General features: G+C 38.1%; 1 pseudogene; it reads right to left on the bottom strand.

Annotated features, from left to right (window-relative positions):
• Nucleotides 1–27,485: 27,485 nt before the first annotated feature.
• Nucleotides 27,486–28,003, bottom strand: LOC123935526 (annotated as a pseudogene).
• Nucleotides 28,004–65,973: the final 37,970 nt, after the last annotated feature.

Genomic DNA, 65,973 nt, shown 5'->3' with positions numbered 1-65,973 from the left:
CTAATTTTTTTATTTAAATTCAATTCATTAATATATACTCTCCTATTAGTTTCAGAAATAGAGTTCAGTGATTCATCACTCCTATATAATACCCAGTGCTTATGACATGATGTACCCTCCTTAATGTCCATCACCCAATTACCCCATCCCTCACCCACCTCCCCTTCAGTAACCCTGTTTGTTTCCTATGATTGAGAATCTCTTATGATTTGTCTCCCTCTCTGGTTTCATCTTCTTTTATTTTTCCCTGTCTTCCCCTATAATCCTCTGTTTTGTTTCTTAAATTACACATATGAGTGAAATTATGAAATTGTCTTTCTCTGACTGATTTATATCACTTAGCATAATACCCTCTAGTTCCATCCATGTCATTGCAAATGGCAAGATTTCATTCTTTTGACAGTTGAGTAATATTCCATTGAGTATACAGATACTGCTTCTTTATCCTTTCATCTGTTGATGGATATCTGGGCTTTTCCATAGTTTGCCCATTGTGGACATTGCTGCTATAAACATTGGAGTGCAGGTGCCCCTTTGGATCACTACATTTGCATCTTTGGGGTAGATACCTAGTAGTGCAATTCCTGAGTCCTAGGGCATCTCTGTTTTATACTTTTTTGAGGAGCCTTCACACTGTATTCCAGAGTGGCTATACCAGCTCCCATTTGCACCAACGGTGGAAGAGAGTTCCCCTTTCTCTACATCCTGGCTAATATCTGTCATTTCCTTATTTGTTAATTTTAGCCATTCTGACCCTTGTGAGGTGGTATCTCATTGTGGTTTTGATTTGTATTTCCCTGATGGCTAGTGATGTTGAGGTATGTGTCTAGTTAACCATTTGTATTTCTTCATTGGAGAAATCTCTGTTCATGTCTTCTGTCTATTTCTTGATTGGATTATTCATTGAGTATTGAGTTTGATATATTCTTTATAGATTATGGATGCTAGCCCTTTATGTGATGAGCGATTTGCAAATATCTTCTGCCATTCTGTAGGTTGTCTTTTGGTTTTGTCAACTGTTTCATTGATGTGCAAAAACTTTTGTCTTGAAGATGTCCCAATATTTCAGTTTTGCTTTTGTTTCCCTTGCCTTTGGAGATGTGTTTATCAAGAAGTTGCTGTGGCCAAGGTCAAAGAGGTTCTTGCCCGTGTTCTCCTGCAGAATTTGGCTGGATTCCTGTCTCACATTTAGGTAGTTCAACCATTTTGAGTCTATTTTTGTGTATGATGTAAGGAAATGGTCCAGTTTCATTTTTCTACATGTGGCTGTCCAGTTTTCCCAACACATTTGTTGAAGAGACTCTTTTTTCCAATGGATATTCTTTCCTGTTTTGTCAAAGTTTAGTTGACCATTGAGTTGAGAGTCCAGTTCTGGGTTCTCTGTTCTGTTCCATCAATTTTTGTGTCTATTTTTATGCCAGTACCATACTGCCTTGATGATTACAGCTTTGTAATGTAACTTGAAGTCTGGAGTTGTGATGCCACCAGCTTTGGTTTTCATTTTCAATGTTCTTTTGGCTGTTCAGGGTCTTCCCTGGTTCCATACCAATTTTAGGATTATTCCAGCTCTATGAAAAATGTTGATGGTATTTTAATATGGATTTCATTGAATGTGTAGACTGCTTTAGGTAAGATAGATATTTTCACAATATTTGTTTTCCAATCCATGAGCATGGAAAATTTTTCCATTTCTTTGTGTCTTCCTCAGTTCTTTCATGAGTGTTCTACAGTTTCAAGAGAACAGGTCCTTTGCCTCTTGGGTTAGGTTTATTCCTAGGTGTGTTACGGTTTTTGGTGCAATTGTAAATGGGATTAACTCCTTAATTTGTCTTTCTTCTGTCTCATTGGTACTGTATGGAAATGGAACCAATTTCTATGCATTGATTTTATATCCTGCCACATTGCCGAATTCCTGTATGAGTTCTACCAGTTTGGGGGTGTAGTCTTTTGGGGTTTCTGCATAGCATATCATGTCCTCTGCAAATAATGAGAGTTTGACTTTATCTTTCTCAATTTGGATGCCTCTTATTTCTTTTTGTTGTCTGATTGCTTAGTCAAGGACTTCTAGTACTATGTTGAACAGCAGTGGTAATAGTGGACACTCGTGCTGTGTTCCTTACCTTAGAAGAAAAGCTCTCAGTGATATTCACTATGTGCTTTTCATGGATAGCTTTTATGATATTGAGGTATGTTCACTCTGTCCCTACACTGTGAAGAGTTTTATTCAAGAAAGCATGCTATACTTTGTCGATTGCTTTCTGTGTATCTATTGAGTGAATCATATGGTTCTTGTCCTTTATTTTATTAATGTGATGTATCAGTGATATATCACAATGATCAATTTGTGGATGTTGAACCACCCTCGCATCCCAGAAACAAGTTCCACCTGGTCATGGTGAATAATCCTCTTAATGTACTGTTGGATCCTATTGGCTAGTATCTTGGTGAGAATTTTTGCATCCATATTCATCAGGGAAGTTGGTTTGTAAATCTGCATTTTGGTGGGGACTTTGGTTGTGAGATCAAGGTAATGGTGGCCTCAGAGTTAGGAAGTTTTCCTTCCATTTCTATTTTTTTAAACAGCTTCAGCAGAATAGGTATTAGTTCTTCTTTAAATGTTTGGTAGAATTCCCCTGTGAAGCCATCTGGCCTGGACTCTGTTGGGAAATTTTTGATTACTGCTTCAATTTCATTGCTGGTTATGGATCTTTGCACATTTTTTGTTTCTTCCTCTTTCAGTTTTGATAGTTTATACATCTCTAGGAATGCATCTAGTTCTTCCAGACTGCCTAATTTGTTGGCATATAGCTATGCGTAATATGTTCTTGTAATTGTTTGTATTTCCTTGGTGTTGGTTGTGGTCTCTCCTCTTTCATTCAAGATTTTATTATGATCTCCCACACTCTCTCTCTCTCTCTCGGTCTGGATACCAGATGAGAGACCTCAATGTGAGACAGGAATCCATCAAAATCCTAGAGGAGAACAGAGATAGTAACCTCTTCAGCATCAATCACAGCAACTTCTTTCAAGACACATCTCCAAAGGAAAAGGAAACAAAAATGAAAATGAATTTTTGGGACTTCATCAAGATAAAAATCTTTTGCACAGCAAGGGAAGCAGTCAACAAAACAGAGACAACCCATGGAATGGGATAAGATATTTGCAAATGACACTACAGACAAAGGGCTTATATCCAAGATCTATAAAGAATTTCTCACACTTAACACCCAAAAAACAGATAATCACGTCAAAAAATGGGCAGAAGTCATGAACGGATACTTCTCCAAAGAAGACTTACAAATGGTGAACAGACACATCATTAGCCATCAGGGAAATTCAGATCAAAACCACACTGAAATACCACCTTACACCAGTTAGAATAGCAAAAATTGACAAGGCAAGAAACAACAAATCTTGGAGATGATGTGGAGAAAAGGGAACCCTCTTACACTGTTGGTGGGAATGCAAGTTGGTAAAGCCACTTTGGAAAACAGTGTGGAGGTTCCTCAAAAACATGAAAGTAGAGCTACCTTATGACCTGGCAATTGCACTACTGTGTATTTTCCCCAAAGATACAGATGTAGTGAATACAAGAGCCATATGTACCTCAATGTTCATAACAGCAACGTTCAAAATAGCCAAACTGTGGAAAGAACTGAGATGCCCTTCAACAGACAAATGGATAAAGATGTGGTCCATATACACAATGGAATATTACTCAGCCATCAGAAAGGATGAATCCCCAGCTTTTGCAACAACATGGATGGGACTATATCCAAAATCTAGTGTATATCTCTTTTCTGTTCACCTGTCTGATTATATTCTCTCTTTTTAAAAAAAATTTAAGTTTCAGGTCTCTTCTGATTTGTTTAGCATATATTTCTCTGAGGTTGTTGTTGGCATTTTAGTATTTTGTTCTCTTGTCCATATATTCTCTGGACAGAATGACAACACAGAAAAACTCATCTCATAAAAGAGAACAAGAGGTAGTTCTGACTGCCAGAGACCTATCAGTATGAATATAAATATGATGTCAGAACTAGATTCAGAATAACAATTATAAAATACTAGCTGGGCTTGGAAAAAGCATAAAAGACACAAGAGAATCCTTTTCTGGAGAAATAAAAGAACTAAAATCTAATCAGGTAACAAGGCTATTAAGGAAATACAATAAAAATGGAGGCTCTAAGTGTTGGGATAAATGAGGCAGAAAAGAGAATTAGTGATATAGAAGACAAAATGATGGAGAATAAAGAAGCTGAGAAAAAGATAATTACTGGATCATGAAGGGAGAATCTGAGAGATAAGTGATACCATAAAGAGAAAGAACATAAGAATAATTGGGATCCCAGAAGAAGAGGAAATGGGGGGCAGGGGCAGAAGTTATATTGGAGTAAATTATAGTGGAGAATTTCCCTAATCTGGGGAAGGAAACAGGCATTCAAGTCCAGGAGGCACAGAGAACCCCCCTCAAAATCAATAAAAATAGGTCAACACCCCAACATATAATAGTGAACTTTGCAAACTTCAGAGACAAAGAAAAACTTCTAAAAGCAGCTCAGGGATAAGAGATCCATAACCTACAAGGGAAGGAAGAGGACATTTGACCTTGACATTTTCATAATCACCTCACCAAGTAATCCTTTCAGTTTTACATGTTCATTTTATTACAATTGTGGTTAATAGTTCTTATGATAATGAATAGTATTAAGGGAAAATTATAGTTCAAGTTTGTAGTAGATACATTTTTTGCTTTACAATTGCCTCAAAAATATAAGACTGGTGAATACAATGACAAGTTTTCAACACTGTAAAAATACTAATCTTTTATCATGTTACTTACATTTGTTCAATCAGAACTTTTCAGAGAACAATCTGAGATAATGAGGCACATATGGGGATCTCCTTCACTGATACATATGAGGATCTCATACAGGGATCTCCTTCATTGAAGAAGATACTTACCAATAAGAATTTGGAGCCTGTATTTATATTAGTGATAATAAATGGCTAAAGAAAGATTAGTCTGTCTCTTCCCAGACGTATCTGTTCATTCATTCAACATTTATTGAGTACTTTCTCTGTGCCAAGCACTGTAATTTTATAGATTTACAAAGTCCATCTCAAAGATTCTCATACCAGAAAGCAACTGTCAATAAATTCCATTTTTCAGATGAGAAAAAAAAATGAGTTTCAGTGAAATCAAGTAATTTCCCAAGGTCACATGGTTAGTAAATAGAAAAAAGTCTTGATTCATCCAGAATATCTACTTCATGGTTTTGGGTCTTAGCCATTTTATCTTCTTAATGGGATAATGTCTGATTTCTTTTCCCTCCTTCCCATTATCCATGAAATAGACTCTGAAATCATGCATGTGTGTCTTGAAGATCACATTTTCTTTTGTTTCCAGATCATTTAGTAGAGGACATTAAGATGTGGATGTTTAGATCTCTTAGAACTTTGAGGAGGTGATATAGTTAGGGGTTAAAATCTTTAAAGATACTAGGTTCGGAAGTAGAAAAAATAATGGAGCTCTTAAAAGTCCATATACTGGGGCACCTGGGTGGTTCAGTCAGTTAAGCATCAACCTCCTTGCTCAGCGGCGAGCCTGCTTCTCCCTCTCCCTCTGCTGTTTCCCCTGCTTGTGTTCCTCTCTCTCAAATAAATAAATAAAATCTTTAAAAATAAAAGTCCATATATTTATGCAAACTTACACAAGGGTGAATCTCCAAGAAAAATGTAGAGAATCTACCCCTACCTTATTGTGAGGATTAATTCTGCTAATAATGTACACTAGTCTGCTTTGCAGTGCATGATACAAAATTTGTCTGTTACTGCTACCTTCCACATTCTGTGTTTTTTTTACCAGTTGCAAAACTAAGAATTTGTTTTCCTTTCTGAGTTTAGATGGGTTTCAGGGACACTTTTCAAAGAATGCCACAAGGTTCCTGACTTAATCCAGGAGTTTTAATTTAGTTTTTTTGTTTTGTTTTAGCATTCTTTGAACTACCTCTGAGTTTTACTTATTTAATTTGTCACTCTTCCTTTGCACCCTCGTTTTATAAATTTCCCCAAACCCAAAATGTCCAGGGAAAATAAGACCATTTCAAAAAAAAGTATTTACTATCTTTCATATACCCATCCCTTAATATCATTTTTTAAAATTTTATAAAGATTTTATTTGTTTGTCAGCATGCACAAGCAGGGGAGTGGCAGGCAGAGGGAGAAGCTGACTCCCCACTAAGCAAGGAGACAGATGCAGGACTCTATCCCAGGACCCCAGAATGATGACCTGAGCTGAAAGCAGATACTTAACCAACTGAGCCATCCAGGCATCCCAATATCATTTTAATGATAAGGATTTTTTTCCCAATTAAGACTCTGGGGAGGGGTTGGTAGTTGGTGGGGTTAACTAGCTCTGTAAATACAGTAATATTGAACTTGAACCTCTGCTAATTTGAGTTTTATAATAGCTCTCTGTAGAATATATGTGGCTATCTGGGACAAAAAGTTTCAATTAATTTAACTTAGGATCCAGGTGTTTGTTACATGGTAGATTTCCCTTCCTGGGGTTTTGCAGTGTGTGTTTTGAAAAGCAATTAGGACTGCCCAAGTTGTATTTGGTTTATGGCATTTATATTGGTCTCATTCATAATCCACCATGGCACCTTTCATAACCACTTTCTACTCATTCTGATTATTATCTAAGGAACAGAAATGCTGGTGTCTAACAGATAGACTATTGAGTTTATCAGCAAAGATTGCTGTAAAAATTAATCTGAAAGGGAGTAGAAAATAGAGTATATTAATTTTCTCTAGGCTTGCTGCCTAATTTCTAGTAACTCAGTTCTGCTTTATTTTGGGTTTCAAAATATAGTTTATTTTTCTAGCTAGATAGAGCAAATCAGGTTTGGCTGATTATATCTACATTAATCCTTGCTTACATTAGAAAAATGTAACCTAGAAATCTGGGTTGAAGTCCTTTGCTGTGGTTAAACATCGTTTTGTGACCTGACCTCTGTTTGACAATGTGTATTTAGGTAGAAGTAGCCTGATATGGAGTCAGGTATTGTGGTTATGGTGGAGGGTAAGGGGAAATGGAAAGCTAAGGGGAAACTTTCAGTTCTCAGTTCTGTCTTAACCAGAAGAGAGAAAGCAATGGAATTTGGAGGGTTAATGAAGAATGAATTCCCCTAATGTTCAGGTTTTGGGTGTCAAGCACAGCAGCGTCAGAAACAGGCTCGGGTAAGTCCCACTTTTTTTGTTATTTGAGGCAAGAGAGGTTGCGAAACAGTCATTGGTGGTGATGGTTGGATTTTAATGTCAGAATTGCTGTCTAGTAATAATAGTTACATTTCTTGAGCTCTCAATCCTATTAGGAAGGTATTACTAGCTTCATTTTTCAGATGAACAAACTGAGGTGTGGAAAAGCAAAGAACCTTGCCCAAGATCACACTAATGATAAATGACATGATTTTTACTCAATCCTTTTTACAAAGGCTGTGTGCTTAACTATTATGCCACTTCACATTGGGCTACTTATAGTTCTACCTCTGTCAGAGACTTGAGTGTTTTTGGCCACAGCTTTTTTTTTGTTTCAGTGTTTAGCTACATGGGTTGAAGTTAATTACTAAATGATTTTGCAGGTCCTTATGATTCTATTGTTTTAAATTTCTTACTTGTCCTTTCTTTATGAATTATCCTATTCTCTGAGACACACTTCCATTGGAGGCTCAATTTTCTTAGAAATCTTTTTTCTCCTTTTTTTGCATTTAACTTCAAATAGTGTAGATTTTGAAAAGTATCACCCACATGAATAAATTAGAAATCTTGATGAGCCCACTATCCTACCAATTTAATTATTCATTTGGAGACAAATAACCCATCTGAACTGCCTTAGAAGGTTTCAATTTTCACAGAAGAAGGCTTACAAAATGCAATTTAGGAAGTGTAAAAAAGTAAATAGAAATGTTGACTTCTAGCAATGACAATGTGAAGAACTCCACTGACTTCTCAGTGGAACTGGTGAAAACTATTAAAAAAAAAACCCTCTGGAAATGGTCCTAAGTGGAAACAACAGATAGAAAGAAAAAAAAATAAATCTATTTAAGAAAATTTTGAAAATTCTGTAAGAAGAAAATCTATGGTATTTAAACCAAAACCAAGACATCAAGACTGCTCTTCCTATGCCATCCCAGGTCAGCAAGGCAGAGATTGTAGACTGCTATAGCCAAGAACACAGGCTTCCTCTCCCCACAGCTCCAAGGCCAAGGGCTTTCTTCCAGATAGAAGCAGGACATTAGCATTTCTCAAACTTCCCCCAGCTATACCCTACTGAGGCTAAGTCCAAGTGAGTGAGGTTGATGGGTGGAGGCTCCCTTCTTCTGCCCAGCCCTGTATTGTAGAATGTAAACTCTATTTTGCTATTATGGGCTAAGAAGACTGAGCCCCTGATCATCTTTACTACAGTTCATGTCATAGTGGTTCTATACCTGGAGAAAACCTCAGGCTGCTGTCTATGGCCCCACATAGTGCTCAACTCCTAGAGTGGGGTTGTCACTGAGAGAGAAGCCTGACATTGTCCCCACCACTGGCTTGAGTCCCAACCCAGATTTTTTCTGATGGAATAAGCAGGCCATAAAAAAGGTGTATCATGTCTTCCTGAAATAAGGGAATTTATTTGCTTAAGTGCTCTCAAAAATAGTTGACATTGTGGTGAAAGACAAGTAAAAGGAGATTCAAGAAATTGGCTCAACTGTAGAGAGGCTAGTTTGCAGGAGAAAACCAGAAAATAAGGCAGGAGGAGGCGTGCCTGTGTGTCTCAGTCAGTTATCTGCCTTCGGCTCAGGTCATGATGCCAGGGTCCTGGGATTGAGCCCCACACTGGGCTCCCTGCTTGGGGGGAAGCCTGCTTCTCTGTCTCCCTCTGTCTGCCACTCCCCCTGCTTGTGCTCTCTCTCTGTGCCAAATAAAAAAAAATCTTTAAAAAAAAAGAGAATTGAGAGGAGTCCTCCTAAGGTTAGAACAAATATCAAATAGTGACCTCAAAAAAGTTAGTTTGTAAAGCAGTTTACACAGGGACTTGTTGAAAACAAGCAACTAATCAGCTTGCAACTAGGGGAGTTTAACAGCTGCATGCAGTCAGGGAAAGAAAGACATCATTTCACAAACCACTGTCATCCTAGGGTGATTGTGGGCAGACCAGAAACTGAAGCTCCCCAAGAAACAACATTAGACTATGGACACTGTGTGAGGAAAAATAGGCCTCACTAAAATAATCTAGCTGTTTACTAAAGAAAGATACATGCAAATAACAGTAAGTCCTGAGTAGGGAAGATCACTAGCCACTGCGATACATTATTTGAAATATCCAGTTTCCAACAAAATAATTATAAGACATAGAAAATTAAAACTAAAATGGTAAAAGCAAATCTAACCATATAAATAACATTAAATGTGAATAGATTAAACAATATAGTCAAAAGGTATATATGCTGGACTGGGTAAAAAAACTATACACCATATACAAGAGACATTATAGAGTTAAAGATCCACATAGGAAGAAAGTGAAAGGATGACAAAATGTGGAGAGGGAATAGTAAATAGAAGCACAAATAAGCCTTAAGGGCTCCATGCTGAGTGCAGAGCCTAGTTTAAAAAAAAAAGGAAAAGGAAAAAATAGACTTTAAGACAAAAACTGATTAGAGATAAAGAGATTCATTTTATAATAATAAAAGGACCAATCCATCAGGGATATAAACAATTATAAACAAATGCATTTAATAACATCCCCAAATACATGCAGCAAAAAGTAACAGAATGGAGAAATAGACAGTTTAATAATAATGTTTGTTGACTCAATATCCCACTTCCAATAATAGGTAGAATAACTAGGAAGGAAATCGAAGTTATAAAAGGCTTGAACACTATAATCCAGTTAAACCTAAAAGACATATATATAGAACATTCTGTCCAATAACAGTAAAACACTCATTCTTAAGTGCACATGGAATATTCAGAATATATTATGTGCAAAGCCATAAAATAAGTTTTGATAGATTTAAATGGATTAAAATTATACATGGTATGTTCTCCCACTATAGTGGAATGAAATTGAAAATTGACAATAGGAAGTAATTAGAAATTTTACAATTATGCAGGAGTTAAACAATATTCTTAAATAAACAATTGATCAAGATAAATTATAAGGGAAATTAGAGGATACATTGAGATGACTAAAAATGAAACATACCAAAACTTGAGATCAGTAAAAGCAGTGCTTAAAGGAAAATTTATAGTTGTAAATACCTATATAAAAAAGAAAGGAATCTCTCAAGTTAATAACCTAATCTTCTACCTTAGGAAATGAAAAAAGAAGAACTAAACCCAAAGCAAGCAGAAGGAAGGAAATAATAAAAAGTAGAGTGTAGGGGTGCCTGGGTAGCTCTGTGGGTTAAAGCCTCTGCCTTCAGCACAGGTCATGATCTCAGGGTCTTGGGATGGAGCCCCACATCCAGCTCTCTGCTCAGCGGGGAGCCTGCTTTCTCCATTCTCTCTCTCTCTCTCTCTCTCTGCCTGCCTCTCTGCCTACTTGTGATCTCTGTCTGTCAAATAAATAAATAAAATCTTTTTAAAAATTAGAGTGTAAATAAAAGAAATAGAGAATAGAAAAAATGAGAGATAATGAAACAAAATACTATATGGAAATATCAACAAAATTGAAAAACATCTAGCTACACTAAGAAAAAATGAAGATAGACTGAAATTACTAAAATCAGGAATATAAAACAAGACAACACTACCTACCTTACAGAAATCGAAGATTTTTAAAGAATACTATGAACAGTGGTATATTAGTCTGCTAGGGCTGCCATAGCAAAATACTACAAATTGAGTAGCTTAAAAAACAAATTTATTGTTTCACAGTTCTAGAAACTGGAAGTCCAAGATCACATGCTCACAGTGTTGGTTTCATTTGAGGCTTCTCTCTTTTACAAAGCAGCCTCCTCAGTGTTTCCCCACATGGCCTCTGCAAGCATGCATCCCTGATGTTTCTTCCCCTTAAGAGGACACCAATTATGTTGGATCTGGTTCCCACCCTCATGACTTCATTTAACCTTAATTATCTGCTTAAAGATTATTTCCAAATACAGTCATATTAGGGGCTAGATTATTAAAGACTATTTCCAAATACAGTCATATTAGGGCTACAGTAGTCCATAGCAGACTGCATGCCAACAAATTAGATAACAAACATGGGGTGGACTAATTCCTGGGAAGATAGAAACTGCCAAAACTGACTAAGAATAAATAGAAAATCTGGATAGACATATCACGTGTTTTGGACTGCACATTTGTGCCTTCCTAAAATTCACATATTGAAACCACAATCCCAAAGGGAGGGTATTAGGAGGTGACACCTTTGGGAGATAAGTAGCTTTAGATGAGTTCTTTAAGGTGGAGCCCAAGAGGGGGTTAGTGTCGTCATTAAAAAAGAGACTGGAACTTACTCTCTATTCAATGTGAGGATACAAGGAGAAGATGGGGGCCTGCAAGCCAGAAAGAGGGCCCTCACCAGATACTGAATCTGCTAGTATATTGATCTTGGACTTCCTAGCCTTCAGAACTGTGAGAAATGGATATTTTCTGTTTAAGAAGCCCAGTCTATGCTATTTTTGTTATAGCAGCTTGAACTGACAAAAAAAAAGTTGAATTCATAATTTTAAAACATTCTTCAAAGTAAACCCCAGTCCTAGATGGTTTCACTGGTGAATTCTACCAAATATGCAAAGAAAAATTAACAATGATTTTTTTAAAAAAACTATTACAGAAAATAGAGAAGAAGGGAACACTTTCCAATTCATTTTTTGAGGTCAGTATTATACAGATACCAAAATATGAAAAAGCTATCACAAAGAAAGCTATAGGTCAATATTACTTATGAGTATAGGTAAAAAAATGTAAAAAAATATTAGCAAATCCAGTAACATATAAAAAGGTATATATACTAAGATCAAGTGGAATTTATCTCAGGAAAGCAGTTTGGTTTAAAATCTGAAAAATGATCAATGTAATATACCATACTAATAGAATAAAATGAAAATCACGTGATCTTGTTATTAAAATTAAAAAATAATTTGACTAATTCAACACCCAATCTTGATAAAAATGTGCAGCAAACTAGGAGTAGACAACTTTCTTAACCTGATAAAGAGTATCTGTGAAAATCCACAAGTAATAGACTTAATAAAGAAATACTGAATACTTCCTTAAGGTGAGGAACAAGACAGGATTTCTGTTCTCTTCACTTATGTTCAACATTTTCCTAGAGGTCCCAACATTAACATTTAATCAAGGCAAATAAATAAAAGGCATCTAGTATGGAAAGGAAGAAGTAATATTATCTCTTGTTTGCAGATTACATTGTTATATACTGAAAATCTTAAAGAATGCATGCAAAAAGTATTACAACAAATGAATGCATACAGCAGGTTTGCATAATGCTTGATAAATATGTAAAAATCTGTTATATTGCTATACACTATCAGTGAAGAATCAAAAAATAAAGTCAAGGAAACAATTCCATTTATAATAGCTTCCAGAAGAATAAAATACATAGGCATAAGGGTAAAAAAATGAATTACAGAACCTATACACTGAAAACTACAAAATACTGAATAAAATTAAGAAGACCTAAATAACTGGAATGGTATGCCATGTTCATGGTTTGAAAGACAATATTAAAGTGGAAATACACCCAAATTGATGCACATTTTCAACCAATTTCTAACAAAATCCCAACTGGATTTTTTGCAGAAACTTTAAAAATTCATATGGAGATGCAAGAGACCAAGAATAGCCAAAATAATACTGAAAAGAGCAAAGTTGGAGGACTCACACTCCCCAATTTCTAGCCTTACTAAAAGCTACTACAATTGACACTATGTGGTACTGACATAATGATAGACATGTAAATCAATTGAATAGAACTGAGAGACCAGAAATAAACCATATGTCTACCATCAATTGATTTTTGACAATGGTGCCAAGACAATTCAATGGGGTAAAGAACAGCTCTTTCAATTATTAGTGCTGGGACAATAGGATAGTGATATGCAAAAGAATTAATTTAGACTACTATATCAAGAAACATAGAAAAATTAACTCAAAATGGATCAAAGACTTAAAAGTAAATGGTAAAATTATAAAACACTTCAAAGAAAAAGAGGTGTAAATATTTGTTACCTTAGATTAAGCAGTAAGTTCTTAGACACAACACCTAAAAAGAGCAACCAAAGAAAAAAATAAATAAATTGGACTTCTTCAAAATAAACCACTTCTGTGCTTCAAAGAACATTATCAAGAAAGTGAAAGATAACTCATAGAATGGGAGAAGATAGTTGGAAATCATATATATCATAGGGTTTAGTATCCAGGATATATATAAAGAAGTATTACACCTCAACAACTAGAAGAAAAACCGCCCAATTTAATAATGGGCAAAACATTTGAATATTTCTCCAAAGAACATAAACAAATGGCCTATAAGTACATGAAAAGTTGCTCTACATGACACTTATTATGGAAATCAAATTCAAAACCCCAATGAGATGCAACTTTCCATCTAGCAAGATGGCTATAATAATAATTAAAAAAAATGGTAAACATTGGTGAGGATGTGGAGTAATCAGCATGCTTATACATTACTGATGAGAATGTGCAATTGTGCAGCTGCTTTAGAAAAAGTTTGGCAGTTCCTCAAAAAGTTAAACATAGAGTTAGCATATTCTGGCAATTCCAGTACAAAGTATATACCCAAGTGTTGAAAACATACTTTTAAACGAAAAGGTTTTCAAAGAAGCTCACAGCAGTATTATTCATAAAAGTCCAAAAGGGATAGCCCAAATGACCATCAACTACTTAGGAGATAAACAAAATGCCATATACTAATACAATAGAATATTATTGAGCCATAATAATGAAATATTGATAATACATGTGAAAACATGAACTTAAAAATATTATACTAACTGAAATAAGCCAGTCACAAAGACCACCTATTATATAATTACATTCATATAAAATATATAGAAAAGGTAAATTTATAAAAACAAAGAATAGATTAGGATTACCTAGGGTTTGGGAGAAGAGTGTGGGGTATGCTAATTTTCTTTTTGGCATCATAAACTGTTCTAAAGTTAGATTAAGCTAATGACTGTACAACTCTGTACATGTACTAACATCATTGAATTATATATTTTAAATAGTGAGCTTTATGATATGTAAATTATATCTTTAAAAAAGGCTGCAAAAAATGTGTGGTTCCTTGAATTGGGACAAGTCCCTAACCTTTAAAAATTAAAAGTTTTCTGGGAATGGGGCAAGATGGCAGAGAAGTAGGAGATGCTGTTTCAATCAGTCCCCTAAAGTGAGCTGATTATCTACCAGAACACTCTGAACACCCATGAAATCAGCCTAAGATGTAGGATTATATACTTCTGGATATCTATGGGGGCAGAAGACAACAGTGGTAAGTTAGAGCAGTGGAGTTTGAAGGATCAGACTGCTATCGGACTGATATGAGAGGATAAACGGAAGGGGGAGGGAGCCACTAGAAGTGACCACTGGAAAGTATAGCCCAATACAAGAGTGCCCTGGGATTGAGGTCCAGCATTAACTTGGAGTCTGGTTAAAATCACTCAAAAAGAGCAAAAGATCTTAAGGGGAAATTGGTGGAATCGGCGGTTATGGGCACAGGCTTAAGCCCACGGACTCAGGACAGCCACCACTGGTGCCGTGCCAGAAAGAGTGTAGCGAAGCCTACAGGCCATGGTCCCTGAGCCACCCTGAGCATGAGAGCATCTGGGTGGTGGTGCACGTGAGAGAGTCTGCTGTGGACGCCAGCCAGCACTCTCTAGAACCACAGCATTTTGCACTCTGCATGCGCACAGTGCAACCTGGGTCTGAGTCGTGCTCCACACCCTCCCCTGAGAGAGGTCCCGAAGGGGCTAGGTGGTGCTCTCTAGGACCTGCCAGAGTCTGAGCACTCCCAGCCCAGGCACAAGTGAAAATCTCAGCTCATTGTCTCTGGTTGGGATTTGGGGGTGGGGGTGGGGGTCTGGACCTGCCCAGACAATAGCCCCAGCAAAAGCAGCCACTGGAAGTGGGCTCTCTGAACCAATATTGCTCACAGTTTTAATAGCACTGGGGTACAGAGACAAGTGGGATCACCTGCGACCCCTGAGACGGCTGGGGACATGCTCTGAGGATGGGAGGTGGCAGAGGGGGAGTCTATGTGCTCTGGACCACCCAGAGGGGAACAGACTGAGGATTCTCTCTGAGGTGGAGGTCTGGGTGCCCTTTGCTTTCCTCAAAACCTCCAAAGAACCACCAAAAGCTGCCAAGGGAGAAAAAAACAACAACAACAACAACAACAACAAAAAAACCCAAACACACACAAAAAGCAAAACAAACAAACAAACAAAAACAACCCACAACTTCCAGAGAACAAAAGCCTGAAGAACAGGTTTCCTCAGAGCCCAGCCCCTTAATAGGGGGCAGGAGGACTCAACCCAAGCAAGACTGCCTGAAAAACCACAGGGCAGGCCCCTCGCCCAGAAAGCCAGCCCCCAAAAAACAAGAGGGCAACCACCACAGTGTTCCCATAAAACTGTAAAACCCCAATATCAGGGGGAAAGAAAATATTAAGCTCCCAGTATTACCCTAAAACCTGTATACTTCATAGATACAACTTTTATTTTTAATTCATACCCACTATTCTTGTTCTTTTTAAATTTTTATAATGTTTTAACCTATTTACCATCACAATGAGAGGTTCAATACAACAAATTCCATAATAATCTTTTCATTTGAACTTTTTTGATATATTACCTGTGTTTTTCTTTTGCTTTTCTATTTTTTTAAATATTCATATAGAGATAATCTTCAAGGTAATCCTCTTCCCCCACTTAATACTACCCCTATATATAAACCAGTTTTAATCCCCCTTTATTTCCAGAAAGTTGAATTCTTTAACAAAGATATCAAGATACACCCAGGAAGAAAATAACCTTCCTTATCCACACTGAGGATTTATAACCAACCTCCCATCTTTTTCTTCTGTCAGTGTTTTTGTGTATTTGTTTTTGTTCTGGTAGTATATAACTCTTACACTTGGGGTTCCTTTTGGCTGGGTTCTTTTTTTTCCTTGTCATTTACTTTTGTCAATATTTTTGTTTGTATATTTTATAATTCTTACCTTTGGGTCCCATTCTGGTTGGGTCTTTTTTTTTTTTTCCTGTCTCTCTCTCTTTTTTTTTTCTTTTTTCTTTCTTTTTGGTGGGGACTCCCTAATCCTCAGAAGCATTTCAGGGTGCACCTTGCCTGGTACATGGTTGATACCTTCAGCTATATGTCCCCTTAGATAACTCTAACCAAAATGACTAGGAGGAGGAATGCTCAACAGAGGAAAAATTCAGAGACTGTGCCCTCTCCATCAGAGCTATTGGATGTGGACATAAACAGTATGTCAGAAAGGGAATTCAGGCTAACAATTATGCAGGCAATGGCGAGGTTGGAGAAAACCATTAATGACAACATGGAATTGTTAGGGCAGAAGTGAAAGCCATCAGGGAAGAAGTTAAAAATGTAATAAATGAGTTCCAATCTAATCTAAATAAAGCTAGGGTAACTGAGGCAGAAGATAGAATTAGTGATCTAGAGGACAAACTGATAGAGAACGAGGGTGATGAGGAGGCCTGGAACAAACAGCTTGGAAGCCATGAAAACAGAATAAGGCAAATAAATGACATCATGAAGCATTCCAACATGAGAATTATTGGAATCCCTGAGCGGGGGGAGAAAGAAAGAAGACAAGAGGATATAGTTGAACAAATTCTCCATGAAAATTTTCCCAATCTGGCGAATGAAACCAGCATTTGTGTCCTAGAGGCAGAAGGATTTCCCCCCAAGTTCATAGAATCTAGAAAGACCTGGAGACACCTGATTGTGAAACTGATGAATCATAATTTTAGACACAAGCTCTTGAGAGCAGCTAGGGGTAAGAGACACCTTATGTACAGAGGAAGGCCCATCAAGATAACATCAGACCTGTCCACAGAAACCTGGAAAGCCATAAAGGGCTGGCAAGATGTATTCAGGGCACTAAATGAAAAGAACATGCAGCCAAGAATAGTTTATCCAGCAAGGCTGACATTCAAAATGGTTGGAGTGATAAAGAGCTTCCAAGACCAGAAAGGTTTAAAAAAGCATGTGACCACCAAGCCAGCACTACAAGAAATATTAAGGGGGGCTATATAAAGGAAGAAAGAACCCAAGAGCATCATAGAACAGAAATTCATGGAGACAATCTATAGAAACAAGGACTTAAGAGGCAACATGATGTCAATAAAAACATATCTCTCAATAATCACTCTCAACGTGAAAGACCTAAATGCTCCCATAAAACAGCACAGGGTTACAGGTTGGATAAACAGACAGAACCCGTCCATATGTATTCTACAAGAGACAGTTTTGAACCTAAGGATACATACAGACTGAAAGTGAAGGGATGGAGAACCATCTTTCATGCGAATGGGCCTCAAAAGAAGCCCGGGGTAGCTATTCTCATATCAGATAAATTAGATTTTCAACTAAAGACTGTAGCCAGAGATAAAGGAGGACACTACATTATTCTTAAAGGGTCTATCCACCAAGAAGATCTAACAATTGTAAACATTTATGCCCCTAATACGGGAACAGCCAACTATATAAGACAACTGTTAATCAAGATAAAGTGTCCTATTGATATGAATACATTAATAGTAGGGGATCTTACCATGCCACTCTCAGTAATAGACAGATCATCCAAGCAGAAAATCAATAAAGAAACAAGAGCATTGAATGACACATTGAACCAGATGGGTTTCATAGATATATACACAGAACACTGTACCCTACAACAAAATACACATTCTTCTCACATGCACATGGAACTTTCTCCAGAATAGACCACATACTGGGTCACAAATTAGGACTCAACCAATACCAACAGATTGAGATTATTCCCTGCATATTCTCAGACTACCGTGCTTTGAAACTGGAACTCCACCACAAGCAAAAGCTTGGAAGAAATTCAAACACAAGAAGCTAAAGACCACTGCACCTAAGAATGTTTTGATCAACCAGGAAATCCAAGAAGAACTTAAACAATTCATGGAAACCAATGAGAATGAAGACACATCAGTCCAAAACCTATGGGATACAGTAAAGGCAGTCCTAAGGGGAAAATACATAACCATCCAAGGCTCCCTCAAAAAAAAAAAAAAAAAAAGGAAAAATCCAGAATACACCAGCTCTCTTTACACTTTAAAGAACTGGAGAATCAACAACAAATTAAGCCAACCCCACAAACAAGAAGGGAAATAATCAAGATCAGAGCAGAGATCAATTAGATAGAAACTAGAGATACAGCAGAACCATCAATGAAACTAGAAGCTGGTTCGTTGAAAGAATCAGTAATACTGATAAACCATTGGACAAACTAATACAAAAGAAAAGAGAGAGGACCCAAATTAATAAAATTATGAATGAAAAGGGAGAGATCACAACTAACACCAAGGAAATAGAAACAATCATCAGAAATTATTACCAACAGTTATATGCCAATAAATTAAGCAATGTAGATGAAATGGATGCATTCCTGGAAACCTATAAACTTCCAAAACTGAATCAGAAAGAAATTGACAACCTGAATCAACCAATATTTAGTAACAAGATTGAAACAATGATCAAAAACCTCCCAAAAAAACAAAGCCCAGCCCCTGACGGATTCCCTGGGAAATTCTACCAATCATTCAAAGAAGAAAGAATACCTATTCTCCTGAAGCTGTTTCAAAAAATAGAAAAAGAAGGAAAACTTCTAGACTCTTTCTTTGAAGCCAGCATTACCCTGATCCCCAAACCAGGAAAAGACCCCATCAAAAAAGAGAATTTCAGACCAATATCCCTGATGAATATTAATGCCAATATTCTCAGAGAGATCCTAGCTAATAGGATCCAACAGTACATTAAAAAAACTATCCACCATGACCATGTTGGATTTATTCCTGGGATGCAAGAGAGGTTCAACATTCGCAAAACAATGTGATAGAACAAATCAATAAGAGAAGAGAGAAGAACCACATGGTCCTCTCAATTGAAGCAGAAAAAGCATTTGACAAAATACAGCATCCATTCCCTATTAAAACGCTTCAAAATATAGGGATAGAGGGAACATTCCTCAACTTCATAAAATCTATCTATGAAAAACCCACAGTGAATATCATCCTCAATGGGGAAAAGCTAACAGCCTTCCTATGAGATCAGAAACATGACAAAGATGCCCTCTCTCACCGCTCTTGGTCAACATAGCTTTAGAAGTCCTAGAAACAGCAATAAGACAACAAAGAGAAAAGGTATTCAAATTGGCAATGAAGAAGTCAAACTCTCTCTCGTCACAGATGACATGATTCTTTATATGGAAAACCCCAAAGACTCCACCCCCAAACTACTAGAACTCATTCAGCAATTCAGTAATGTAGCAGGATACAAAAACAATGCACAGAAATCAGTTGCTTTCTTATACACTAAGAAGGAAAATACAGAAAGGGAAATTAGAGAAATGATTCCATTTACTATAGCAGCAAGAACCGTAAGGTACCTGGGAATAAACCTAACCAAAGAGGTAAAAGATCTGTACTCAATGAACTACAGAACACTCATGAAAGAAATTGAAGAAGACACTAAAAGATGGAAAAGCATTCCATGCTCATGGATCAGAAGAATAAACATTATATCTATACTGCCTAGGGAGGAGTCAAGATGGCGGAGAAGTAGCAGGCTGAGACTACATCAGGTAGCAGGAGATCAGCTTGATAGCTTATCTAAACATTGCAAACACCTACAAATCCAACGGGAGAGCAAAGAGAAGAAGAACAGCAACTCTAGAAACAGAAAATCAACCACTTTCTGAAAGGTAGGACTGGCGGAGAAGTGAATCTAAAACGATGGGAAGATAGACCGCGGGGGGAGGGGCTGGCTCCCGGCAAGCGGTGGAGGAACAGAGCACAAAATCAGGACTTTTAAAAGTCTGTTCCACGGAGGGACATTGCTCCAGAGGCTAAACCAGGGTGAAGCCCACATGGGGTCAGCGTGGCCCCAGGTCCCGCAGGGTCACAGAAGGATCGGGAGTGTCAGAGTGTCGCAGAGCTCGCAGGTATTAGAACGGAGAAGCTGGCTGCAGAGACAGAGCCGAGGACTGAACTCTCAGCTCAGGGTTACCTTGAACTGGTCACGGGCTGGGTGAGCTCAGAGCGCGGCTAGAGGCTGGGGATACAGGAGTGATTGGGTGCTGTCCTCTGGGGGCGCACTGAAGAGTGGGGCCCCAGGCTCTCGGCTCCTCCAGGCTGGAGACTAGGAGGCCGCCATTTTCATTCCCGTCCTCCAGAACTCTACAGAAAGCGTTCAGGGAACAGAAGCTCCCAAAAGCGGACCCGAGCCGATTACTTAGTCCAGCCGCTGGTAAGGGCGGTGCAATCCGGCCTCGGGCAAAGACACTTGAGAGTCACTACAACAGGCCCCTCCCCCAGAAGATCAACAAAATATCCAGCCAGGACGAAGTTCATCTATCAAGGAAAGTAGGTTCAATTCCTACGACAGCAGCGCAATTCCAGAGGAGGAGAAAGCAAAGCAACAGAACTCATGGCTTTCTCCCCATGATTCTTTAGTCTTGCGGCTACTTCAATATTTTTTTCTTTTTTTCATTTTTTTTCTTTTTTCTTTTTTCTTCTTCTGCTAAATTTTTAAAAACTTTTACCCTTTTCTTTTTTAACGTTTTTTGACTAGTCTATCTAAATATTTATATTTTTTTCTTTCTTTTTTATATTTTTTCTTTATTTGTTTTATTTTTTAAATTTTTTTCTTTTTTTTTTCTGAACCTCTTTTTATCCCCTTTCTCCCCCACCCCCACAATTTGGGGTCTCTTCTGATTTGGTTACAGCGCATTTTTCTGGGGTCTTTGCCACCCTTTTAGTATTTTATTTCCTCCTTCATATCCTCTTATCTGGACAAAATGACAAGGCGGAAAAAATCACCACAAACAAAAGAACAAGAGCCAGTACCGAAGGCTAGGGACCTAATCAACACAGACATTGGTAATATGTCAGATCAAGAGTTCAGAATGACGATTCTGAACATTCTAGCCGGGCTCGAAAAAGGCATGGAAGATATTAGAGAAACCCTCTGGAGACATTAAAGCCCTTTCTGGAGAAATTAAAGAACTAAAATCTAACCAAGTTGAAATAAAAAAAGCTATTAATGAGGTGCAATCAAAAATGGAGGCTCTCACTGCTAGGATCAATGAGGCAGAAGAAAGAATTAGTGATATAGAAGACCAAATGACAGAGAATAAAGAAGCCGAACAAAAGAGGGACAAACAGCTACTGGACCATGAGGGGAGAATTCGAGAGATAAGTGACACCATAAGACGAAACAACATTAGAATAATTGGGATTCCAGAAGAAGAAGAAAGAGAGAGGGGAGCAGAAGGTCTATTGGAGAGAATTATTGGAGAGAACTTCCCTAATATGGCAAAGGGAACAAGCATCAAAATCCAGGAGATGCAGAGAACCCCCCTCAAAGTCAACAAGAATAGGTCCACACCCCGTCACTTAATAGTAAAATTTACAAGTCTTAGTGACAAAGAGAAAATCCTGAAAGCAGCCCGAGAAAAGAAGTCTGTAACATACAATGGTAAAAATATTAGATTGGCAGCAGACTTATCCACAGAGACCTGGCAGGCCAGGAAAAGCTGGCATGATATATTCAGAGCACTAAACGAGAAAAACATGCAGCCAAGAATACTCTATCCAGCTAGGCTATCATTGAAAATAGAAGGAGAGATAAAAAGCTTCCAGGACAAACAAAAACTGAAAGAATTTGCAAACACCAAACCAGCTCTACAGGAAATATTGAAAGGGGTCCTCTAAGCAAAGAGAGAGCCTAAAAGTAGTAGATCAGAAAGGTACAGAGACAATATACAGTAACAGTCACCTTACAGACTAATAATGGCACTAAATTCATATCTCTCAATAGTTACCCTGAATGTTAATGGGCTAAATGCCCCAATCAAAAGACACAGGGTATCAGAATGGATAAAAAAACAAAACCCATCAGTATGTTGCCTACAAGAAACTCATTTTAGACGCGAAGACACCTCCAGATTCAAAGTGAGGGGGTGGAAAACAATTTACCATGCTAATGGGCATCAGAAGAAAGCTGGGGTGGCATCCTTATATCAGATCAATTAGATTTTAAGCCAAAGACGATAATAAGAGATGAGGAAGGACACTATATCCTACTCAAAGGTTCTGTCCAACAAGAAGATCTAACAATTTTAAATATCTATGCCCCTAACGTGGGAGCAGCCAACTATATCAACCAATTAATAACAAAATCAAAGAAACACATCAATAATAATACAATAATAGTAGGGGACTTGAACACTCCCCTCACTGAAATGGACAGATCATCCAAGCAAAAGATCAACAAGGAAATAAAGGCCTTAAATGACACACTGGACCAGATGGACATCACAGATCTATTCAGAACATTTCATCCTAAAGCAACAGAATACACATTCTTCTCAATTGCACATGGAACCTTCTCCAGAATAGATCACATCCTGGGTCACAAATCAGGTCTCAACCGGTATCAAAAGATTAGGATCATTCCCTGCATATTTTCAGACCACAGTGCTCTGAAGCTAGAACTCAATCACAAGAGGAAAGCTGGAAAGAACCCAAATACATGGAGACTAAACAGCATCCTTCTAAAGAATGAATGGGTCAACCAGGAAATTAAAGAAGAATTGAAAAAATTCATGGAAACAAATGATAATGAAAACACAACAGTTCAAAATCTGTGGGACACAGCCAAGGCAGTCCTGAGAGCAAAATATATAGCGGTACAAGCCTTTCTCAAGAAACAAGAAAGGTCTCAAGTACACAACCTAACCCTACACGTAAAGGAGCTGGAGAAAGAACAAGAAAGAAACCCTAAAGCCAGCAGGAGAAGAGAAATCATAAAGATCAGAGCAGAAATCAATGAAATAGAAACCAAAAAAGAAAAAAATTTGAAAAAAAAATCAATGAAACTAGGAGCTGGTTCTTTGAAAGAATCAATAAGATTGATAAACCCCTGGCCAGACTCATCAAAAAGAAAAGAGAAAGGACCCAAATAAATAAAATCATGAATGAAAGAGGAGAGATCACAACTAACACCAAAGAAATACAGACAATTATAAGAACATACTATGAGCAACTCTACGCCAACAAATTTGACAATCTGGAAGAAATGGATGCATTCCTAGAGACATATAAACTACCACAACTGAACCAGGAAGAAATAGAAAACCTGAACAGGCCCATAACCAGTAAGGAGATTGAAACAGTCATCAAACATCTCCAAACAAACAAAAGCCCAGGGCCAGACGACTTCCCAGGGGAATTCTACCAAACATTTAAAGAAGAACTAATTCCTATTCTCCTGAAACTGTTCCAAAAAATAGAAATGGAAGGAAAACGTCCAAACTCATTTTATGAGGCCAGCATCACCTTGATCCCAAAACCAGACAAGGATCCCACCAAAAAAGAGAACTACAGACCAATATCCTTGATGAACACAGACGCAAAAATTCTCGCCAAAATACTAGCCAATAGGATTCAACAGTACATTAAAAGGATTATTCATCACGATCAAGTGGGATTTATTCCTGGGCTGCAGGGTTGGTTCAACATCCGCAAATCAATCAATGTGATACAAAACATTAATAAAAGAAAGAACAAGAACCATATGATACTCTCAACAGATGCCAAAAAAGCATTTGACAAAGTACAGCATCCCTTCCTGTACTTCAAAGTGTAGGGATAGAGTGCACATACCTCAATATTATCAAAGCCATCTATGAAAAACCCACCACAAATATCATTCTCAATGGAGAAAAACTGAAAGCTTTTCCGCTAAGGTCAGGAACACGGCAGGGATGTCCATTATCACCACTGTTATTCAACATAGTACTGGAAGTCCTAGCCTCAGCAATCAGACAACAAAAAGAAATTAAAGGCATCCAAATTGGTAAAGAAGAAGTCAAACTCTCGCTCTTCGCAGATGATATACTATATGTGGAAAACCCAAAAGACTCCACTCCAAAACTGCTAGAACTTGTACAGGAATTCAGTAAAGTGGCAGGATATAAAATCAATGCACAGAAATCAGTTGCATTTCTGTACACCAACAACAAGACAGATGAAAGAGAAATTAAGGAGTCAATCCCATTTACAATTGGACCCAAAACTATAAGATACCTAGGAATAAACCTAACCAAAGAGGCTAAGAATCTATACACAGAAAATTATAAAGTACGCATGAAAGAAATTGAGGAAGACACAAAGAAATGGAAAAATGTTCCATGCTCCTGGATTGGCAGAATAAATATTGTGAAAATGTCCATGCTACCTAAAGCAATCTACACATTTAATGCAATCCCTATCAAAATACCCTCCATTTTTTTCAAAGAAATGGAACAAATAATCCTAAAATTTATATGGAACCAGAAAAGACCTCGAATAGACAAAGGAATATTGAAAATGAAAGCCAAAGTTGGTGGCATCACAATTCCGGACTTCAAGCTCTATTACAAAGCCGTCATCATCAAGACAGCATGGTACTGGCACAAAAACAGACACATAGATCAGTGGAACAGAATAGAGAGCCCAGAAATCGACCCTCAACTCTATGGTCAACTAATCTTCGACAAAGCAGGAAAGAATGTCCAATGGAAAAAAGACAGCCTCTTCAATAAATGGTGCTGGGAAAATTGGACAGCCACATGCAGAAAAATGAAATTGGACCACTTCCTTACACCACACACGAAAATAGACTCCAAATGGATGAAGGACCTCAATGTGAGAAAGGAATCCATCAAAATCCTTGAGGAGAATGCAGGTAGCAACCTCTTCGACCTCAGCCGTAGCAACATCTTCCTAGGAACAACGGCAAAGGCAAGGGAAGCAAGGGCAAAAATGAACTATTGGGATTTCATCAAGATCAAAAGCTTTTGCACAGCAAAGGAAACAGTTAACAAAACCAAAAGACAACTGACAGAATGGGAGAAGATATTTGCAAACGACATATCAGATAAAGGGCTAGTATCCAAAATCTATAAGGAACTTAGCAAACTCAACACCCAAAGAACAAACAATCCAATCAAGAAATGGGCAGAGGACATGAACAGACATTTCTGCAAAGAAGACATCCAGATGGCCAACAGACACATGAAAAAGTGCTCCACGTCACTCGGCATCAGGGAAATACAAATCAAAACCACAATGAGATATCACCTCACACCAGTCAGAATGGCTAAAATTAACAAGTCAGGAAATGACAGATGCTGGCGAGGATGTGGAGAAAGGAGAACCCTCCTCCACTGTTGGTGGGAATGCAAGCTGGAGCAACCACTCTGGAAAACAGCATGGAGGTTCCTCAAAATGTTGAAAATAGAACTACCCTATGACCCAGCAATTGCACTACTGGGTATTCACCCTAAAGATACAAACATAGTGATCCGAAGGGGCACGTGTACCCGAATGTTTATAGCAGCAATGTCTACAATAGCCAAACTATGGAAAGAACCTAGATGTCCATCAACAGATCAATGGATAAAGAAGAAGTGGTATATATACACAATGGAATACTATGCAGCCATCAAAAGAAATGAAATCTTGCCATTTGCGACGACGTGGATGGAACTAGAGGGTATCATGCTTAGTGAAATAAGTCAATCGGAGAAAGACAACTATCATATGATCTCCCTGATATGAGGACATGGAGAAGCAACATGGGGGGTTAGGGGGATAGGAGAAGAATAAATGAAACAAGATGGGATTGGGAGGGAGACAAACCATAAATGACTCTTAATCTCACAAAACAAACTGGGGGTTGCTGGGGGGAGGTGGGATTGGTAGAGGGGGAGGGGGCTATGGACATTGGGGAGGGTATGTGCTATCATGAGTGCTGTGAAGTGTGTAAACCTGGCGATCCACACCTGTACCCCTGGGGATAAAAATACATTATATGTTTATTAAAAAAAAAATTTGTAAGGGGAGGCGAACCATAAGAGACTGTGGACTCTGAAAAACAACCTGAGGGTTTTGAAGGGTCAGGGGTGGGAGGTTGGGGGAACAGGTGGTGGGTAATAGGGAGGGCACGTATTGCATGGAGCACTGGGTGTTGTGCAAAAACAATGAAAACTGTTACACTGAAAAAATAAATAAAATGGAAAAAAAATATCTATACTGCCTAGAGCAATCTGTACTTTTAATGCCATTCCGATCAACATTACACTGGCATTTTTCAAAGAGCTGGAGCAAACAATCCTAAAATTTGTAAGGAACCAGAAGAGACCCTGAATTGTTAAGGAAATGTTGAAAAAGAAAAACAAAACTGGGGGTATCACATTTCCTGATTTCAAGCTTTCCTACAAAGCTGTGGTCAACATGACAGCATGGTAGTGGCACAAATACAGACACATAGACAGTGGAACAGAGTAGAGAGCCCAGATATGGACTGGCAACTTTATGGTCAAATAATCTTCGACAAAGCAGGAAAAAATTATCCTGTGGAAAAAAGACAGTCTCTTCAATAAATGGTGCTAGGAAAACTGGACAGGTATGTGTAGAATGAAGCTCGACCATTCTCTTACACCATACACAAAGATAAACTCAAAACAGATAAAAGACCTCAATGTGAGGCAGGAATCAATCAGAATCTTAGAGGAGAACATAGGCAGTAACCTCTTCAACATCGGCCACAGTAACTTCTTTCAAGATATGTCTCCAGAGGTAAAGGAAACAAAAGCAAAAATGACCTTTTGGGACTTCACCAAGATCAAAAGCTTCTGCACAGCAAAGGAAACAGTCAACAAAACAAAAAGGCAACCCACAGAATGGGAGAATATGTTCACAAATGAAGGTATAGACAAAGAGATGATACCCAAGATCTACAAAGAACTCCTCAAACTCAATACACACAAAAAAGATAATCGTGTCAAAAAAAAATGGGCAGAAGACATGAACAGACACTTCTCCAAAGAAGACATACAAATCGCTAACAGACTCATGAAAAAATAGTCATTATCACTAGCCATCAAGGAGATTCAAATCAAAACCACATTGAGATACCACCTTACAAGAGTTAGTATGGCCAAAATTAACAAGACAGCAAAGAACATATGTTGGATAGGATGTGGAGAAAGGGGAACCCTGTTACACTCTTGGTGGGACTGCAAGTTGGTGGCGCCACTTTGGAAAGCAGTGTGGAGATTTCTTAAGAAATTAAAAATAGAACTTCCCATGAAACCAGCCTCAGCTTCTTCTAGCCATGGAGGATTTCTACCTGGGCTGGAAATGGGGGTAGAATACCCCACGGAGGACCCCTTCAATAACCACGTTTGGAAAATCACTAGCTGCAGGCAAGATGTATGGATCCCTGAGAAACAGCAGCAGCAGCTTGATTCTTCAGATTCTGTCTCATCAAAAGTTCCACAACTCTCTGCCTTTGGTAGCGAGGGCAAGTGTCGCATGTTTAGGAAATCAAGGAACAGTTGGGAAGCTCTTCATTTTCCAAAATGACAGCCTGTAAATATGTTTCCAAACATTGTCGCCATTGTTCCAAGACCTTTGGGACCCAGTTCCTAACATGTTTAGACGGGATTTCTGGGGTTTTTATACATTTCTTCAGCTTTTTGTGCAAGGCGTGAAATTCGCTGTACCTTTTTTCAACAAAGTGTTTTCTTCCATTCATTAATACTTCTATCTTAAACACCGTGTATCCCCGCTCCAGGTCACTCTCATAGTGAAAGGATGGGATGTAGACCTCCATGGCCGCTCCAGCCAACTCTATGACATAACAGCTCTAGCTCACAGTCAAATTCACAGCCCCAGCTTAAGGCAGGGCAGGGATATTTCCATTAGAATGGTGCTTTTAAAAATAGAACCTGTACCTGGGCAGTGCTGAGGTTAGGGCCATGTGTTTGAGACCTATAAGGTAGCTGCCAGTTTCGAAACTGTAGGTGACGGCGAGGAGGGGCAAGTGTAACAAAACAGAAGTTCCTCTCTGCTTTAGTTGCAGTTTGCTGATTGAACATGTTATCGGGAAGCATGGCTGAGGCCGATCTGCTTTGGTAGCTTTTTTGGTTGTTCAGATTTAAGGACGCCGGTCTTTTCATCATGAGATTTTCTCAGTCAGTGATAGGTACATTCCATGGGAGGGTCACAGAAACAGCCTGTGCTCGATGTGAGGACGGAACTAAACTGGAAATTAAACTATGCTGATGATGGTAGGTCATTTTTAAGACTCTTGTCATTGCGATTCATACAGCAGTGGAGTTGCTTCATACCTGGGGCTTAGCTTCTAGTGTCAGGACCTAAGGTGAAATGGAAGTGGAGAGCGCCTCCTTGACAGCCATTTCAAAAGGCGCCATATTGGAAATCTGCACGTCCAACACAACCAGGTTTTCCTCCGGTGTTGGAAAAAAGGACAGTTTCTTCCGTTGAAGACCATTTGACATTGTCGGTGTTCGTTAAATAGGGCAATGTTGCATAGAACCACATATTTTTCAACACTAGAATCAGTCACCCAGCACCCTCCAGGATACTTGTCTTCTGAGAGATGGACGTGAACTGTCTTTACCTGAGGAGATGCCACAATGGTAGTGCTTGGTTTCCTCAAGTTTCTTCAACCTTCATCAGGGTTTACTCTTTCATTCAATTGGTGATATTTTCATGGGATTCATTGTTATTTTCCTTATTGTTTCCTTTTCGCTGACCTCCTATATGGAATTGATCTAAGTTCAACGAATGAGCTGACTCCACTGTACATCTCACTGACATTCATATTTTATTAATATTAATATTAATATTAATAGCTAGCCTATTTATGGTTATTCATTTTACTAAGCATCTGTGTGGGAGAAAAATATTTGGTTCAAAATGAATAACTAAATCATGGTTTTTCATTAGGATCTAAATATACGGGTTTCAAGCCTGCTGCGGACTTTGAGAGATAATGTTTATAATAGATGTGTTACTTCATGCTAGAAACAGGCAAGGACTCTGTAATCTAGTATCATGAACCAAAAATAAGTGAATACTCGTGTGTGGGAGATATTTTTTAAATGTTTTGTTGTTAGCTATTTTGAGTTAAATAAAAACAAAGAACAAGAAGTAAAAAAAAAAAAAAAAATAGAACTTCCCTATGACCCTGCAATTGCACTACTGGGTATTTACTCCAAAGATGCAGATGTAGTGAAAAGAAAGGCCATCTGCACCCCAATGTTCATAGAAGCAATGGCCACAGTTGCCAAACTGTGGAGAAAACCAAGATGCCCTTCAATGGACGAATGGTTAAAGAAGATATGGTCCATATATACTACGGAGTATTATGCCTCCATCAGAAAGGATGAATATCCACTTTTTGTATCAACATGGATGGGACTCAAGGAGATTATGCTGAGTGAAATAAGCCAAGCAAAGAAAGTCAATTATCATATGGTTTCGCTTATTTGTGGAACATAAGGAATAACATGTAGGACATGGGGAGCTCAAGAGGAGAAGTGAGTTAGTGGAAATTGGAGAGAGAGATGAACCATGAGAGACTGTGGACTCTGAGAAGCAAACTGAGAGTTTTGGAGTGGAGGGGGGTGCGAGGTAGGGTGAGTCTGGTGGTGGGTATTATGGAGGGTACGTATTGTGTGGAGCACTGGGTGTGGTGCATAAACAATGAATTCTGGAATACTGAAAAGAAAAAATAAATTTAAAAAAAATGAAAGTTTTTTTGGTGGAGTCTTCTGGATTTTCTATATAGAGTATCATGATATCTGCAAATGGTGAAATTTTTATTCCTTCTTGTTGATTTGTGTGTCTTTTATTTCTTTTTTTGACTGATTACTATGGTTAGGAAATCCAGTACTATGTTAAACAACAGCAGTGAAAGTGGATATCTCTGTTTTGTTCCTGACCGTAGAGGACAACCTCTCAGTCTTTCCCCATTGAGGATGATATTAGCTGTGGGTTTTTTTTTTCATTATGTGGCCTTTATTAAGTTAAGGTATATTCCCTATAACTGCACTTTTTTGAGGGTTTTTATCATGAATGAATGCTGTACTTTGTCAAATGTTTTTCTGCATCCGTTGACATGATCATATGTTTCTTATCTTTTCTTTTATTAATATGGTGTACCACATTGACTGATTTGTGAATAGTAAACTATTCTTGCAACCCCAAAATAAATATCACTTAATTCTGATGAATGATTCTTTAATGTACTGTTAGATTTGCTTGGCTAGTATTTGGTTGAGAATTTTTGTGTCCATGTTCATCAGAGACACTGGCCTACAGTTCTCTTTTTTAGTGACATCTTTACCTGGCTTTGGTATCAGGGTAATGCTGGCCTCATAGAATGAATTTGGAAGTTTCCTTCCTTTCCTATTTTTTGTAATAGTTTGAAAATAGCTATTAACTCAAAAACTCTACCAAAAACTGCTAGAACTAATAAACAAATTTAGTAAAGTCACAGGATACAAACTCAATGTACAGAAATCTGTTGCCTTTCTAAACACCAATAATGAAGTAGCAGAAAGAGAAAATAAGGAATCAATCCCATTTACCATTGCACCAAAAGCAATAAGATACCTAGGAATGAACCTAACCAAAGGGGTAGAAGACCTGTACTCTGAAAACTATAAAACACTGATGGAAGAAACTGAGGGCACATAGAAATGGAAAGACATCCCATGCTCATGGATCAGAAGAAAAAATATTGTTAAAATATCTATACTATCCAAAGCAATCTACACATTTAGAGCATCCCTATTAAGATACCAACAACGTTTTTCACAGAGCCAGAACAAAAAGTCCTAAAATTTGTAAGGAACCACAAAGACCCTGAATAGTGAACACAATCTCAAAAAAGAAAAGCAAAGCTGGAAGTATCACAGTTCTGGACTTCAAGCTATATTACAAAGCTGTAGTCATCAAGACAGTATAGTACTGGCACAAAAATAGGCACACAGATAAATGGAACAGAATAGATAACCCAGAAATAAACTCACAGATATAGGGTAAATTAATCTTTGACAAAGCAGGGAAGAATATCCATAAGAAAAAGTCTCTTCAACAAATGGTGTTTGGGAAAACTGGAAAGTAACATGACAAAGAATAAAACTGGGCCACTTTCTTACACCAAAAGAAAAATAAATAAATACAAAATGGATTAAAGACCTAAATGCAGAACATGAAACCATAAAAATCATAGAGTATTACACAGACATTAACTTTTTTGACATTGGTTGTAGGAACTTCTTAATAACTATGTCTTCAGCTCGGATCATGATTCCAGAGTCCTGGGATTGAACCCCACCTCAGGTTGCCTGCTCAGCTGGAAGCCTACTTCTCCTTCTGCCCCACCCCCACTCGTGGGGTCTTTCTTGCTCTCTCGCTCATAAATAAGTAAATGAAATCTTAAAAAAAAACCCTCAATTAGGTGACGGGGTGTGGACCTATTCTTGTTGACTTTGAGGGGGGTTCTCTGTACCTCCTGGATTTTGATGCTTGTTCCCTTTGCCATATTAGGAAAATTCTCTCCAGTAATTCTCTCCAATAGACCTTCTGCTCCCCTCTCTCTTTCTTCTTCTTCTGGAATCCCAATTATTCTAATGTTGTTTCGTCTTATGGTGTCACTTATCTCTCGAATTCTCCCCTCGTGGTCCAGTAGCTGTTTGTCTCTCTTTTGCTTGGCTTCTTTATTCTCTGTCATTTGGTCTTCTATATCACTAATTCTTTCTTCTGCCTCATTGATCCTAGCAGTGAGAGCCTCCATTCTTTTTTTTTTTCATTTTATTTATTTTTTCAGTGTAACAGTATTCATTCTTTTTGCACAACACCCAGTGCTCCATGCAAAACGTGCCCTCCCCATTACCCACCACCTGTTCCCCAACCTCCCACCCCTAACCCTTCAAAACCCTCAGGTTGCCCCAACCTCCCACCCCTGACCCTTCAAAACCCTCAGGTTGTTTTTCAGAGTCCATAGTCTCTGAACTAGAGCGTATCATGCTTAGTGAAATAAGTCAATCGGAGAAAGACAACTATCATATGATCTCCCTGATATGAGGACATGGAGAAGCAACATGGGGGGGTAGGGGGATAGGAGAAGAATAAATGAAACAAGACGGGATTGGGAGGGAGACAAACCATAAATGACTCTTAATCTCACAAAACAAACTGGGGGTTGCTGGGGGGAGGTGGGATTGGGAGAGGGGGAGCGGGCTATGGACATTGGGGAGGGGAGGCGAACCATAAGAGACTATGGACTCTGAGAGCCTCCATTTTTGATTGCACCTCATTAATAGCTTTTTTGATTTCAACTTGGTTAGATTTTAGTTCTTTAATTTCTCCAGAAAGGGCTTTTATATCTCCAGAGAGGGTTCCTCTATATCTTCCATGCCTTTTTCAAGCCCGGCTAGAACATTCAGAATCATCATTCTGAACTCTTGATCTGACATATTACCAATGTCTGTGTTGATTAGGTCCCTAGCCATCAGTACTGCCTCTTGTTCTTTTGTTTGTAGTGATTTTTTCCGCCTTGTCATTTTGTCCAGCTAAGAGGATATGAAGGATCAAATAAAATACTAAAAGGGTGGCAAAGACCCCAGAAAAATGCACTGTAACCAAATCAGAAGAGACCCCAAATTATGGGGCGGGGGGGAGAAAGGGGATAAAAAGAGGTTCGGAAAAAAAAAGAAAAAAATTTAAAAAATAAAACAAATAAAGAAAAAAATATAAAAAAGAAAGAAAAATATATATTTTAGATAAACTAGTCAAAAAACGTTAAAAAAGAAAAGGGTAAAAGTTTTAAAAAATTTAGCAGAAGAAGAGAAAAGAAAGAAAAAAAATTGAATTAACTGCAAGACTAAAGAATCATGGGGAGAAAGACATGAGTTCTGTGCTTTGCTTTCTTCTCCTTTGGAATTCCGCTGCTATGTAGCCATTAAAAGAAATGAAATCTTGCCATTTGCGACAACGTGGATGGAACTAGAGGGTATCATGCTTAGTGAAATAAGTCAATCGGAGAAAGACAACTATCATATGATCTCCCTGATATGAGGACGTGGAGATGCAACATGGGGGGTTAGGGGGATAGGAGAAGAATAAATGAAACAATAGGGGATTGGGAGGGAGACAAACCATAAATGACTCTTGATCTCACAAAACAAACTGGGGGTTGCTGGGGGGAGGTGGGGTTGGGAGAGGGGGAGGGGGTTATGGACATTGGGGAGGGTATGTGCTATCGTGAGTGCTGTGAAGTGTGTAAGCCTGGCGATTCACAGACCTGTACCCCTGGGGATAAAAATACATTATATGTTTATTAAAAAAAAAAAGGATGAATACCCAACTTTTGTTGCAACATGGACGGGACTGGAAGTGATTATGCTGAGTGAAATAAGTCAAGCAGAGAGAGTCAAGTATCATATCGTTTCACTTATTTGTGGAGCATAACAAATGACATGGAGGACATTGGGAGATGGAGAGGAGAAGGAAGTTGGGGGAAACTGGAAGGGGAGGCGAACCATGAGAGACTATGGACTCTGAGAAACAACCTGGGGGTTTTGAAGGGGCGGGGGTGGGAGGTTGGGGGAACCAGGTGGTGGGTAATAGGGAGGGCACGTATTGCATGGAGCACTGGGTGTTGTGCAAAAACAATGAATACTGTTACGCTGAAGAAAAAAAAAAAAACCCTCAACACCCAAAAATGAATAATCCAATTTAAAAATGGACAGAAGACATGAATAAACATTTTTCCAAAGAAGACATACAGGTGGCCAACAGACATATAAAAAGATGCTCATCATCACTCATCATCAAAGAAATACAAATAAAAACTAAAATGAGATACCACTTCATACTTTTCAGAATGGCTGAAATCAAAAACACTAGAAACAACAGGTGTCAAGTGAGGCTGTTTAGAACGTATAAGAATCCTCTTACACTTTTGGTGGGAATTCAAACTGTGCCGCCCCTGTGGAAAACAGTATGGAGGTTCCTCAGAAGGTTAAAAATAGAACTACCCTACAATCCAACAATTGTACTGCTAGGTGTTTACCTAAAGAATACAAAATTACCAATTTGAAGGTATATATGCATGCCAATATTTATCGCAGCATTATCTACAATAACCAAATTATGGAAACAGCCCAATGTCAATTGACTGAGGAACGGATATAGAAGATGTGGGAAAGAATATATATATATATGTGTGTGTGTGTGTGTGTGTGTGTGTGTGTGTGTACACTCAGACATAAAAAAGAATGAAATCTTGCCATTTGCAAGAATGTGGATGAGCTAAATAGTATTATGATAAGGGGAGCCTGAGTGGCTCAGTGGGTTAAAGCCTCTGCCTTCAGCTCAGGTCATGATCCCAGGGTCCTGGGATCAAGCCCCACATGGGGATCTCTACTCAGCAGGGAGCCTGCTTCCCCTCCTTCTCTCTCTGCCTGCCTCTCTGCCTACTTGTGATCTCTGTCTGTCAAATAAATAAATAAAAATATTTTAAAAAAGAGTATTATGATAAGCAAAATAAGTCAGTCAGACAAATATCTAGTGATTTCACATATATGTGGAATTTAACAAATGCAACAATGAGCATAGGAGGAATAAAAGAGAAATTCATACCAAGAAACTGATTTTCAATTATAGAGAGCAAACTATTGGTTACCAAAGGGGAGACCAGCAGGGTGATGGGTTAAATAGGTGATAGGGATTAAGGAGTGTGCTTGCTGTGATGAGCACTAGGTGTTGTATGTTAATTGCTGAATCACTAAATTGTACACCTGAAACTAATATTAGGTTGTATGTTAACTAACTGGAATTTAAATAAAAACTTCAAAATTTAGAGGTTTTTTTTTTTTGTTTAGTAGGTTTAAGTCATGTTTCTAACCTTTTATTAACATTTTTCTTCTCCCACTCCAATCAAAAACTTCAAAAATAAAGTGAAAAATTAGAAGAATGACCCTTCCTGCTAATAACTTACCACCATCATTCTAATCCCATATCTTCCACCAGTTCTGAGTCAACCACCAGAAAGAGTGTGAAAGAAATATTAGCTGTATCCAGAAATAGGTGTGTGTAAAAGAGTAATGAGTTCCCAGCTAATGCAAATAAATTTACTGAAGGATATTTGCCTCTGCATGTTCAAATCCAGGCCAAAATGACTTGAGCAGTAGGATATTAACCTGAAGATATCATTATCATTTTTTTGTAGGAAGGATGTTTATTCCCATAACCAGGAAGCTACCCTGAGTTGTGACAAAAGTCACTTCCATATCTAGTTTCCTGTAAAATATAGCAGGATCATCACCTGCAGCAATGTCAAGACCTTCTTAGATAGATTACTCTTATATCACACCCTTTGCAGATATTTGGGGGGAGGGTTCTCATCCAACATATAATGCGTTGCTGTGAGATAGCTAATGAACCTCATCAGATGAAGTAGTATTTCTTAAAGTTCCCCACACTTCCATCATCCCTCTGGTTACATTTTGACCTACCAAAACTCACTGTTCCTTTCTTTTTCCTGAAGCAGGACAGGAAACAGTGCTGGATGGAAGGGTGAAGAAGTGGCCATAAAAATGGCAAAACCCCAATGACTGTCCAGATTCTCTTTCCTAATTCCAAAACTTATTTTTTTTCCAAAGAATAGGGATTAGCTGGAATGTGATGAGTTCTATAAGATTGTATTGGAATTAGTAAATGGTTTATTACATTGCTCTGGCCTGAAGTGTCTCACACTTGACCCCTAAAACCATAAATATGGTTTTAAAACTCATACAAATAAAATTCCAGCCTTTCTCCTATTACAACATAATCCACATGAAAACATTCCAAAAATGCAGTTATATCACTAAGCCATTTTACCCACTTTTCTTCCTTTTTTTTTAAAGAATTTATTTATTTATTTGACAGACAGAGATCACAAGTAGGCAGAGAAGCAGGCAGAGGGAGAGAGGGGGAAGCATGCTCCCTGCTGAGCAGAGAGCCCGATGTGGGGCTTGATCCCAGGACCCTGGGATCATGACCTGAGCCGAAGGCAGAGGCTTTAACCCACTGAGCCACCCAGGCGCCCCCTACTTTTCATCAGTAGTGTCTGAGATTATTATTCCAAATATAAATTTCTAGTAATAAAAAAAAGGTACAGTGATGTGATCACTTATTGGACTTAGAATAGGATTTACTTCGAATGGTTTGTCCACCATAACAGGAGTTAGGAATTTGTCACTTAATTCTGTCAAATCCTGAATCAAGATTTAGAATTTTTCGTGGTAGATTATATATGGAATTTTAACTCCACTGAAATAAATTGAGCTGAGAATAAAATCTACATTCCTTAGTGTGATGTACAAGACCATACACGATCTGGCATATGTGTACATTTTCTCTTACCTCATGGCCTTTGTACTTTCTATTCCCTCTGCCTGGATCATATTTTGCAAAGTTGCCTGCTACTAGTCATTCAGTGTCAGCTCAAATATTATCTCTTCATAAAAGTCTTCTCTAGCCATCCTATCTAAAGAATAATCCTTTTCTATCTAGTAATCATCACTATTTGGAATTATTTTTATTTGTGTTTTGTCTTGTGGCACAAAACGGGAAACTCCATGAAAACAAGGACCTTCTCTCTCTTGTTAATCTGGATTAGTTGGCATATCATAGGTTTGCAGATAAATATTTGGTTAAATTCTTGAACCTGTCAATACATTGATAGCATTATTACTTTTATAAACCAATGCATCTAAGGATATAATGGAACAATCCTAGTCACCTTGATGTCATTTTTATGCATCCATTGATTCTTTTTCACATTCTGTACTGGAGCTAAAGACAAACAGGACATTTTATCTGTACCACAAAGTCACTTCAGGTAAAAGAGATATTGTGGCATGTTACTATAAGTTGGTCATTCAGCAAATTTATTAATTAAGAAAAAGTACTGATGTTAAAATTGTACTTTAGGAAACACAGGGACCTAACACTGAGAATAAGGCATGTAATTTATCAGGAGTAATTCCCACCACTACCACCCTGAAAAAATAGCATGATAAATTAGTCTTATTCTTTCAACTTTTTTTTTAAAAGATTGTATTTATTTGAGAGAGAGAGAGAGAGAGAAATAGCAAAAGAGATAACGAGAGAGAGAGCACGAGCTGGGAAGAGAGGGAAAAGCAGGCTCCCATTGAGCAGAGAGCCTGATGTTGGACTTGATTCCAGGACCCTGGGATCATGACCTGAGCAGAAGGCAGATGCTTAACGAACTGAGTCACCCACGTGCCCCTTATTTTAACTTTTAAAGGCAAAGTTGCCTAAACAAATGTCAGAATTACTATTATATTAGGGCCATATTGAAATAAGTTAGGGAAGGTAGACAAAAGGAAGACATTTCAAAGAAATGCACTCTTATAGATAACACAAAACTTCTAAGTCTTAGCATTAACTGTCAATAATAGCTTGAATTCACTGAAAAAATATATATATAGAGAGAGAATACTCATTATAAGCAATGATAAAATGTCATAAGGTGTTCTTGAGTATAAACAAAAATGTCCTATGAAAACACATTTTAACCAGAAGGAAATATTTTTTGGTAGTGGTAAATAAATTGGAAAACATATCTTAAATTATAACCCAATACATTCAAAGGGACTTCAGGGGGAACTTGGGAAGATGGTGGATTTAGAGGACCCTGAGCTCAACCTGTCCCATGTTTTCAACTAGATATCATCTATATCCAAGTCAATAAATGAGACTGAGCCAAAGACTGGAAGAACAAACTCCACAACTAAATAAAAAGAAGCTGCATCTAAAAAATTAGGAAGATCAGAAAGGTAGAGGGAGGCTGCCCACAGGTAGGAGGGAGATACATGTGAAGAGAGGGCAGAGAAATAGGCCTTCACACCAAGGAGCTCAGATGGGGAAGACTAATCCCCATAGTGTTTGGCTTTAAAAAACAGAGGGGATGAGGGTCACCTGGGTGGCTCAGTGGGTTAAGCCTCTGCCTTCGGCTCAGGTCGTGATCTCAGGGTCCTGAGATCAAGCCCCACATCAGGCTCTCTGCTCAGCGGGGAGCCTGCATCCCCTGCCCCCCTCCACCTGCCTCTCTGCCTACCTGAGATCTCTCTGTCAAATAAATAAAATCTTAAAAAAAAACCAGAGAGGATGAATTGTATGAGTTTATAACACCAGGGAATTGGAACCTGAAGCTTTAAAAGTCATCTGACTCAGCACAGGGCAAGCTGGGAGGGTAGTGAGTGCTGAATTGCTGCCCTTAAAGAGACAGAAGTCTGTGTGGAGAAGAAGCATAAAAATAATAGTTTACACAATGCTCGGGGAAAATGGGAGAGAGATCTGTTCCTACAGATTTCTGAGCCTGTTGAAGGACTTCTCCAAATATGAGGGCTGACAGGTGCAAATTTCCTCCTCTGCGCACAGGATAAAAAGAGACATAATTAGGGGGCAGAGCTGCACAGACACTTGTTACCTAACCTCCTAGCAGTGCATCAGGCCCACAAGTTCTTCTGAGGAATTGCCCATTCCAAACCTATTAGCCTGGGCCCTGGGCTCATGGCAAATTTTGTTAAAGTCATGTATGCACCATGTCCAGCCACTGGGTACAGGCCTACCAGCATGCACCACACATATCTGTGCACCTTACCTCACCACACCAAGTCATCCTCATGCACCCTACCCAGTACTGAACCCTAGGCTACACTCGTGTACAGCTCCAAGTCAAAGCATTGTTTGAAAGGATCTGGCATTGGACTAGTATCCCAGTGCAAATTTTACTAACTGCCACCCTGCTTCCAAGTTTGATGGTGGGCACATCATCTCAGAGCTGGCCTGAATGGATCCAATTAACACCAGAGAGCAAGCACAGCCCACAACAGGCAGATAGTCACTGAGCATGACTACACTGAAAGGAAAAGTAACTCAGACACAACAGAAGGGCATAAACAACACACAAAGAATAATCTCCTGAAGTGTCAGGTTCTAGTGAACAGGAGACACTGCATCCCAGGGCACTCCAGGATGTCTCTTAAAGGCCTTTACCTTCAAGACCAGGAGATGTAGTTCACAATTCTAACATACAGAAGAAGACACAGAAATGTAGACAAAATAAGAAGTCAGAGGGATTTTTCCCAAATGAAAGAACAGGACAAGGCCACAGGTATAAACCTAAGCCAAACAGTTATAAATAATATGCCTGATAGAGAATTTAAAGCAATGATCATAAGGATACTCACTAGACTTGAGAAAAAATTAGAAGACATGAATGAGAACCTTAAAACAGAGATAAGGAAAAACATAGTAGAAAAAAAGAGCACAATAAATGAAATGAGAAACACTCTTTTTTCTTTTCTTTTTTTTTAAATTTCTTTTCAGCGTAACAGTATTCTTTGTTTTTGCACCACACCCAGTGCTCCATGCAATACGTGCCCACCCTATTACCCACCACCTGGTTCCCCCAACCTCCCATCCCCCGCCCCTTCAAAACCCTCAGATTGTTTTTCAGAGCCCATAGTCTCTCATGGTTCATCTTCCCTTCAAATTTCCTTCAACTCCCTTCTCCTATACACCTCCCCATGTCATCCATGTTATTTGTTATGCTCCACAAATAAGTGAAACCATATGATACTTGACTCTCTCTGCTTGACTTATTTCACTCAGCATAATCTCTTCTAGTCCTGTCCATGTTGCTACAAATGTTGGGTATTCATCCTTTCTGATAGAGGCATAATACTCCATCGTGTATATGGACCACATCTTCCTTATCCATTCGTCTGCTGAAGGGCATCTTAGTTCTTTCCACAGTTTGGCGACCGTAGCCATTGCTGCTATAAACATTGGGGTACAGATGGCCCTTCTTTTCACTACATCTGTATCTTTGGGGTAAATACCCAGTAGTGCAATTGCAGGGTCATAGGAAATCTCTGTTTTTAGTTTCTTGAGGAATCTCCACACTGTTCTCCAAAGTGGCTGCACCAACTTGCATTCCCACCAACAGTGTAAGAGGGTTCCCCTTTCTCCACATCCTCTCCAACACACGTTGTTTCCTGTCTTGCTAATTGTGGCCATTCTAACTAGTGTAAGGTTGTATCTCAGTGTGGTTTTAATTTGAATTGGGTCGTGATGATGAACATTTTTTCATGTGTCTGGTAGCCATTTGTAGGTATTCATTGGAGAAGTGTCTGTTCATATCTTCTGCCCATTTTTTGATATGATTATCTGTTTTGTGTGTGTTGAGTTTGAGGAGTTCTTCATAGATCCTGGATATCAACGTTTTGTCTGTACTGTCATTTGCAAATATCTTCTCCCATTCTATGGGTTGCCTCTTTGTTTGGTTGACTGTTTCCTTTGCTCTGCAGAAGATTTTGATCTTGATGAAGTCCCAAAAGTTCATTTATGCTTTTGTTTCCTTGGCCTTTGGAGACATATCTTGAAAGAAGTTGCTGTAGCTGATATCGAAGAGGTTACTGCCTATGTTCTCCTCTAGGATTCTGATGGATACCTGTTTCACGTTTAGGTCTTTTATCCATTTCGAGTTTATCTTTGGGTATGGTGTAAGAGAATGGTTGAGTTTCATTCTTCTACATATAGTTGTCCAGTTTTCCCAGCACCATTTATTGAAGAGAATGTCTTTTTTCCATTGTATATTTTTTCCTGTTTTGTCAAAGATTATTTGACCATAGAGTTGAAGGTCCATATCTGGGCTCTCCACTCGGTTCCACTGGTCTTTGTGTCTGTTTTTATGCCAGTACCATGCTGTCTTGGTGATCACAGCTTTGTAGTAAAGGTTGAAATCAGATAACGTGATGCCGCCAGTTTTGTTTTTGTTTTCCAACATTTCTTTAGCGATTCGGGGTCTCTTCTGATTCCATACAAATTTGAGGATTATTTGCTCCAGCTCTTTGAAAAATATCGGTGGAATTTTGATCAGAATGGCATTAAAAGTATAGATTGCTCTAGGCAGTATAGACATTTTAACAATATTTATTCTTCTGATCCAAGAGTATGGAAAGTTCTTCCATCTTTTTGTGTCTTCTTCAATTTCTTTCATGAGTGTTCTGTAGTTCCTTGGGTACAGATCCTTTACCTTTTTGGTTAGGTTTATTCCCAGGTATCTTATGGTTCTTGGTGCTATAGTAAATGGAATCAATTCTCTAATTTTCCTTTCTGTATTTTCATTGTTAGTGTATAAGAAAGCCACTGATTTCTGTACATTGACTTTGTATCCTGCCACGTTACTGAACTGCTGTATGAGTTCTAATAGTTTGGGGGTGGAGTCTTTGGGGTTTTCCATATAAAGAATCATGCCATCTGCAAAGAGAGAGAGTTTGACTTCTTCCTTGCCAATATGGATACCTTTTATTTCTCTTTGTTGTCTGATTGCCATTGCTAGGACTTCTAATACTATGTTGAACAAGAGTGGTGAGAGTGGGCATCCTTGTCCTGTTCCTGATCTCAACGGGAAGGGTGCAAGCTTTTTCCCATTGAGGATGATATTTGCTGTGGGTCTTTCATAGATAGATTTTATGAAGTTCAGGAATGTTCCCTCTATCCCTATACTTTGAAGCGTTTTCATCAGGAACGGATGCTGGATTTTGTCAAATGCTTTTTCTGCATCCATTGAGAGGACCATGTGGTTCTTCTCTCTTCTCTTATTGATGTGTTCTATCAGTTTGATTGATTTGTGAATGTTGAACCATCCTTGCAACCCAGGGATGAATCCCACCTGGTCACTGTGTATAACCTTTTTAATGTGCTGCTGGATCCTGTTTGCTAGGATCTTTTTGAGAATCTTAGCATCCATATTCATCAGTGATATTGGTCTGAAATTCTCCTTTTTCGTGGGGTCTTTGCCTGGTTTGGGGATCAGGGTAATGCTGGCTTCATAAAAAGAGTCTGGAAGTTTTCCTTCTGCTTCAATTTTTTGAAACAGCTTCAGGAGAATTGGTGTTATTTCTTCTTTGATAGTTTGGTAGAATTCCCCAGGGAATCCATCCCGTCCTGGGCTCTTGTTTTTGGGGAGGTTTTTGATCACTGCTTCAATCTCGTTACTAGATATAGGTCTATTCAGGTGGTCAATTGCTTCCTGGTTCAATTTTGGGAGTTTATAGTTTTCCAGGAATACACCCATTTCATCTAGGTTGCTTAGCTTATTAGCATATAATTATCGATAATAACTTCTGAGGATTGTTTCTACTTCCTTGGTGTTAGTTGTGATCTCTCCATTTTTATTCATAATTTTATTAATTTGGGCTTTCTCTCTTTCCTTTTGGATTAGTGTGGCCAATGGTTTATCGATCTTATTGATTCTTTCAAAAAACCAGCTTCTAGTTTCATTGATACATTCTACTGTATCGCTGGTTTCTACCTCATTGATCTCTGCTCTAATCTTGATTATTTGCCTTCTTATGTGCAGGGTTGGTTTGATTTGTTGTTGGTTCTCCAGCTCTTTAAGGTGTAGAGACAGCTGGTGTATTCTGGATTTTTCAATGTTTTTGAGGGAGCCTTGTATGGCTATATATTTCCCCCTTAGGACTGCCTTTGCTGTATCCCATAGGTTTTGGACCAAAGTGTCTTCATTCTCATTGGTTTCCTTGAATTGTTTAAGTTCTTCTTTGATCTCCTGGTTGATCCAAGCATTCTTAAGCAAGGTGGTCTTTAGCTTCCAGGTGTTTGAGTTCCTTCTGAACTTTTCCTTGTGATTGAGCTCCAGTTTCAAAGCATTGTGATTTGAGAATATGCAGGGAATAATGTCAGTCTTTTGGTATTGGTTGAGTCCTGATTTGTGACCCAGTATGTGGTCTATTCTGGAGAAGGTTCCATGTGCGCTTGAGAAGAATGAGTATTCTGTTGTTTTAGGGTGGAATGTTCTGTATATGTCTATGAGGTCCATCTGGTCCAATGATGCATTCAATGCTCTTGTTTCTTTATTGATTTTCTGCTTCAATGATCGGTCTATTACTGAGAGGTGTGTTGAGATCTCCTACTATTAATGTATTCATATCAATATGACTCTTTATCTTGATTAATAATTTTCTTATGTAATTGGCTTCTCCCATATTGGGGGTGTAGATATTTAAAACTGTTAGATCCTCTTGGTGGATAGTCCCTTTAAGAATTATGTAGTGTCCTTCTGTATCTCTGACTACAGTCTTTAGTTTAAAATCTAATGTATCTGATATGAGAATCGCTACCCTGGCCTTCTTCTGAGGCACATTGGCATGAAAGATGCTTCTCCATCCCTTCACTTTCAGTCTGGGTGTATCTTTAGGTTCAAAATGGGTCTCTTGTAAACAACATATGGATGGGTCCCATCGTTTTATCCAATCTGCAACCCTGTGTCATTTTATGGGCACATTTAAGCCATTCACATTGAGAGTGATTATTGATAGATACATTTTTATTGACATCGTGTTACCTTTGAAGTCTTTCTTTCTGTAGATTGTCTCTATATTTCTGTTTAATGATATTTTTAGTATTTTTTCTCTTTTATGCAACCTCCCCTTAGTATTTCCTGCAGTGTCAGCTTGGTGGTTGCATAGTCTTTTAAGCTTTGCCGGTCTTGGAAACTCTTTATCTCTTCATCCATTTTGAATGTCAGTCTTGCTGGATAAAGTATTCTTGGCTCCATGTTCTTCTCATTTAGTGCCCTGAATATATCTTGCCAGCCCTTTCTGGCTTGTCAGGTCTCTGTGGACAGGTCTGGCGTTATTCTGATGGGCTTTCCTCTGTATGTAAGGAGCTTCTTTGTCCTGGCTGCTTTCAAGAGGGTCTGCCTACAATTATAATTCTTCATTCTTACTATCATGTGTCTCGAGGACTTTTGAGAATCTATAATTTTGGGGGGAAACAATTCTGCCTCTAGTACATGAACGCTTGTTCCATTCATGAGATTGGGAAAATTTTCATAGACAACTTGTTCCATTATATCTTCTAGACTTCTTTCTTTCTCCTCCCCTTCAGGGATTCCAATAATTCTGATGTTGGAACGTTTCATGGCATCATTTATTCCCATGATTCTGTTTTCATGGCTTCTGAGCTGTTTGTTCCAGGCTTCCTCCTGATCCTTTCTCTCTATCTGTTTGTCCTCCAGATCACTAATTCTATCTTCTGTCTCTGTTACCCTAGCTTTTAGAGAATTTAGATTAGATTGGAACTCATTGAGAGCATTTTGAACATCATCCCTGGTGGCTTTCAGTTCTGCCCTAACATTGTGAACATTATCCCTGGTGGTTTTCAGTTCTGCCTTAATCAATTCAGTTTAGTCATCCATGGCTTTCTCCAACCTAGCTATTGCCTGGATAATTGATAGCCTGAATTCCCTTTCCGACTATTGTCTATGTCGATAGCCATTAGCTCTGTTGCAGAAGGCCCATCCTCTGTATTTTTCTTCTGTTGGGCATTCCTCCTCCTAGTTATTTTGGTGAGAGATGACTGAACGGATGTAACTGGATTTATCGACGGTGGTGCAGTCAAGGTCCATCCTGGAATGCTTCTGAGCAATCAGGATTCTCCACCCAAACGAGAGAAAAAAGAAAAAAAGAAAAAATTAGAGAGAGAGAGAGACAGGAAAAAAAGGGAAGAGAAAAGAGAAGGCTCAGCCCAATGGGCCCCAAGGTAAGATTTATGAAGTATACAAATAAAACCAGACAAACAAAAAGACTGATAAAATTATATGACAAGGGAAAATAAATAAATAAATATATATATATATATATGCAAAAAAAGGAAGAACCTCGTCAAAAAGAACCCCAAGTATAAGATTTATATACTATCAGGACAAACACAAATACACATAAACGCTGGCAGAAGAAAAAGATGGGAGAGTGGTTATAAATTCTCAGTGTGGGCGAGGAAGGTTATTTTGATTCTTCTTGAATGTATCTTGATATCTTTGTTAAAGGACTCAACTTTCTTAAGATAAAGGGGGATTAAAAATTGGTTTACCTATAGGGGTAGCATTGATTGGGTAAAAGGGTTTACCTTGAAGTTTACCTCTATATGAATATTAGAAAATAAATATAAAAAAGAATAAACTAGACTAAACTAAAATTAAAATAATTTAAAAAATAGAAAAGCAAAAGAAAAACATGGGTGTACGTATTAAAAAGTTCAGGTTAAAAGGTTATTATAGAATTTGATGTACTGGACATCTCACTGTGATGGTAAATAGGTTAAAAAATTATCTATATAAAAAAATGAACCAGAATATTGGGAATCAGTTAAAAATAAAAGTTGTGTGTACGATTTAGTGGTGGTTGTTCTTTTGTCATTTTTTTTTCCTTTCCTGGTTGGTTTTCTGGGGGAGCGGCCTGCCACATGGGTTTTAAGTCAATTATGTTCCCTGAGTTAAGTCCTCCCACCGCCCTCAAGGGGGTGGGCTCTGAGGAAACCGTTTTTTTCAGGCTTTTGTTCTCTGGAGGTTTTTATGTTTGTTTGTTCATTGTTGTTCTTTTTTTTTTTCTCTCTCGCCTTGACAGCTTTTGATGGTTTTTGGAGGTTTAGAGGAAAGCAAACTGCAGTCCAACCTCCGTCTCAGAGAGAAGCCTCAGTCTGCTCCCCTGTGGTTCCCACAGAGCTGCTAGCAGAGCAGGTTCTGAGTCGCAGTCCCTGGGTATGCAGGATCTCCTGCTTGTACTCAAAACCACCACAGCGGCGGCTGTCTGGGCAGCTCCAGACTGCAAGAGAGGTTCCAAGCAGTGATCACACACTGAGATTTTCCCGCTGGCCCTGGCTGGGAGGGCCTGGTTCTTCCGGGTCCGAGAACACCGGGCTGGTGCACACGTCTCCCAGGGGAGTGTGTCTCAGGCTCTGCGGGTCTCAGGCTCTGATAGCATGGCGCAGGTCTAAGAGCACCGGGCTGGGCCTTCGCGAACCTCTCTCAGGGGAGGGTGTGGGGCGAGCACATCTCAGGCTCTGAGAGCAGGACCCAGCATTCTGCTGTCTGGCGAGGCTCCCAGCCCCTTACAGGAGCCAGACCCCACACGTTCTTTGGTGCCTGGTTTCTCTGCTGCACTCTCTCTGGCTCAGCACCAGGGGAGGCTGTCCTGGGTCCAGGGACTTAAGCCCCTGTCCCAACTGCCCCGATTCCCACAATTTTCCCCGGCGATCCTTTGCTCTTTTTGAGTGCTTTCAACCAGACTTCAAGTTAATGCTGGTCCCCAGACGCAGGGCACTCTCGTTTTGGGGTATTACATTCCAATCGGTCGCTCTGGTGCCTCCCTCCCCCTTTTATTTATCTTCGCATATCAGTCCGATGTTCCCACAATGCTTTACCTGCCCACTGGTGTCTTCTGCCCCCGTAGAGGTCCAGACGTGTATAATTCTGATCTCAGGCTGATTTCATGGGTGATTGGAGTTCTTTGGTAGGTAATCAGCTCACTTTAGGGTACAGGTTGAAACGGCGCCTCCTCCTCCTTCCCCGCCATCTTGTCTTACCCCCTATTTTTGATGATTTTTACTTTAATGTGTCTAGTGTGGAATTCTTTGAATTTAACATGCTTGTTTTTTTTTTTTTAATTTAAATTAGATTAACATATTGTATTTTAGTTTAGAGGTAGAATTTAGTTATTCATTGGTTGCATACAACACTTAGTGCTTATTACTTCAAGTGCCCTCCTTAATGCCCATCACCCACTTACTCCACCCCTCACCAACCTCCCCTTCAAAAACCTTCAGTTTATTTCCTATAGTTTTGAGTCTCTTATGATTTGCCTCCCTCTCTGTTTTCATCTTATTTTATTTTTTCTTCCCTTCCCCTGTTTTCATCTTACATTTTGCTTGGTGTTTTAGAGTATCATGATTCTAGAGCTTCCTGACATTTATCAGTTCTGTAAAATTTTTGCCAGATCTCTTCAAATATATTTGTGTTCCCTGCTTTTTCTTTCTCTTTATTTTCATCCTCTTTTCCCTTATGCTATCCATTCATATGACCTATTTTCCAATCCGCTGATCTTTTTTTATTATTTCTAATATGTTGTTAAAAATGCATATTAAAATGTTTATTTCAAATATTTAATTGTGATTCTGTAGTGTTCATTATATTATTTGATATAGATTCCAATTTTCTATTGAGATTTTCCACATATTCTTCAATTTTCTTTAACATATTAATAAAAATCGGCATGCCTGGGTGCCTCAGTGGGTTAAGCCTCTACCTTTAGCTCAGGTCATGATCTCAGGGTCGTGGGATCAAGCCCCTCTTCGGGCTCTCTTCTCAGCAGGGAGCCTGCTTCCCCCTCTCCCTGTGCCTGCCTCTCTGCCTACTTGTGATCTCTCTCTCTGTCAAATAAATAAATAAAATTTTTAAAAAACATATTAATAAAAATATTATACTTAATTTTAGTTATTTTATTTGCTTTACTTCTTAATTGAGGTATACCATTCAAATGTTAAATACACGAAGTGCTATTAATATTAACTGCGAATGTTAACCTGTTTAAAGGTTCCTTTCTAGTTTGTTATGATGAATAACACTACTATGAACATTATGTATATGCCTTTTATTAGATATATACACATATCCCTTTGTTATGTACACAGAAATTGAATAAAATCATGGATTAGGCATAATCAGAGTTATTTTGAAGTATCTGGTATCTCTGATATTTAGATCACTTATTTATATGTTTCTATTGTGGGTATTTATTTCTTGGTTTTCTCTCATTTTGTCCTAAATTCATGAAAGATAGATGATTTGGGATTACATGTTAGGCATTGTGTGTAAAAAGCTGTTGGGGATCTTTATGTTATCTTATTATAGATAGGATTTAAGTTTTTCTGGACTGTGCTTATGGTAGGGACAGAACACCTGGATTCAATAAGAGATTGAGATAGTTCTAGGTTTGTTATCAGGCATTTTGAATGCTCGTCTGTTTCTGTTTTGCCCTTACTCATATCGTGCAGCTCTTCAAGTATTTTAACTAAAATCTGATGAGTTTTCCAGGGCCCCTCAATTTAGAAAGCCCCGACTTCTGAATTTTTATTTCTCTGTTTTGTCAATAGTCTGAAAGCTTTGCTTAATTTCTTAGCATATGTTTTTCCACTTCATTTCTTGGGCATGTGTCAACTTCCATTCCTATCCCACTGGCTGCACAGCTAACTTCTCTGCAGTTCATTCTTCTCAAATATTTAACTCTGATTTTTGTCTTTCCATAGTTTCCTTGAAGGGACTTGAGTAAAAAGAAAGGAAATAAGTATAAGATGTCAGAAATTGAGAAGGAAATACAAGTTGAAGAATAAAAAAGAAAAGATAAGCAGTGTATACATTATTCCATTCCAGTGAGACTGCAGAATACAAAATGATAGTAGCTAATATTATATTAGTTACCATATAGCTATTATATTGTTATAATATGTTATAACAAATATGATTAACCTTTTTCAATGTCCTGGGTACAGTTCTAAGTAATTTAAATATGCTTCTTCACATAATCCTCAAAGAGGTTGGTGTGATTACTATCCCCACTTTATAAATGAGGAATAAGGAAATGTGACAGAGGGCTAAGTAACTTTGCCAAGGTCATGCCACCAGCACTTTGAAATGTTTAGATTTAAAACAAACAAACAAAACCAAAACATAAAACACACACTAAAAACATAGATTCTAAATTATAAATTACATTATGAATTATCCTTCCCTTATGCTACCAATTTCTGTTCAACTTCCATGCACCACACCAGGTAAAAGCAAATAGTTAAAAAAAAAAAAAAGATCAGATCTGGTTTGCCTCACCTAAGATATTGGCTTCTCAAATCCTAAATGCCTCGACTGCTATACGACACTTTCAAACTGGTGAGGGTTTTAAAAATTTTATTAAGGTTATAAGTGTTCCTTGAGGGTGGTGTAATCTGATACAAATTATATCATCATAGCCAGAAGTGGAAGCCCTTGGCTTTTTTTTTCCTTCTGCCATTTTAATTTGACATTTTTTCCATGTTTATTTAATTATCCATGTGATGACATAGTCCAAGATGTGACCATGGCAATGAGTAAAATCAGGAGGTCTAATTTGGACATGTAACATTAAAAATCATTAAAAATAACCATTGCACTTTTTCATTTCGCATTCTAGAGTTCTGGTTCCATGCAAAGGTCTGAGTAAAATCATTTGTCCATTATTGGACCAAATGATAGTTGGCTCAGAATTTTTAAAATGTATTTACCCAAAGGATTCCATTGTTTTTTGTTTCCCCAGTTTTATAAGCATGGCTGAAGATGTTAAAAGAGGCTTTTAATAGGAAAAGTGGGACTCTGGTTTCTCACATCACATTGCAGCAATTGAGAACATGCATTCTGGAATCAACTGCATAATTTAAAATCTATGTTTTTGGTTTGTGGTTTTTTTGTTTTTGTTTTTGTTCTGTTTGTTTGTTTTAAATCTAAACACTTCAGCGTGCTGGTGGCATGACCTTGGCAAAGTTACTTAGCCCTCTGTCACATTTTCTTATTCCTCATTTATAAAGCGGGGATAGTAATCATACCAACCTCATTGAGGATTATGTGAAGAAGTGTATTTAAATTACTTAGAACTGTACCCAGAACATTGAAAAAGGTTAACAAATATTAGCTACTATTATTTTGTATTCTGCAGTCCCACTGGAATGGAATAATGTATACACTGCTTATCTTTTACTTTTTTATTCTTCAACTTGCATTTCCTTCTCAATTTCTGACATCTTATACTTATTTCCATTCTTTTACTCAAATATAATTTTCTTCTTTTTCTGGAACAATTTTTGACACAATTTATTTTTATATATTCTTTCACCAACTTACTCATATACACAGTTGTTCAAGCTGTGACTAATTTGTGTTCACAGTCCCTGCAACAGAAACAAGAAATGCTGCCACATGATTAAAAAAAAAACACACACACACACATTATAGACAGATATACTCCAAGTAATTCTTCAGATCAATAGGTCACATGTTCTTTTTCTCTGTAAAATTTGCATGTTGTGGTGACTGGCTGGCTCAGTCAGTGGACTGTGACTCTTAATCTCAGGGTTGAGAGTTCAAGCTCCATGTTGGGTGTAGAAATTAGTTAAAAATAAAATCTTAAAAATTTTTTTTATTTTGATAAAATTGTGCACATTCATTTTTTCTCTATAAATTAAGAAAAATCCTCCAAACTTCCACCTCACTCTATGCTTACAGTGTAACTAAATAAAAAAGTAAATTACAAACAAGACTGACTTTGACCCCAAAAGTTCAATCCCAAAGGATAACTGTCCTCATTTTATCCATACCAAGCCATTAATGTCCCATTTGGGGTGAGAGTTGGTTATGTATCAATCAGATCCTCAGAACAAGACAAATGAACCTGTGTAGTCAATCCCCTGGGTTGAATTTGTACTTGGACCCACAGTAGGGGGCTTACAAAAGTTTTAATGACACAAAGACAATTTTGGAGTTCCTTTTGTGTTAATGAGCACAAAATGAAAGGCATGCTATAGTCACGATCAGCCTCTGCTTAACCTCCAAACTGGCACTGGCCACAATTAAATAAACCAATCTATTCAAAAGCTCTTTTAGTCTGCTAGTGATACGACATATTTTTCAAATGGTGCATGACAATGGTCACTTCTGTTATTTGGGAATAGGTTTACCTTTTACTTTTTCTTTTAGGTCCACACTTTAGCATAAAGGTTTCAACCATGACTTTCACCCTGAAGTTAGCCTCAGAAGGACTCTAACCTTCCATGCTTTCTTTTCCCTTTTGTGACCTAACTTTGGGCAGCCTTTAGTTAAGCCTCCAAGAAATCTAGGAAGGTTAGAGAGAGTAGGTCAAACACCAAGCAAGGCCCTTGTTTATTTTAACCATATTGGAACAAAAGCTCAATTGGGGAAAAGTTCTGGATTAACTATGGCTTACATATAGCCATAATTGCTTTGTTCCTTGCTAGTGTGATCATTTAAAGTAGTGAAGTACTACTAACTGTAGGTACTGTATGCTAAGGAAGTGAATCAGTCAGAGAAAGAAAATGCCATATGATTTCACTCATATTTGGAATTTAAAACACAAAACAAATGAGCATGGGGTGGGGCAGAAAGAGAGAATGAGGCAAAACAAGAAAAAGACTCAACTACAGAGAACAAACCATCAGTTCCAGAAGGAATGTGGGTGAGAGTTTGGGTTAGGTTGGTGATGGGGATTAGGGAGGGCACTTGTAATGAGCACCGGCTGCTGTATGTAAGTGTTGAATCACTAAGTTATACATCTGAAACTACTATTACACTGTATGTTAACTAGAATTTAAATAAAGACTTAAAAAGTTGTTAGTGGTACTTCACATTTTTAAATTCCATTTTGAGTTTTAAAGAAAACATCAAATACAATTAAGTGGTAATTAGAAGAAAAATCTATGAGAAAATTTTGAAAGTTATAAGTTCACAAATAAAGTTTTGCATCAGGCAAGCAATGCAAAACCATCAATACTAGATAAAGATTAAGGAGATAAAATTATGACCCTTGGCTCTTATGCAAGAGATTTAAGTCTTCAAGATAAATATAGCTTAGGCAAGGAACACAACTGAAAGGTTTTTAACCATGTCCTAAATTTGTCTAATACCCATCTTATATTTCCTATATCAATTGAAAAAATTTAATAAGTTTTTATTAATTATGGGAAGATGTGCATTTTTGTCTTTGGCATCTAGTTTTAAAAAAAAGAGGCTTGTGTAGAAACAAATTGTTAAAATATTTTCCTTTCAGTCCAAGAACAATATATTTCTTCTCATTGTTCATTCAGTTGTTCTCAGAGAACAAGAAAGGAATTAAAATTATTTCTCTACCCCTAAAAATTATTTCTCTACCTCTAAAAATGAATATGGATTCAGCAGCAGAGAGCATGAATATTGGCTGGATCATCCTTGTTGCTATGGGAACCATCAGCAACAATTTACTCTTTTACTTTCCTTTCATCTTCACTGTCTAGCCCATTCCATTCTCTGGAATAAACGCAATTTCTACTCCCGTGTGAAGAAGATTATATTCACAGGTAAAATTATACATACACAGAAACTGTAACTTCAGATAAATTTGGGGCTTTCCTATTTATTTTGTACCAAATATCTCATTTGTACCCTCTGACAAAATGCTTGTAGTTACTTCTTTCAATATTCAGTCTTTTATCCCCCCATTGGTCTATTCAGCTTTTATTTTTTATTTTATTATGTTGCATTAGTCACCATACAGTACATCATTAGTTTTTGATGTAGTTGTCCATGATTCATTGTTTGCATATAACATCCAGTGCTCCAAGTATACATGCCCTTCTTAATACCCATCACTGGGCTAAACCATCCCCCCAACCCTCTCCCCTCTGAAACCTTCTGTTTGTTTCCCATAGTCCATAGTCTCTCATGGTTCCTTTCCCCCTTTGATTTCCACCCCCTTTTTTTCCCCTTCCTTCTCCGAATGTCCTTACACCATACACAAAGATAAACTCAAAATGGGTGAAAGAGACAGTGTTCCATCAAAATCCTAGAGGAGAACATAGGCCGTAACCTCTTCCATTTTCATTCCTTTGAGTTTATATTCTCCTTTTTTCCCCCTCTTCTCTCTCTAGGGAACACACTAAGCTATTTTCAGCCACTAACACTCTTGTCATGACTCAATACTTAAGATTAGTCAGTTATTTTGTTGGAATTGAGAGAATGTGACAACAGACAGATAGGCTTTGAGGGGAGAGTGACAGGTTCAGATAGAAGCATTGGAAGCAAGGCCAGCCTGGGTGGATATAGTCAATTTCAAAATATTTTCAAAGGCTTGGACTGGGGATAGCAACCTATTCCTGGTTAGTCACTAAATTCTAATTTAACTAGTTTGGGAAAGGGCTTGGCCACTTGTAGGTTTTAACACTCTCCAGGTGATTCAACTTGCAGTCAGGTTTGAGAATCATTGATCTATTATTTTGTAAGATTTTATTTGTTTATTTGACAGAGAGAGATCACAAATAGGCAGAGAGGCAAGCAAGGGGGTGTTGGGGGTGGGGAAGCAGGCTTCCCGCTGAGCAGAGAGCCTGACGCAGGACTCGATCCCAGGACCCTGAGATCATGACCTGAACTGAAGGCAGAGGCTTAACCCACTGAGCCACCCAGGAGCCTGAGAATCATTAATCTAAATAGGACTGCAGAAGATGCAGAGGTGAATCTCAGGATATTAGAGTGCAAGCCTGTCCCTCCTTTTTTTAGAGCATAGTGCATTAATGTGAAGGTAGTCTGTAGAACTCTGCAGTCTTGTTCCACATGCAGCTTAATTCTGGACAATATTCTTTTTCAACCGGGTCTAGGAGGTTATATAAAACCAGTATCAGGTACTTGGTGATTATCTAGACATTCCAAAGCAGCATCACCCCTATAACTGAAGTAAGTTTTTTTTTTCTTTTTCCTTTAGGTTCACAGCCTTAGTGCATTAGTTAAGTCCATTATATCTATTGAAGAATCAAAAAAGATCCAACGGCACTTTATACTATTTGTAAACTAGAATTTCTTTCTGAAAGCTACACTGACATGGAAGAGTTCACAAATGTTCAGTGTTCCAATTTTCAGGAGTCTAATAACTAATAACTTTCAGGAGTCTAATAACAATAATGAATTAGAGTCTAATAACTCCAATTTTCAGGAGTCTAATAACTTAATTTTCTGTTGCTCGTTTTAAAATTTCTAAACTCTATTTTTATTAAATATCCTTTAAATTTTACTATGTGTAAATAATTTAAAATACTGAAAAATAATATCTTAACATGCTTCTCAAAAAAATCTTAAACACTTTTACTTAAAATACCTTTACTTCAATTGCACAACTTGTAGATTATTGATTTTATGTCATTCAAAATCCCATAGACATTGTACTTAATTTAAAAAAAAGGAATCCATCAAAATCCTTGAGGAGAATGCAGGCAGCAACCTCTTCGACCTCAGCCGTAGCAACATCTTCCTAGGAACAACGGCAAAGGCAAGGGAAGCAAGGGCAAAAATGAACTATTGGGATTTCATCAAGATCAAAAGCTTTTGCACAGCAAAGGAAACAGTTAACAAAACCAAAAGACAACTGACAGAATGGGAGAAGATATTTGCAAACGACATATCAGATAAAGGGCTAGTATCCAAAATCTATAAGGAACTTAGCAAACTCAACACCCAAAGATCAAACAATCCAATCAAGAAATGGGCAGAGGACATGAACAGACATTTCTGCAAAGAAGACATCCAGATGGCCAACAGACACATGAAAAAGTGCTCCACGTCACTCGGCATCAGGGAAATACAAATCAAAACCACAATGAGATATCACCTCACACCAGTCAGAATGGCTAAAATGAACAAGTCAGGAAATGACAGATGCTGGAGAGGATGTGGAGAAAGGGGAACCCTCCTCCACTGTTGGTGGGAATGCAAGCTGGTGCAACCACTCTGGAAAACAGCATGGAGGTTCCTCAAAATGTTGAAAATAGAACTACCCTATGACCCAGCAATTACACTACTGGGTATTTACCCTAAAGATACAAACATAGTGATCCGAAGGGGCACGTGTACCCAAATGTTTATAGCAGCAATGTCTACAATAGCCAGACTATGGAAAGAACCTATATGTCCATCAACAGATGAATGGATAAAGAAGGTGTGGTATATATACACAATGGAATACTATGCAGCCATCAAAAGAAATGAAATCATGCCATTTGCAATGACATGGATGGAACTAGAGCGTATCATGCTTAGTGAAATAAGTCAATCGGAGAAAGACAACTATCATATGATCTCCCTGATATGAGGACATGGAGAAGCAACATGGGGGGTTAGGGGGATAGGAGAAGAATAAATGAAACAAGATGGGATTGGGAAGGAGACAAACCATAAATGACTCTTAATCTCACAAATAAACTGGGAGTTGCTGGGGGGAGGTGGGATTGGGAGAGGGGGAGCGGGCTATGGACATTGGGGAGGGGAGGCGAACCATAAGAGACTATGGACTCTGAAAAACAACCTGAGGGTTTTGAAGGGTCAGGGGTGGGAGGTTGGGGCAACCTGAGGGTTTTGAAGGGTCAGGGGTGGGAGGTTGGGGGAACAGGTGGTGGGTAATGGGGAGGGCACGTTTTGCATGGAGCACTGGGTGTTGTGCAAAAAGAATGAATAATGTTACACTGAAAAAATAAATAAAATGAAAAAAAAAAAAAAAAAAGCTCACTTAGATTTATTTACATATTTACCAGATTCCTTGATTCTCATTCTTTCTAGCATTACTGACCAACCTTCTGGTATTATTATTTTTTTTCTACCTGGGTTATATTCTTTAGATGTTCCTTTAGGAAAGGTCCATTAGGGTATATTAACCAGAGGTCCTTATTTTACACTTGTCCTTAGAGGATAATTTTGTTGGCTACACAATCCTATGTTAAAAATTATCTTCTCTCAGCACTTTGAGTACATAATTTATCTTCTGTCTTCCTTGTTGCTCTAAGATGTTGGTTGTTAGTTTAGTTGCTTTAGATTGTACATGATCTATCTTTCCTCTCTGACTTCTTCTAGAAATTTACCCTTGTTTTGAGAATGTCACCAGATATCTGTTTATACATTTTCTTGACATAAATATTATGTTAGTTTCAGTTGTAAAACATAATTCAGTAATTTAGTATTTAGTAGCTTGTACTATAGTTTGAATAATCAGGAAATATGGTGTCTCCAGCTTTGTTCTTTTTTCTCAAGATTACTTTTGTTTTTCATGGTTATTTGTGGTGCCATACAAATTGTAGGATTGTTTGTTCAATCTCTGTGAAAAATACAATTGTAATTTTGATACATCTTGCATTAAATTTGTAGATTGCTTTGCAAAGCATGGGAATTTTAACAATATTAATTTTTCTAATCTATTAGCATATTTGTGTCTTTTCCAACTTGTTTCACCAGTGTCTTATAGATTACAGTTTAAAGATCATTTACCTTCCTGGTTGAATTTATCCATCAGTATTGTTTTTCTTTTTGATGCAATTATAAATCGATTATTTTTTAAATTTCTTTTTCAGATAGTTTGTTATTAGTGTATATAAATGAAATAGATTTTTGTATATATTAATTTTGTATCCTGCAACTGTACCAAATTGTTTATTAGTTCTAGTAGGGCTTTTGTGGTGGCCTCTTTAGGGTTTTCTGTATATAATATATCATCTGTAAATCGTGACAGCTTTACGTCTTCCTTTCCAATTCCAATAACTTTTATTTTTATTGCCTAATTGCTCTGGCTAGGACCCCCAAAACTATATTGAATAAAAGTGGTGAGAGCTTCCTTTCCTTGTTCCTGATCTTAGAGGGAAATCTTTCAGCTTTTCACCATTCAGTATGTTAGCTGTGAGCTAGTCATATATAGCCTTTATTGTGTTGAGTTACATTTCCTTCATACCCAGTTTGCTCAGTTTTTAATCAAATAGCTGCTGGATTTTGTCAAATGTATCTTTAGAGATGATAATATGATTTGTAATCTTCATTATCACATTGATTGATTTGTAGATGTTGAATTATCTTTGCATACCTGGACTAAATCACATCTGATCATGGTGTATAGACTTGTTAATGCACTGTTGAATTCAGTTTGTTAATATTTTGCTGAGGATTTTTGCATCTATTTTTATCAGGAATACTGGCTTGTAGTTTTGTTTTTTTGTGGCATCACTACTTAATTTTGGTGTTAGGGTAAAGTTGCTCTCATAAAGTTAATTTGAAAGTGTTTCCTACTCTCATTTGTTGGAAGAATTGAGAAGGATTAGATTAATTCTTGTTGGAATGTTTGGTTGAATTCCCAGAGAAGGCAACTGATAATGGACTTTTGTTTGTTAGGATTTTTTTTTTTTAGATTTTATTTATTTGTCAGAGAGAGAGAGAGAGAGAGAGAGAGCACACAAGCAGGCAGAGTGGCAGGGAGAAGCAGAGAGAGAAGCAGGCTCCCCGCTGGGCAGAGAGCCCGATGCTGGTCTCGATTCCAGCACCCTGGGATCATGACCTGAGCCGAAGGCAGCAGCTTAACCCACTGAGCCACCCAGGTGCCCTGTTAGGATGTTTTTTATTACTGATTCAATATCCTTACTAGTAATTGATTTGTTCATATTTTCTTTATTTTTTCTTTTCAATCCTTTTCCTTTTATTTCTTCTTCTTGCTCTACTGTGCAAGGACCTCCAGTACAATGTAGAAAGAATTGATAAAAACAGACATCCTGATCTTGAACCTAAGCTTATAGAGGATGTTTTCAAATTTTCTATTCTTTAAAAAAAAAGAGTTATTTATTTATTTGAGAGAGAAAGAGAGAGAGAAAGCACAAGTGGGAGGGTCAGAGGGAGAGGAAGAGCGAAGCTCAAGCAGAATCATGCCAAGAGTGGAACCCAATGTATGGCTCAGTGTCACAACCCTGAGATCATGACATGAGCTAAAACCAAGAGTTGGATGCTCAACAGACTGCATCACCCAGGTGCCCCCAGATTCTCTATTTCTTCATGGTTCACTCTTGGTACATTGTATGTTGCTAGGAACTTATGCATTTCTTCTAGTTTGTCTAACTTGTTGTTATGTAATTGTTCACAGTATTCTCTTATGATTATATTCTAAGGTATCAGTTGTAACATCCCCTTTTTACTTTTTGATTTTGAATCAACTCTTTTTTTCTTGGTGAGTCTCACTAAAGATTTCTCAATTTTGATTATACTTTGAAGAATCAGTCTTTTAAAAAAAGATTTTATTTATTTATTTGACAGAGAGAGAGATCACAAGTAGGGAGAGAGGTGGGCATATTGAGAGGTCAGCAGGCTTCCTGCTGAGCAGAGAGCCTGATGTGGGACTCTATCCCCGACCCTGAGACCATGAGCTGAGCCAACCAGATACCCCTGAAGAATCAGCTCTTGGTTTTACTGATTTTTTTGAAATCTTTTTAGTCTCTAATTTATTTCCACTGTGATCTTTGTCTTTCTCCTTTCTTTTTCTTTATCTTTTTCTTTCTTCTATTAACTTTGGGCTTCATTTATTCTTCTAGTTCTAATAGGAGTAAAATTCTTTACTTTAGACTTTTTTCTTCGTGTAGGCATTTATTGCTATGAATTTCCCTCAGACCTTCTTAGAACAGCTACTACTGCATCCTATAAGTTTTGGTATGCTCTATTCCCATTTTCTTTTGTAAGGTATTTTAAATTTCTCTTTTGATTTCTTTGAACCATCAGTTACTCAGTATCATGCTATTTAATCTCCACACATTGGATAATTTTCCAGATTTTTTGTTTGTTTATTTTTTATTGTGTTCAGTTAGCCAGCATAGAGTACTTCATAAATTCTTGTTGTAGTGGTCAACGATTCATTTATTGCACATAATACCCAGTGCTCATCACAACATGTGCCTTCCTTAATACCCATCACCCAGTCACCCCCACTCCCTCCTTTCTGCAGCCTATTTTGGCTGATATGAATATAGTTACCTCTGATTTCTTTTATTGTCTATTTGCATGGGAAATCTTTTTCTGTAACTTCACTTTAAGTGCATTGTCCTTTCATCTGAAATGCATCTCTTGTGGGCGTCACATAGTTTGGTCTTTTTTTTTTTAGATATTTTATTTATTTATTTGACAGACAGAGATCACAAGTAGGCAGAGAAGCAGGAAGAGAGAGAGGAGGAATCAGGCTTCCTGCTGAGCAGAGATCCCAATGCGGGGTTTGATCCCAGGACCCCAGGATCATGACCTGAGCCGAAGGCAGAGGCTTTAACCCACTGAGCCACTCAGGCGCCCTATTTTGGTCTTTAAAAAAAATAATCTATTCAGTCACTGTATTACTTTAGATTGAAGAAATTAGTCCAGGTAGTCCATATGCACATATTAAAATATTTATTTCAACTGTAGTCAGTTCTAACCATTGAAAAAATCTTTCCAAAGGTTCCTTTCTCACAAACATTCCACAACTTTCTTTTTCATTTTGATCTTGTTCTGTTTTCCCTCTCTATAAACAAGTCTTATTTTAGGATAAAATTATTTTATATTTCTTCAGCAAAAATATATTCCCATTCCTCATACCTTTCTTACAAAAAACATCTACCTTACTTTCCTTTCATAGACTTGTTTCCTTTATTATTTCTAGTAATCTTAATTACTTTGTAGAATTCTTAATGCTTAGAAACCTTAAGTTCTAGTAAAAACTAAGTAGAAAACAATTGTGAATGATCTGATATCAGCATTTTAAAATACAAATTTATGAATACATTTAAAATTTTTAGAAATGTGTTTTTTCATACTATATTCTTTCAGTAAAACATAAAATGTTGTTTACTAACAGATCCACATTTATCTTTGGTTTGTAAGACAAAAGTAGATAAACTTAACATTTAGTAATCAAAATTTCAGTATTCTATCTTATTAGGAAAATACTTAGGTATACAATTGTTGGGTCCCCAATGTTGGGTCCCCCAGTAATGGGTCCGTGATTAAAGGAGCAAGACTGATACAAAGCAAAGGTCAAGCAAAGCTTTATTTCGCGCCAAGCATCAAGAATCAAATCGAGGGGCGCCTGGGTGGCTCAGTGGGTTAAAGCCTCTGCCTTCAGCTCAGGTCATGATCCCAGGATCCTGGGTTCGAGCCCCACATCGGGCTCTCTGCTTGGCAGGGAGCCTGCTTCCTCCTCTCTCTCTGTCTGCCTCTCTGCCTGCTTGTGATCTCTGTCTGTCAAATAAATAAATAAAATCTAAAAAAAAAAAAAGAATCAAATCGAACATTCAGGGCTGCGCCTCTTACAGAGAGGGCGACCCCTCTGTTTCTCAGACTAGCTTTTAAGGGCAAAGGTCATGTGGTTGGGCTGGCCACACACAGGTGGCCAATGAAATTGTAACACACAGAGAAAGCTGCACAGTCATGTTAGGTCACACATAAGTGACCAATTTAATTACAATTTACCAACCTATCACCTTGGTCAGAATTGGCCCAAAAGGCAGGGCCCATGTTCCTTGGTAGCTAGGAGACAGTATGCGCCCCCACTGATTGAATGTCTCCACCTGACCTGACCCACCCTTGTATTTGGGCTTTGTTACCTGGGACTGGTTTCCAGGACTTGTTTTTAAGTAAGTTCCCCTGGTGGGGGGCAGGGTCAATTTAAGTTTTACTGCATAAACAACAAAATGGCAGTTCAACAGGGGTGGAGTCACTTTGGCTAAATAGGCCCTTACACAATATATTCAACCCAATTTATCATTTAATCTAAAAAATATTCAAAGTTTTAGATTACTAAAAATTTTGAAAGCTATTTAAAAGTTTACCTACAAATGCTTTTATCTATTCAACCTACTTGCTCTTAATAATTATCCATGAAAACTTCATGAGACAAAGTCAACTATCATTTTAAGTCATGTTTTCTGACAAATTGCAAAGGATACAAGAATTTAATAAGACCAAGTAGAATAAAAGTTGATTATTTGTATTATATTTGGTGTTGGAAACTCCAAAAGACATGTCTATTTTAATTAAACTATCAATCTCAAAGTAGATTTTGTATCAGATTTTTTTTAGACCATGTAAACTTGAAATGCACGTGGCTTGGTTTTTTCTTTAGAATGCTCAATCCTTATAAGCATTTGCCTTCAAACCAAATAAATAAAGGTTTTTTGCAAATCAATTTTAGCAATATCATCCAACAATGGTAGAAACACATTTACAGCACATATATAAACACATGATAACATACAGATACATGCAGACCTTATATCTTCCATTTTAATATTACTGCCATGAAATAGATACAAAATTTACTAGTTATAAAAACTGGATCTGATTTTGTTTTAGTTTTTTTCTGGTTGATGAAATAAGTTAAAATCATTGATCTAGATGGCTAAAGCTTTCTCTTAATATTTGTGGAGAACACACTTAAGTGTTGTTTTTGTCCTTGACAAGTCAAGTTTTAAGGTCTTTCCCCCATTGTTTTTAGTTGGTAAGCATTATTATCACTGGAATTTGCATTTTAAAAAGATGGGCTAGAGGCAAACCAAAAAAAAAAAGGCTAGAGGCACCTGGCCCCTAGTTGAGGTTAAGTTCCATCTTAAGTTAAGCATCTGACTCTTGTTTTTGGCTCAGGTTGTGATCTCTGGGTTTTGAGACCAAGCCCTGTGTAGGATTCTGTGCTGGGTATGGGAGGGGAGAAGCTTTGGGGGAGGAGTAACTGGTTGATGGACATTAAGGAGAGCACATGATGTAATGAGCACTAGGTCTTATATAAGACTGATGACTCACTAATCTCTACCTCTGAAACCAATAATGCATTATATTTTAATTTAATTTAAATAAAAATAAGTAAATAAAAAAGACTCTCTCCCTCTGCCTAAAAGTATAATTTAAAAATTAAAAAAATAATAAAAATATGGGCTAGATGAAGAAATCCTGGAGAACACCAGACAGAACACTGTATGTTTACATACAGTAAAGGCACAGGGGGAAAAATGTCACCACTCTAGAAGGACTTTTGTTCTCTTAAGGCCATAATTTTTACAGTACTTATAAGCCTTTTGAGATAGATAAGGATAGTTTTGGAACTGGCAAAAAGAGCTGGCTTTTTAGTTGTTTTTGGAACCATGCCTCTGGTCCTTTAAAGACTAGATTTATAAAACAAGGACAATGGGAGGGGGGTCAAGATGGCGGGGAAGTAGGAAGAGGCGCCGTTTCAACCTGTACCCTAAAGTGAGCTGATTACCTACCAAAGAACTCATCACCCATGAAATCAGACTGAGATCAGAATTATACACGTCTGGATCTCTACAGGAGCAGAAGACGCCAGTGGCAGGTAAAGCAGAGTGGGAACGTCGGACTGATATCAGAAGATAAACAAAAGGGGGAGGGAGCCACCAGAGGCGACCGATTGGAAAGTAATACCCCAATACGAGAGTGCCCTGTGTCTGGGGACCAGCATTAGCTTGGAGTCTGGTTGAAAGCACTCAAAAAAAAAAAAAAAAAGAGCAAAGGATCATGGGGGATATTGTGGGAATCAGGGAGGTTAGGGACAGGGGCTTAAGTCCCCGGACCCAGGACAGCCTCCCCTGGTGCTGAGCCAGAGAGAGTGCGTCAGAGAAAGCAGGTCTTGGTCCCTGAGCCGCCAGCGCACCTGAGCTGCCAGTGCTCCTGAGAACGCGTGGGGTCCGGCTCCCGAGAAGGGCTGGGAGCCTGGCCAGACCGCATTCCTGAAACACACACGTCCCACACCCTCACCTGGGAGAGGTGCGCACAGGTACTAGCCTGGAGCTCTGGCATCCTGAAAAACCAGGCATTCCCAGCCTGGGCCAGCGGGAAAATCTCAGTGTGTGATCGCTGCTTGGAACCTCTCTGGCAGTCTGGAGCTGCCCAGACAGCCGCCGCTGCCATGGTATTGGGTACAAGGAGGAGATCCTGCATCCCCAGGGACCGTGACTGAGAACCGACTCTGCCAGCAGCTCTGCAGAGCATTCTGAGCCTTCTCTCTGAGAGGGAGGTCTGGGTGCAGTTTGCTCTCCTCTAAACCTCCAAAAACCATCAAGAGCTGTCAAGACGAGAGAAAACAGATGAAAGAACATAAAAACCTCCATAGAACAAAAGCCTGAAAAAAACGGTTTCCTCAGAGCCAACCTCCTTGAGTGGGGCCGGAGGACCTAACTCAGGAAACCTCATTGTCTGAAAACCCACGTGGCAGGCCCCTCCCCCAGAAAACCAACCAGGAAGGAAGAAAAAAAAAAAGACTACAAGAGAAAACCACCACTACTTCATAAATACAACTTTTATTTTTAACTCTTTACCAATATTCTGGTTCTTTTTTATATACATATAGATAATTTTTTGACCTATTTACCATCACAGTGAGATGTCCAGTACATAAAATTCCTTAATAACCTTCTAACCTGAACGTTTTGTTACATACACCCATGTTTTTCTTTTGCTTTTCTATATTTTTAATTTTTTTAAATTTTAATTTAGTTTAGTCTAGTTTATTCTTTTTTAATTTTTATTTTCTAATATACATATAGAGTTAAACTTCAAGGAAATCCCCTTTCCCCAATCAATGCTACCCCTATAGGTAAACCAATTTTTAATCCCCCTTTATCTTAGGAAAGTTGAGTCCCTTAACAAAAACATCAAGATACATCCAGGGAGAATCAAAATAACCTTCCTCGCCCACACTGAGAATTTATAACCACTCTCCCATCTTTTCCTTCTGCCAGTGTTTCTGTGTATTTGTGTTTGTCCTGATAGTATATAAATATTATACTTGGGGTTCTTTCTGATGAGGTTCTTCCTTTTTTTTTTTTTTTTTTTTTTTGCTTTATATATATGTATATATTTTTTTCTCTTGTCATATAATTTTATCAGTCTTTTTATTTGTCTGTTTTTGTTTGTATACTTCATAAATCTTACCTTGGGTCCCATTTGGGCTGAGCCTTCTCTTTTATCTTCCCTTTTTTTCCTGTCTCTCTCTCCTCTCTCTTTTTCTTTTCTTTTTTTGTCTCTTTCTTCTCTATTTCTTTTTCTTTTCTTTTTTCTCTCATTTGGGTGGGGAATCCTGATTGCACAGAAGTGTTCCAGGGTGCACCTTGACTGCACCACAGTCAATATGTCCAGCTGCATCTGTTCAGTCATCTCTCACCAAAATGACTAGGAGGAGGAATGCCCAACAGAAGAAAAATACAGAGGATGGGCCTTCTGCAACAGAGCTAATGGCTATCGACATAGACAATATGTTGGAAAGGGAATTCAGGCTATCAATTATCCAGGCAATAGCTAGGTTGGAGAAAGCCATGGATGACCAAACAGAATAGATTAGGGCAGAACTGAAAGCCACCAGGGATGATGTTCACAATGTTAGGGCAGAACTGAAAGCCACCAGGGATGATGTATAAAATGCTCTCAATGAGTTCCAATCTAATCTAAGTTCTCTAAAAGCTAGGGTAACTGAGACAGAAGATAGAATTAGTGATCTGGAGTACAAACAGAAAAGAGAAAGGATCAGGAGGAAGCCTGGAACAAACAGCTCAGAAGCCACAAAAACAGAATCAGGGAAATAAATGATGCCATGAAACATTCCAATGTCAGAATTATTGGAATCCCTGAAGGGGAGGAAAAAGAAAGAAGTCTAGAAGATATAGTGGAACAAGTTGTTTTTGAAAATTTTCCCAGTCTCACGAATGGAAACAACGTTCATGTACTAGAAGCAGAGCGGTTTCCCCCCAAGATTTTAGATTCTCAAAAGTCCTCACGACAACTAATAGCTAGAATGAAGAATTATGCTTCTAGATAGACCCTCTAAAAAGCAGCTAGGACAAAGAGCCTCCTTACATACAGAGGAAAGCCCATTAAAAAAAGTCAGACCTGTCCACAGAGACCTGGCAAGCCAGGAAGGGCTCGCAAAATATATTCAGAGTACTAAATGAGAAGAACATGCAGTCAAGAATACTTTATCCAGCAAGACTGACATTCAAAATGGATGGAGAGATAAAGAGTTTCCAAGACCAGCAAGGCTTAAAAGACTATGCAACCACCAACCCAATACTGCAGGAAATATTAAGGGGGGTCCTATAAAAGAGAAAAAATCCTAAGAATATCATTGAACAGAAATATAGAGACAATCTACAGACAGAAAGACTTCAAAGGTAACACGATATCAATCACAACCTATCTATCAATAATCACTCTCAATGTGAACAGCCTAAACGCATCCATAAAATGACACAGGGTTGCAGATTGGATAAAAAGACAGGACCCATCCATATGTTGTCTACAAGAGACCCATTTTGAACCTAAGGATACACCCAGACTGAAAGTGAAGGGACAGAGAAGCATCTTTCATGCCAATGTGCCTCAGAAGAAGGCCGGGGTAGCGATTCTCATATCAGATAAATTAGATTTTAAACTAAAGACTGTAGTCAGAGATACAGAAGGACAATACATAATTCTTAAAGGGACTATCCACCAAGATGATCTAACAATTTTAAATATCTACGCCCCCAATATGGGAGCAGCCAATTACATAAGAAAACTATTAATCAAGATAAAGAGTTATAGAGATATGAATACATTGATAGTAGGAGATATTAATACACCTCTCTCAGTAATAGACAGATCATCAAAGCAGAAAATTAATAAAGAAATAAGAGCATTAAATGAAACATTGGACCAGATGGACCTCATAGACATATACAGAACATTCCACCCTAAAACAACAGAATACTCATTCTTCTCAAGTGTACATGGAACCTTCTCCAGAATAGACCACATACTGGGTCACAAATCAGGACTCAACCAATACCAAAAGACTGACATAATTCCCTGCATATTCTCAAATCACAATGCTTTGAAACTGGAGCTCAATCACGAGGAAAAGTTCAGAAGGAACTCAAACATCTGGAAGCTAAAGACCACCTTGCTTAAGAATGCTTGGATCAACCAGGAGATCAAAGAAGAACATAAACAGTTCATGGAAACCAATGAGAATGAAGACACTTCGGTCCAAAACCTATGGGATACAGCAAAGGCGGTTCTAAGGGGGAAATACATAGCCATCCAAGCCTCCCTCAAAAACATTGAAAAATCCAGAATACACCAGCTGTCTCTACACCTTAAAGAGCTGGAGAACCAACAACAAATCAAACCAACCCTGCACATAAGAAGGCAAATAATCAAGATTAGAGCAGAGATCAATGAGGTAGACATCAGAGATACAGTAGAATGTATCAATGAAACTAGAAGCTGGTTTTTTGAAAGAATCAATAAGATCGATAAACCATTGGCCACACT

Source organism: Meles meles, chromosome X (genome assembly GCF_922984935.1).
Source record: "Meles meles chromosome X, mMelMel3.1 paternal haplotype, whole genome shotgun sequence".
NCBI lineage: Eukaryota > Metazoa > Chordata > Mammalia > Carnivora > Mustelidae > Meles > Meles meles.
Note: the sequence above shows the minus strand (reverse complement) of the source record. Positions and strands in the feature narration are given on the sequence as shown.